Source organism: Bubalus kerabau, chromosome 17, assembly GCF_029407905.1.
Source record: "Bubalus kerabau isolate K-KA32 ecotype Philippines breed swamp buffalo chromosome 17, PCC_UOA_SB_1v2, whole genome shotgun sequence".
Taxonomy (NCBI): Eukaryota; Metazoa; Chordata; class Mammalia; order Artiodactyla; family Bovidae; genus Bubalus; species Bubalus kerabau.
Window position 1 is genome coordinate 55,921,530 of NC_073640.1, and position 58,615 is coordinate 55,980,144.

The window sequence follows — 58,615 nt, forward strand, 5'->3', positions numbered from 1 at the left end:
CCCAGAGCTGGGGCTTGCTCACGGTGATATTATAAGCATTTAGGTGCTCCTTGGACTCGGAGGGCTCCGGAAAGAGGTGGCTGAGCGGCAGCAGATTTTATCTGTCATCACATTGGAAACTCAGACTGGAGGGTCTAGTTTCCCGCTTCGGGGTCGTGGTGTGTGTGTTGGGGATGGGGGGAGCGGTGTTCTTACCTCCTTCTTACCTACCTCAGACTGGGGCTACCAGTCTCCTCCCTCAGATTAGAAACTCATTTCACACATCAGAATGAACCTTCCTTACCTTCCCCCAACAGACTGGAAATCCTGTTCTCCATCCAGGGAACTGGGCATTATCTTCTCTGTCCTACTTGGGAAATCCTGTCTCCCTCCTCAGACTTGATAAGAGCACTTTATTGTCCCCATCGGGCTGGGACTTCTGGTGTCTCCCTCCACCCTCTCCACCACCACCCCCTCCCACCCGGCCTCCGGAGGAGAAGATTCACTGGCCGGTTGCCAGTCCTTCTTCTGTCCGTTGAAGGAGCCACGCCCATTTTACCGAGGGGTAAACTGAGGCCCAAAGCCGCGAGGCTGCACGACCAGGTGGAACTGCAGATGCTCGCCTTCCCCTTTTGCCCCCTTCTCTGCGCCTGCCCTTTGCCCTCCGCGCCCTGGGTAACTCCCCTGGCACCGGGAGTAGGGGAATTTCGCCCACAGGCCTCTTCACCGCTTTGCCTGCCTTTTATTGGCACCGGGCGGAGGCTGGGGGTAAAGTCCGGAGCTGGGCTTGGGGCTCAGGGCGCCGAAGGAGGGAGGGGTGGCGACCTAACCTGCCTGAGGCCGCCCCTGGAGGGGAATGAGCAGGACGGCATCCTGGTCTCTGCAGAGCGAAACAGGGCGTGGGTTTGAATCTCCCCACTTCTGGTTCCCCACTGTGCGGCCTTGGAGTGGAAACTATGCAGGCTCTCCCAGCCCTCAGTTTCCCCAGCTATGAAAAGAGGATGCTCCCCTGGGTGATTGTGAAGACTCATGGAGTTCCTACATGAGAAACACTTGGCTCAATGGCTGACGGTGACCTTGGAAATCAACATGGACCCCCACCATCTCCCGTCCCCAGGGGTCTACCTCCTAAGTCTCTCCAGTTGACCCTCTCCACTCGTCTTGCACCTACCCTCCCAACCCAAGCCACCTGCTGTCTTGAGGCAGACAGCTGGTCCCCCTGCACAGTCAGAGGGGTCTTTCCAAAACTCAAGCTTGGGAATTCCCTGGCAGTCCAGTTGTTAGAATGCCGAGCTTCCATTGCAGGGGACAAGGGTTGGATCCCTGGTCAGGGAACTAAGATCCCACAAGCTCCACCGTTTGGCCAAAAAAACAAAAGACTCAATCCTGACTTCTGCTCAGAACCTACTATGGCTTCCCAGTGCCCTCGGGAGAAAGCCTGAGGGCTATACCTCAGTTCCAGGCCTGCTGGGCACTGCATGGCCTGACTACTGCTTGCCTCCACCCTCCTTTCCATTTTTCTAGAAGATCCTAGTGTTCTCCTCCATCAGACACTTCCCCAGCTGCTTTAGGTCTCAGCTGAAACATCAGGGCCCCAAGGATGGTTTCCCCTGATCTCCACAAAACAGGCCTGATCCTCTCATTTCTCCCCTTCCTGCTCCCTGTACCCACCACACAGCCCCTTTCACAGCTAGAAATAAGACACACTTATTTGAAGGTGTCCACCTTCAAAATAGCCTCTGAATTCAGCCACTTCTCTCCATCGCAACTGCTCCACCCACCATCACATCACCTATGGCCTGGACCACTGAGTCTCCTCCTCCTTCCTGGGCTCCCTGCAGCCAGAGTTGTTGTTTGGTCATTTCAGTCGTGTCTGACTCTTTGTGGCCCCGTGGACTGTAGCCCACCAGGCTCCTCTGTCCCTGGCATTATCCCAGGCAAGAATACTATAGTGGGTGGCCATTTCCTATTCCAGGGGATCTTCCCGAGGGATTGAACCTGCATCTCGTGCATTGCAGGAGGATTCTTTGCCACTGAATCATCACAGCCAGAGGGACCCTGTTAAATCCTAAATCAGATCACATCCCTCCCTTGGGGCCTGGCTCAGAACCCTCTCAGGGCTCCCATCTCCCTCCGAATAAAAGCCAAAGTCTCTATGCTGCTGCTGCTGCTGCTGCTGCTAAGTTGCTTCAGTCGTGTCCAACTCTGTGCAACCCAATTCATGGCAGTCCATGAGGCTCCCCTGTCCCTGGGATTCTCCAGGCAAGAACACTGGAATGGGTTGCCATTTCCTTCTCCAATGCATGAAAGTGAAAAGTGAAAGTGAAGACGCTCAGTTGTATCCGACTCTTAGCGACCCCATGGACTGCAGCTTACCAGGCTCCTCTGTCCATGGGATTTTCCAGGCAAGAGTACTGGAGTGGGGTGCCACTGTGACCCGGAAAACCCGAACAGTCTGTTCAAGCCTCCCTCTACCCCTTGTTTTCCTAATCTCATTTCCATCCTACCCGCCTGCTCCCTCTATTCCAGCCACATTGGCCTCAAATAGCCAGCACAATCCACCTCAGGGCCTTTGCACCTGCTATCCCCTCAGCCTGGAACACTCTTCCTCCCAGATGTCCGTATGACTCCTTCTCTCCCCTCCTTCACGTCCTTGCCCAAATGTCACTCTTTATAGGGGCGTCTCAATTCACTGCAAAACAGTATTTTCTAATCACTTAGAACTTTTAAAGCAGTCTCCTTAACGGTGTTTGGGTAAAAGAGGAAATAAAAACTGCAATTACAGACAATTTAGAGAAAGATGATGAGAGCATTACATTTCACACCTCATGATGAAAGCAAAGCTGTACTCCTGAAAAAACATTTACATACATGAATGTGGAAGTCTAATCCAGTGATTAGAATGAATTACTCTAGCGTCTGGGCTTCCCTGGTGGCTCAGAGGTAAAGAATCTGCCTGCCAATGCAGGAGACATGGGTTTGATCCCTGGGTCAGGAAGGTCCCCTGGAGAAGAAAATGACAATCTACTCCAGTATTCTCGCCTGGGAAATCCCATGGACACAGGAGCCTGGCGGGCTACAGTCCATGCAGTCACAAAGAGTCGGATCATGACTTAGCGACCAAACAATAAATAAGGGCCTCTGGATTAAAAAAAAAAAACAAACACTTTAGGACTTCCCTGGTGGTCCAGTGGTTGGGAATCCACCTGCCAATACAGGGGACACAGGTTCAATCCTTGATCTGGAAAGATTCCTCATGCCAAGGGGTGGCTAAGCCCATGGGCCACAACTCGAGAAAACTCTGGAGCAGCAATGAAGACCCAACGCAGCCAAAAATAAATAAATGAATGTTTTAAATAAATGTAGGGGGAGAATGGATGCATGTATATGTACAGCTGAGTCCCTTTCCTGTACACCCGAAACTATCGCAACATTGTTAATTGACTATACTCCAATATGAAATAAGAAGCTTAAAGAATTAAATAAATTAATTTAAAAAAAATTTAAACCAGGGGACAACAGAGGATGAGATGGTTGGATGGCATCACTGACTCGATGGCCATGAGTTTGAGCAAGCTCCAGGAGTTGGTGATGGACAGGGAAGCCGGGCGTGCTGCAGTCCATGGAGTCGCAAAGAGTCCCATACGACTGAGCGACTGAGCGACTGCACTGAACTGAAACCACTCTCCACCTCTCCCTCCCCCCACCCAGTCCCTTGACGACTTCTTTTTTTTTTGGTTCTTTATTTATTTATGGCTGCACTGGGTCTTTGCTGCTGTGCACAGGCTCTCTCTAGTTGCAGTATGCCAGAGCTACGTTCATTGTGGTACACAGGCTTCTCATCGCGGTGGTTTCTCTTGCTGTGGAGCTCAGGCTCTAGGCGGGAGGGCTTCAGTAGCTGCAGCACGCAGGCTCAGTAGTCGTAGCGCACCCCACGGGCTTAGATGCTCCGCGGCTCGTAGGATCTTCCCAGAGCAGGGATGCAACCCATGTCCCCTGCATTGGCAGGTGGCTGCCCGTCTGCCTGGGGAATCCTTGACGGCTTCATTTTTCTCCCCAGCAAATACTTGACACTCTCGATATTTTCCTTGTCCTGTTGATAGTCTGTCTTGAGAACTAGACTCTGATCCCCAGGGGCCAGACCTTATTGGTTCACCACCAGAGCAAGGCCTGAAATACCTGTCGGTGAAGTGTGTGGATTGCATGCCTCTATTTTGAACCTGTAAGACATTCACAAGTTTCAAAATCCAGAAGACAGGAAATGGAAGTGAGAAGCAACCCACCCACCACAGCGACTTATCGACCTGGCCTGACCCTTCCCAGTGGTGTTTGCCGGTCCCAGTGTCTTGTCCAGAGATAGTCTATGCAAGGATGAGAAAATGTGTACATGTATTTCTTCCCCTTCCTTTCTCTCCACAAATGCCACACACTCTTATCCTGTTTTGCAGTTTCCTCCTAGCAATACATCTAAGAGATCACCACATCAGTTTCCAATTGCTTCCTCATTCTTTTTTGTTTCTTTTTAAGCAACTGCATGCATGGTGACCAAGGGGGAAATAGTTTTTGTCGCAATCAGTTTTCCAGGAGCAGCGGCGGCTGAGAGCTCAGCGCCATCTCACAGACCCCCGGACTCACACTGTGGTTCTGCAGTCAAGATCTCCCACACACTTCTGGTGGGCATGCAAACCAGAGTGGCCACTTTGGAACACAGTTTGCCAATCTCCCCAGAGGTTAAATATACACTTCTCATATGACCCAGCCCTTTCATTCCTGGGTGTTTACCCAAGAGAAATGAAAACCTCTGTGCGCGCGCGCACACACACACACACACACACACACACAACCTGTATGTGCATGTCTCTAGCAGCTCTCTTCTGAATCACCAGCAGCTGGAAAACAGCCCAGATGTTTCTTCAGCTGGGAGATGGAAAAGCAAAACTGTGGTTCCTCCCCACATGGCAAGAAAAATGCAACACACTTTGGATTCGACAACCTGAATGAGTGGCGGATGCGTTCAGCTGAGTGAAGGAAGCAAGACTCGGAAGGCTCTATTATTCCATTTAGAAGACAGTCTGAAAAAGGCCATTGGGTAGTGACAGAAAGAGCTGTGGGTTGTGGGGGCGGAGTGGGGGAAGGGTGTGGCCACGGAGGGCCGGCAGGAGGGGATTTTGGGGGTAATGGAAACCATCTGCATTTTGATTCTGGGTGACTACTGCGTGCGTGGCACAGAGCTTATAGAGCAGCACAGAGAAAAGAGTAAATTTTACTGTATGCAAATATTTTCATGAATTTTACTAAAAGAGTACCTAATGTAGGAGCCCATGTATATGACATGCTGGAATAGCAAAACTATAGGAATAAAAAACAAACCAGTGGGTTCCCGGGTTGGGGGATGAGGGGAGGGGCTGACTGCAAAGGGGCACAGGGGCGGTTTTGGGGTGATGGAACTTGATGGTATCTTGAGTATGATTCGATGATATGACTATAAACTTTTACCAAAAGTCATACCTTGTACACACTTAAAATGAGCGCCTTCTATTGTATCGTATTATAAATTATATCTCAATAAAATTGGGTTTGGAGGGGTTTTAAATATAATTTAATCTCAAGTGGTGGTGGTGGTTTAGTCACTAAGTTGTGCCCAACTCTTGCAACCCCGTGGACTGTAGCCCACCAGGCCCCTCTGTCCGTGGGATTTCCCAGGCAGGAATACTGGAGTGGGTTGCCATTTCCTCCTCCAGGGGATCTTCCTGACCCAGGGACTGAACCCGTGTCTCCTGCATTGCAGGCAATTCTTTACCGTTGAGCCACCAGGGGAAGCCCCAGTAAAGTTGGTCTTAAATATCCTATCTCAGGACTTCCTTGGTGGTTGGGTGCCTAAGACTCCATGCTCCCAATGCAGGGGGACCTGGGTTCGATCTCTGGTCAGGGAACTAAATCCCACAGGCCACAGCTAAAAGTTCGCATGCCACAGGTAAAGATCTAGAGTTTGCAATGAAGATCAAAGATCCCATGTGCGGCAACTAAGACCCAGCATGACCAAATTAGTGAATATTTTTTTTAAATTAAAAAATAAATGTTTGTTAAAAAAAAAATCTTATCTCCCCTTGCCCCTCCCTGACTGTGTGACCTTAGGCAAAGCCCCTAACGTCTCTGTGCCTCCAGTGAAGGAGGAAAGATCTGGGGAGGAGGTGGGTGCTGAGGTCTTGGGTCTCATCGTGGGTACCTAGGTACACCAGTACCCGCAAGAGACGTTTACAAACAAAGCAGAGGGGCTTTATGAGGCTTTAGGGTGAAACTAGGGTCAGACAGCTGAGCTGCTGACAATGGCTCCTGTGTCTCGGAAGGACAGGTCCTGAACCGAGCCCTGTCAGGCCCTTCCTGAGTCCCTTTGAACCACCGGGCACTCCTTGTTGACCTAGAAAAGCGAGGAGAAGCATCCGTGGGTCCCAGAGGGATGGCGTCAGGGATGCACAGTTCAGAGCATTGTAAGAGAGCCTTTTTCAGTAGTCAGATGGAACTGCTGGATCAGTTCCCTGCAGTCTCAGCTGTTCGGGGCAGAGTTTGGGTATGTACAGCCCCTGGCCTGCTCTCACAGGCTCACACGTAGGGGAGACTGAGCTATATCAGCGATATCCCAGAAGAGCTGGGGACTCAGGCTAGGGAATCCCGAAGGGGCACGACCCAGCCTAAGGAGAGAAATCAGGGAGGGCTTCCTGGAGGACAGGCTCAGCCAGAGCTGAGCCCTAATATGCTGACTGAACACCTACTGAGCACCCTGGCTTGGATCTCAGTGGAAGAGCCTATTTTTGAGGCTGAAGTAAAAGGGGTGTATGTGGGCAGAAGGGTGGGGGCAGAGGCTGCTGCTAAAAGCGGAGGTGTGGGGGGGAGCAGAACAGTGGGAGATAAGACAGGAGTGAGGTGGTACCTGGTTCAAGGCCACCCTGGCAGGAGCCTGGACTTTCTCCCTCTCACGCCCCGGGCAGGAGCAGCTTAAGATCCATCCACGTGTGCAGGGAGACTGCGATGGGAAGAAGCTGGGAGAGGTCAGGGGAAGTGATGGGAATGAGGTGACTGTAGGAGTCACATGGAGAAGTGGGTGCACATGTTACCAAAAGGTGAGGTGGACCCGGCTGCTCACCGCTCAAAAGCCAACAAACAGGCCAGACTGGTGGAAAGGAGAGTTTGCTTTATTTCAGATGCCAGCAGCTGGTGGGGGTGGGGGTGGGGGCAGACATCTGTCCAAAGGCTGACGAGCCCCCACTCCTGGCAACCAGTGGGGCAAGAGTTTTTATAGACAGAAGTGGCCAGGGAGGGGGGCTACCTGCAGAAACAGTAGCGTCAGCTCTAACAGTCATCTTCAAATTGGTCATCAGTGGTCTGACCAGCATCATCTTGATTGTTCTGCTGCTGCTGCTAAGTCACGTCAGTCATGTCCAACTTTGTGCGACCCCATAGACAACAGCCCACAGGCTCCCCTGTCCCTGGGATTCTCCAGGCAAGTACACTGGAGTGGGTTGCCATTTCCTTCTCCAATGCATGAAAGTGAAAAGTGAAAGTGAAGTCGCTCAGTCGTGTCTGACTCCTAGTGACCCCATGGACTGCAGCGCACCAGGCTCCTCTGTCCATGGGATTTTCCAGGCAAGAGTACTGGAGTGGGGTGCCACTGCCTTCTCCCTTGATTGTTCTAGGGACAGTTAATCTTCAGTTCCAGGGTCCTTTGTTCTCATTTCTTTGAGGCCAGTTCTCAGAATCGTGGCAGCTCATGTCCTGGATACAGTCTGGTCCTCACGTAGTCAACTTCTACACCCTGGTGTTTTGGTATCTATAAGACAGCTCACAGGATATGTCTCAGAATATTTAGCTATAGCCCTTGAGAAAGAGCTTGTGTAAAGGTCCTTGACTCTGCTTAATGACTACCTTATTATTTGGTCTCCTTTGACTGTTTTCCTTTGTTTCTTCATTTCTTGTATCTCTGATTAAACTTATTCTTTGACTAAAGTTTTCCACAGACAGAAGGCAGGCAGAGGACACGGGGTGGGAAGGGGAGGACCATGAGGTCCTGCTCCATTTCACAGGTAGAGTGAGAAGGCAGAGTTCTTGCCTCCTAGGTCCCACCCAAGACCCTTCCAAGAGCTAGGAGGTCTCTGCTAATGGAGCGTTGTTATTTTTAAAGCATTAACACAATGATGCTTTAAAGATGCATTGCCAAAGATGCATTTTTTTTCTCATTCTTTAGTTCCTCAGACTCTCCGTTCTGATCGTTTCTTAAATTCTGTTCGTCTTGGCTTCTAAAGTTCCACAGTGGCAAATATCTTTGATCCTTGGAGGCTCAGATTCGTTCACTCAGTACACATTTATTGAGCCTCTGTCCTGTGTGAGTGCCAAGAACACAGAAAAGAACAAAATAGATGAAATGATGCAAAGAGCTGACTCAATAGAAAAAAAAACCCTGATGCTGGGAAAGATTGAAGGCAGAAGGAGAAGGGGACGACAGAGGATGAGATGGTTGGATGACATCACCGACTCAATGGACATGTGTTTGAGCAAATTGCGGGAGATGGTGAGGGACAAGGAAGCATGATGTGCTCCAGTCCATGGGGTCGCAGGGAGTTGGACACAACTGAGTGACTGAACAACAACAAGATGAAATTCCTGCCCTAGGGGAAACCACAGTTATTGAGGGCTAAGGTACCAGGATCAATTCTAGGTGTCCACATGTAACTCCTTTAATCCTGCCTCCAACCTTATGAGTTAGAGACTTAAGTAATCCCCATTACCAAATTCAACATTCAAAAAAAGATTACAGCATCCGGTTCCATCACTTCATGGCAAATAGATGGGGAAACAGTGGAAACAGTGACAGACTTTATTTTGGGGGGGCTCCAAAATCACTGCAGATGGTGAGTCCAGCTATGAAATTAAAAGACGCTTGCTCCTTGGAAGAAAAGTTATGATCAACATAGACAGCATATTAAAAAGCAGAGACATTACTTTGCCAACAAAGATCAGCCTAGTCAAAGCTATGGTTTTTCCAGTAGTCATGTATGGATGTGAGAGTTGGACTATAAAGAAAGCTGAGCGCAGAAGAATTGATGCTTTTGAATTGTGGTGTTGGAGAAGACTCTTGAGAGTCCCTTGGACTGCAAGGAGATCAAACCAGTGCATCCTAAAGGAAATCAGTCCTGAATATCCATTGGAAGGACTGATGCTGAAGCTGAAACTCCAATACTTTGGCCACCTGGTGCAAAGAACTGACTCCTTGGAAAAGGAGTCCTTTCCCTGATGCTGGGAAAGATTGAAGGGAGGAGGAGAAGGGGACAACAGAGGATGAGATGGTTGGATGGCATCACCGACTCAATGGACATGAGTTGGAGCAAGCTCCAGGAGTTGGTGATGGACAAGGAAGCCTGGAGTGCTGCAGTCCATGGGGTCACAAAGAGCCAGACACGACTGAGCAAATGAACTGAACTGACAAAGGAGGAAACGAAGGCACAGGATTCTGGAATGCCTCGCTCCTAAAAGTCTCAGTCAGTCAGTTCAGTCACTCAGTCATGTCTGGGACTCAAGAATTCTTTGCTCCTAAGATTCTAAGGTCCCACAGTTGTTGGTCTTGTTGTTTAAAGCAGTCTAGTTGATTTCTGATGTGTGTTCATTTCTGCTGTACAGCAGAATGACTCATTTATACATATATATTTTGTTTTTCATATTCTTTTCCATTATGGTTTATCTAAGTTTCTAGAGCTTTTTGTCCTAAAGAGTCTGTTGTCCTTCCATTCAAGTGAACAGTGGACTCAATCTCATTGTGGAGTGAGAAATTGCAAATTAGAACCACTATGAGATTCACACATATACACACACACCAGGATGACTCATATTTTCAAAGTCTGACCAGATTCAGTGCTGACAAGGTTGTGGGGGGAGGACACCCCACAGCAGACACTGAGATGGGAGTGAAAATTGGAGCAACTGTCTGGCAGTATCTCCCACATCTGGACATCTGCACACCCTGTGTCCCAACAATTTCATTCTTGGGTTATGGGGAGAAATGTGTATGCTCATGGGCTCTAGGAGATGTACACAGCATTGTCAAAAGAAGGCAGAACCTGGAGACCACTCACATGCCCGGTTTTGTAAATTTCCATGCAAGAGAATGATCCAGTCAGGGAAATGAAAGAAATTCAACAGATGTAAGAATATGCATGAACCTCACAGACATACCTCACAGAGAGCTTCCTAGGTGGCTCAGTGGTAAAGAATCTGCCTGCTGGGCTTCTCTTGTGGCTCAGTTGGTAAAGAATCTGCCTGCAATGCGGGAGACCTGGGTTCATTCCCTGGGTTGGGAAGATCCAACCCTGGGGGGAAGATCCTTCCCTGGAGAAGGGAAAGGCTACCCACTCCAGTATTCTGGCCTGGAGAATTCCATGGACTGTGTAGTCCATGAGGTTAAAAATAAAAGAATCCACCTGCTAATGCAGGAGATGCAGGAGACATGGGTTTGATCCCTTGGTGGGGAAGATCCCCTGGAGAAGGAAATGGCAACTCATTCCAGAATTCTTTCCTGGGAAATTCCAGGGACAGAGGAGTCTGGTGGGCTACAATCCATGGGGTCACAAAGAGTCAGACACAACTGAGCATACACACACACAGAGACATAAGATTGAGTGCAAGAAGCCAGATCCAAGAGACTGCACTTGAAGATTCTCTTTATTAAAAATTCAAAGAACTTGCCTGACAGCCCAGTGGTTAAGACTCTGCACATCCATGGCAGGGGGCATGGGTCTGAACCCTGAGCAGGGAACTAAGATCCCACATGCCTCGTGCTGTAGCCAAAAAAAAAAAAAAAAAATTCAAAACTGGGTGGGGGAAATAAATGAAGAGTTTGAAATTAACATATACACACTATAATATATAAAAATAACCAACAAAGACCTACTGTATAGCACAGGAAGCTATACTCAACATTTTATAAAGATCTACAAGGGAAAAGAATCTGTAAAAGAATGAATACATATATATCTATGTGTACATATATATATGTATAACTGAATCACTTTGCCTGTACACCTGAAATTAACACAGCATTGTAAATCAACTATTGTGTGCATTCAGGTTGTTGGACTCTTTGCAACCCCATGGACTATATAGCCCACCAGTCTCCTCTGTCCATGGCAAGAATTCTGGATCTGGTTGCCACTTCCTACTCCAGGGGATGTTCTGGACCCAGGGATGGAACCCACATCTCTTGCATCTCCTGTCTTGGCAGGTGGATTCTTCACCACTGCTGCTGCTGCTGCTAAGTCGCTTCAGTCGTGTCCGACTCTGTGCAACCCCATAGACGACAGCCCACCAGGCTCCCCCGTCCCTGGGATTCTCCAGGCAAGAACACTGGAGTGGGTTGCATTTCCTTCTCCAATGCATGAAAGTCTTTACCACTACTATCACCAAAAAAAAAAAAAAAATTAAATAACAAAAAAAGAAATGAAATAAAAAAGAAATACAGTTGTCATTTTTAAATTGACCTCACATTCTAAGCCTCACTAAATAACTATTTATGGTGGCTTTTCATAGATATGGAATGTCCTATGTCACATGCCTCATGTGAATGAAGACAGTGTCAGTCTTCAGTGTCAGGATAAATAAACAAAAGTATAAATTAATCAGTTAAAAACTGTAGTGGTCAGGTGTGTATTCATAGGTAGTAAACGTAAAATAATAACATCACCAAAGAATGCGTTCCCTTGAGAAAAGAGAGAGTTGCGATTGGGAAGAACCCTTGGAGGAACTAGCAGAACCATTTCTGAACCTAACTGTCCCTTTGAAACGAGTTGGCGAAACGGAGCATCATCCGTCATGCGATTCTCTACATTATATTAATATTTCATAATTTGAAGATTTATATTCTTTTTCATCCCATGATTCCACAGTCTCTCCGTTTCTCCTATGACTCGGTTCTCCAAGGGGGCAAGATTTCTGAGCCCGGTGGGGGGAGGGGCGGGGGGACGGCAGGAGACGGCTGCGGGAAACCACAAGAAGAGAATCTGGGATCTGAAACACAAGATACCATTTGACTTTCCCAGCAGTGAGCGAGGGTTCTGGGACCGTGTGACCACAGGAGGCCCGAAGGGACAAGTTCAGAGGTGGGTACGGCCGCAAACCAACCCCACCCCCACCTCCCGCGGAGCCTGGCAGTAAGAGGTCCCGGGCGCCCCACTTCTCACCAGCAAGCCCAGAGCCAGGGGTCGAGGGGCGCAACCTTTCGAGGACGCCTGGCGCGACCCCCAGGCTTTCTGATGTGGAGACTGAGCCTACCCAGGGCTGCGCAGCTGGGAGGCTGCGGTGCAGCCACAGACCTGATTCCTCCGGGCGGGGTAGCGGAGACACGCCCGCCGGGTCCTCACTCTCGTGGGAAAGTGCGGCAGGGCAGGGGTGGCCCCGACTGGGACGGGCGGATGGAGCCAGGGAAGGTGAGTCCAGCGTGCCGCCCCCCCCCCCCCCCCCCCCCCCCGCTCAAATGAGGAAGGGAGGGTCTGGCCTGACCTGCTTTCCCAAGAGCCTGGGGGACTTTCGCATCTGTGTTTCTAAGCCCCGGTGGCTGCTGGGGAGGTTGTGGCCTCGGGCTGGGGAGGCACCGACTTCCAGGGAAAAGGCCAGCTTTTCAGGGAAGGTGCTGTCCCTTCGTCTGAGGTGGCCTCTGTGCTCTGCCCTGCGGAGGTGGGCTCGAGAAGGCGGGGTGGCTCCCAGTTCACTGGGGGGAGGGTCGCCTCATCTGGGTAAGGGTGTAGACTGATGGGGGAGGCAGACACCCCGTTTCCTCCTAGGGAATTTATAGCTTGTACTTCAATACTGGAGGAGAGCATGACAATCCACTCCCGTATTCGTGCCTGGGCAATCCCATGGACAAGGAGCCTAGCAGGCTACAATCCACAGAGTCAGACATGACTGAGGCGACTTAGCACCCACACACTTCAATACTGGGGACAAGATTCAGTCTCATTAAGTGTTCCCAGTGAGATGGCTGGTTCAAGCGACACCACTCAGCGAGCTAGTCTGATGCAGGAGGGCAGGACCTGGAGGATGACTAGACCAGGCTCAGAGGGCAAAGCATTTGGCAGTGGCCACAGGGTTGGAAACTGGCAGAGTAGAAGGTAGACCCAGATTCGATTCATCTCACTCCTTACAGGTGAGGGTGACGTCGGCAACTGTGCCAAAGGCCCTAGGAAAATTCACTGGATCCACTCAGCCATCATATTATCACCACCATGATGACTCAGAGGGGGATACTGACACCCAGAGAGATCAGATGCCACTCCAAAGCCACTCAGGCAGAGCTGATACTCACACTCAGGTCGTCTTAACTCTAAAGCCCATTGTCGCAACGGGGTCCCCCAGAAAGCAGATACTTAGAGTTGTTGTTGTTCAGTCACTAAGTTGCGTCCAACTCTTTGCAACCCCATGGACTGCAGCACACCAGGCTTCCCTGTCCTTCACCATCTCCCGGAGTTTGCTCAAACCCACGTTCACAGAGTCAGTGATGCCATCCAACCATCTCATCCTCTGTCATCCCCTTCTCCTCCTGCCTTCAATCTTTCCCAGCATCAGGGTCTTTTCAAATGAGTCAGTTCTTCGCATCAGGTGGCCTAGAGTTAGGAGGGCAAAAGATTTATAGAGAGCAGCATGTGGGAAAGAGGGTGTGGGGGAAGCAGGATTGGGTAGGGGGACCATCAGGCCAGGATAGCCCCAAGGGGCAGCTCTGGAAGCAGACTGCCCATGAGGAATCCCACAGTGGATAGAAAATGGCCAGACCCTCTGACCCCACCTGGCTCTGTCAATGGCCAGAATCCCCAGCTGGCAAGCTGAGGCAGACCCTGAAGGAGCTGACTGTCAGCCATCTACACGCCTGGCAGCTGGGCCACAAGTCCTTTCTTCAAAAGGCATCCAAGCAGCATGCCTCTGTGGCAGCCCTCCCATACCCTATATTAATAATAGCAATCATTTGAAAATAACAGCTTCCATTTACTGAGAACTTACTCCACACCAGCCTGTGCCAACATGTGTTAACGCCTTTGACCCTCACTACAATCCTGTGAGACGTGCACTGGTTTCGCCCCATGTTATAGATGAGGAAACTGAGGTTCAGAGAGGGTAAGTCACTTGCCTAGGGTCACACAGCTGCTAAGTGGCAGAGTTGGGGGTTGAAGACCCTCAATTAAAGCATGAGCCTCGTTTACAGATGAGGACACTGAGGTCCTGTAGCACACCTCCTGTTAGTCCACCATCACCTCACTGGGACGTTTCTGCCTTACACCTGACCTTCCCAGAACCCCACTCCCACCCCCCATCCCCCAGGGCAGATGCTGATATCCACAAACCCCTCCCACTGCATCTCCCCTGTCTGATCAACCCAGTGAATTGGGGGGCGGGGGGAGGCTGTCCAGTCTTCAAACTCGCCTGGGGAGAATGTTGCAATCTTCTGACTCAGCGGCGGCCTGCGTGCAGACCCAGCAGGAGGGAGAAAGGGGAAGATTAAGTCTTGGCCCAAGCCCCAAATGGGCTATGCTGCCTGGTGCCAAGGATTCCAGCAGCTGCCAAGGCCCCAGGGTGGGGAGGAAGCAGGAGGTGCAGGCCAGCCTCCAGGAAGCTGGCCTGCATTCACCCCTGGGGGTGGGGTGGAGCCCAGGAGCTGTCTGCTGACCCAGGAGGGACTTGCAGCTCAAAACTGTGTGACTGGGAGGCTATGTGACCTTGGGCAAGTCCCTTCCCATCCCAGCTCAGCATCTCTGTTTCCCTCTTGTCTGCAAAATTCACTTGCTCTTCCCAAGCCTCTCTTAAATCTAACTCAGCCCTGCTGCAAGGCAATCTTCTCTCCGTCTGCTCCACCCTCCATGGCCTGCCGAAGAGCACCCGAGCAAGAGTGCAGACTCAGGCACGAGACCTTGCCTCTCCTGTGCCCTAGTTTCCCCATCTAAATGATTCCTTCCCAGGAAGTGGCTAGGATGAGAGCCGAGAGGGGAGGCCGACGGTCTCTGGGACTAATGAGCATCCCTTCCAGGTCCGTGGTGCAGCAATCAAGATGCTGGGGCCATAGAGACCTGGTTTAAAATTGTGCTTCCCCAACCCATCTCTCATCATGTTCCCCCTAGACAGTGACTTCACTGCTCTGTGTCCCTTTCCTTCCCTTTGAAATGGAGATTTTCACTGAATTTTCCTTACTGGGTGTTAAGAGAATGAAGTTAGCCTGTTCCTAAGTAGGAGCTCGGGCAGAGCAAATGGGCCTATCTAGTCTCATCTCTGGGTGGAAAGCATGACAAGAAAGGCCTGGCCTGGCCTGGGGGCTTCCCTGGTGGTTCAGTGGCTAAGACTCCAAGACTCGGAACTCCCAATGCCAGGGACCCAGGGTTCGATCCCTGGCCAGGGATGGAGATCCCACACACCACAACTGAGACATCACGTGCTGCAGCTATAAACAAAAGAGCCCGCATGACACAATGACGATCAAAGGTCCCGCGAACCACACACTAAGACCCGGTGCAGTCAAATTAATTAATTAATTAAAAATTACAAATAATCAAAGGCCTGGCCTGGCGGTGAAGGCAGACAACGTGAAGCATGGATACCATTCATTCATTCAGTCAGCCATTCACTCTGCACACCTGGTGTCGATCTGCTCAGAAATCCTGGGAGGCAGAAGCTGTCATCATTCCCAACCATAAAGTCACAAGGAAAGCCCTTAGGGGGAAAGCCATCTATCCAAGGTCACACAGCTAACACGCAGCAGAACTAAGGCTCAAACCCAGCATGTTGAATCGATGAAATTGGTCCTGCTATTGAAAATTTGGGTTAATGGATTAATAAGAATTGGTGTTATTCCTATGCCAGGTTATAACAGGAAGAATGGTTATAATGGGAAAAATAATAATAGCAGCTACATTGTATCAAGCACTTTCTATAGTTCAGGACCTACAGAATAGAAGCATGTTTTCTTGATTTAGTCTGTCTTATAAATGAGGAAACTGAGACTCCATAACGTTCAGTAACTGCTGCAAGTCACAAAGCTCATGAAAGCTGGAGACAGGACTCCTCAGTCAGAAGCAAAGAGGACAAAGGCCAGGAATTAAGCCAATAGGAACTTAGGGTCTGACCAGCCCAATCTTCTCCTTTTAGGAGAAATGGAGGCCCCCAAGGGCAAGAAAGCTGGCCCAGAATCACAGCCTTCTAGCTGTGGGACTTCACTTCCCTCTTGGGACCGTGAGCAGATATAATCATGGCCCTTCCTTCCCCAGGGAGATTTGAAGAAGGACAAGAGGAGAAGCAGTAGGAAGCAGTGTGACCAGGTACAAAGGTTGGCCTGCGTGGGGAAGGTGGTTAGACACCAAGCAGAACTTCCCGGCCTCCTCTGGGAAGTTTCTGGGACTCATCCAGGGGCCGCCCCTGCGGGTCGGGGGGGGCCCTCCAGAGCTCATGGCCCAGAGAGGGGAGACCCTAGTCCTCCCCGACAAGAGTGCAGGGAGCAAGGGGGGAAAGGAGGGGGGAGCCGTCCTGGTTCCGCATCCTCCATTCCCGACACAGGAGGGAGGCGGCTGTGGGAGCTGGGACTTTCCTGAGCAGCAGAAGATTCTGGGAAATTAGAGACAGCTGCGGGGCGGGGCTGACTCCAGGCCTCCCTTCTCTTCCCTCCCCTCAGTCCCTGCTGGTTCCCCAAGCATGCCTCCCTCTGCCCCAAGGAGGCCCTCTTCCAACTGATCCCCCTCCCTCAGACCATGGCCGCCACCCTGAGACCCTCAGATCTTCTCCCGCAGAATTTGCCTCCACGCTCACAGCCTCTTCAGATCTCATCTTCCCTCAAACCCTTCTTCCCCCACCCTCCACTTTCTCCTCCTCTCTCAGAGCCACTGGCCTCACTTAGTTCTTCTCTCTCTCCCGCAGACCCTCACCTCCCCCCTCAGACCCTCACCTCCCGCCTCAGACCCTCACCTCCCCACTCAGACCCTCACCTCCTCCCTCAGACCACCTACTTCCCTCTTGGACCTGTCTTCCTCCTTCATATCCTCCTCCCTCAGACTCTTTCATCCTTCCTCCACCCTCAGATTCAGAACCAGCAGCATCCTCTCTTTCGGCCCTCTAAGCCCCCTCTGGGCAGAAAGCAGACACCCCCGCCCCAGTCCTGTCTGGGCCCAGAGTCATTGCTCCACCTGCAGCAAGGGAGCCGGGGCATGGGAGGACCTTGAGCGTCCTTCTAACCCTACCTCTTGGGGTCATCACCTTGACAAGCCTTGCTTCTCCCAGGCTCAGCTGCTCTCTGTACAGCGGGGCAGTGCTCTACACCCCATCCCTCCCCTGTGTTGGAGAGTCACCAGAGGTGAGGGCTGAGTGGGTGGGAATGCCAGACTTCCCAACCTAATTCCCTCACCTCTTCCCCTGTAGCCCCCCCAACTCTGGGGGCAAGGGTTGATTTCAGCCTCATTTTCCAGAAGAACAAACTGAGGCTCAAGAGAAATGACCTAAGGTCCACTGTCAACAAGGGGTGGAAGTGGGACTTGAACCCAGATCTTGCCCCCAGACGCTCTACCTTTACAGGGCGCGGAGGGGGAGACCCAGAGAGGCAGAAAGGAGAGAAGCAGGGAAGAGAGTGAGGCTTCTGTCTGCCCACAGCTGCTCCTGACATCACTGGGGTGGAGTCCCAGTCTTGGGCAAAGTCCCTTCCTGAGAACCGGGGGCCTTACACCCATTTTCAGGGTCCCAGGATGGGGAGACTGAGATGCAGACAGAGATGGGGAGACAAGGCGACAAGGCGGGACTGGAGGCTGAGGGACGGAGACCAGGGAAGGAGATGCAGAGACCGGGGGAGACACACAGAACCAGGAAGACCCTGCGTGCCGCCTGGACAGATCTGGGGTTCAGCACCCATTCCCTCGCCCCTTTAGGTCCCCAAGTCTTCCGCTCCACCTCCCGTAAGTCAGTGACCGGGACTCAACCCCAGCGATAGCCCCGCCTCCAGGGAAATCCGGGAAAGCCCCGAGCCGCTGGGGCCCCTCCCCGAGGCGGAGAGAAGGGCGGCAGAGGCGGGGTCAGGGGAGAGGCCCGCCTCCGTCCTTCCCTCCCCCTGGCCCCGCCGCCTCCAGCTCCAGCCTGCCTCTGAGTCATGCCCCCAACCAGCCGGGCCTGTTCCCCACCCACCAACCCCGCCCGGGATGGGAGGGGGACGCGGGGGCAGAAGGGAAGCCCGCCGGCCCCCCACCCCCCCCCCCCCGTCTTCTGGACCCGGGCTTTGGCCGCTGTGACTCTGATCTTGTGACCCTACGGCTCTTGCTGTCTCCCCGTCTCCCTCTTACCTGGCCTCTCACGACCTCTGGACCCCTTTCGCCACATCTGTTTCTCTGTGTATCGAGGATTTTGGGGGCACCCACCCTGTGCCCGGAGGCTTAGGCTGGGTCGTGGGACCCCGAGGGGAGAGACACGTTCGCGGTTTCTCTGTGCACTCCCCACAGAACATCTCCCCCCACCACGCCCCCAGCGAAGTTCACACCCCAAACTGAGCAGGCACATGGAGGAGGCAGAGATGGGGGCAGGGCAGGCAGAGGGATCGTGCCCGGGCGCCCGCCGAGGGTAGTCCCTGCCCTGGGTGCGTCTTCTCGCTCCCACAAAGGAGGAAACGACTCAGAGAAGGGAAGTGCCTGATCAAGGTCACCCAGCGAGGAAGTGGGAGTCTGGAATCGAACCCACGTCCTGGCGACCCCAAGGGCCTCAGGGAACTGCCTCCCTGGGGAGGTGGGGTCGGGGGGAGAGGAAGAGGCTGAGAGGCAGACAGCGCTCGAGGGACAGAAAGGGATGCCCAGAGACGATGGAGACAGAGACAGTGAGAACAGTGAGAACAGAGATAGAGAGACATCCATCCAGACCCTCGAGTCAGGGACAGTTCCAGACTGAGATACAGAGATAGAGACCTACAGCCAGAAAGAGACACTCACACACACACACACACACACACACACACAAACACACACGGAGACGCCGCCGGAGGCCCGCAGCCGCAGGGGTGGGGACCCCGCAACCTCGCGACCCCGCCTCCTTCCCGCCCCCGCCCCCCGCCGAGGCCCAGCCGCCCCGGGCGCCGCGGGGCCGGGAGGGGGCGGGCGCGGGGCGCGGGGCGCGGCGCGGGCGGGGCGATCGGCGGGCGGCACCGCGGGACGGCGGGAGAGGCGGCGGGTCCAGGAAACCCCTGGGGCGGACGGGTGGCCCCGGGGGGGCCGGGGGCGGGGAGGCGGGCGGCCGGCACCGCCCGGGCCGACAAAAGTCCCTTCAGTTCAGCCGGCGGCAGGGGAAGTCCCGGCGCTCGGCGCAACCACCCTCCCGTGCCGCCGAGCCCAGCCGCGCTCCGGCCGCCCGCTCGGCCGCCGTCCCCGGCGGCCCCATGCCCCGATGCCCCGCGGGGACCATGGACGAGGGGCCCGTGGACCTGCGCACCCGGCCCAAGGCCACCGGACCCCCGGGCGCCGCGCTGCCACTCCGCAAGCGCCCTCTGCGCGCGCCCTCCCCGGAGCCCGCCACCCCGCGCGGCGCTGCGGGCCCCGTCGTCCCCCCGGATTCCCTCCGCGGTGGCTCCGACACACCGGCTGTGCCCGCGCCCCCTCACGGCCTGGCGCGACCAGAGGCAATTTACTACCAGGGTGAGTGGCTTCCGCAGGTCATGGCCGGGTGGGGGGCAGGCAGTGCAGAGGGTGACCACCCGAGTCAGACGGCAGAGCTACTACCTTAACACGGGGGGGGGGGGGGCCCTCTGGGAGCCGAGGGACAGAAGCCAAGGTCCCAAGGACACAGAGAGGGGGTTCCTGGGGAGATGCGGGCAGAGCCTGAGGTCCCAGGGGTGCAGATATGGGAGCTTCAGGGAGCCAGCACCTTGGGACACAGATACCAGAGCTCTAGGAAGCTGGGTATCCGAAGTCCTGAGATCTGAGACCCACCTATAGGGAGCCAGGAGACAGTGCCCAGCAGTCCAGATATGGGGTCTCAGGGAGTCAAGTCCCAGGAACACAGAATTATAAACTCTTAAGAACCCAGATATATAGGGTTATAAGGAATCAGCAGCTGGACCCAAGAAGCTGGGGGTTTTGGAATCCTTGAACTTTATGTGGGGTCAAAGGGAGTGAGGGGAACAGAGGCTGGGGTTCTAAGGAGACATATTAAGGATCCCCATTTGTCAAAACCTCGGGAACCCAGATGTCGGGAGAAGATGGGAACAGAGTGGGAGTACTGAGCACCCCAATATCTGGGATCACAAAAACCCAAGGAAACTGATCCCAAAACCAGGGGTCCTAAGAGTCAGCAGGCCAGAGACCTGGGGTTCTAAGCACCCACTTCTGTGTGCTTGCAAGTGATCAGGGTCTCACTGGTGTCATGAGGTCAGGAGGCCTTAGGAGGGATTTGGGGACTGAGGATTCTAAGAACTGGGGGGCAGGACTGGGGAGTTCTGGGCCTCAAGGATTTAGGGCCAGGGAGGATTTGGGGGGTCTCTGGGCAGAAGGCCTGAGGGCACCAAGGCCTGGTATTGAACATACAAGGACCAGGAAACTTGGGGTTTCAGGAATGGAGCCCCCAAGGACCAGGAGATGACAGAGAAAAACAGGCACTATTCTTCCCATCCTGTCTCCGTCCCTGATACCCAGGAGGGGGCAGTCTCTCCCACAGCTGTGCCCACGTCACAATCTACGAGTGACCCCCAGAGCTGCAGAGACCCCAGGCCTTGGGCCTCCAGAACTTTGCCTGGTTTCTGCACCTTTCATCCCCTCAGGGTACAGCTTCAAGCCCTCCATCAGGAGGCCTGTCATTGCCTTCTCCCCTTTCCCATTCCCCCATGAAAACCTGAGCATCAGTTTTCCCCGTCTGAGTGATGGGTAGATGTAGATTTGCCAGCTACCTCGGTGCCTTCCAGCAGTTTGATTTATGCTGGATTCTGGCACTACTCCCTCTCCCCAAACTCTGTACACATTCATCCCACCCCCTACACCTGGTGCTTCATCCACCCTTACCTTCCTCAGCCACAAATTCACTCAGCAAACTGGCCCTGAGCTCCCCATGCTGGGCGATAGTGCAGAATCTTTGCCTAGTAGAAGATGAGGGGTCAGAGAGAAGTAAAGATAAGTGACAATGCCCAGGGCTGGGGAGGAGAGCTGCAGGAGTGCAGAGGGCCGTGGTAGAGGAGTTTGTCTTGGGCCTTGAGGGCTCAGGAGGAGATGCAAAAGGGACTAAGGGAAAAGGGCAGGTGACCCAGAGCGAAGGCCTGGAGCCGGGGGCAGGCTGATGACCTGTGGGCTTGGCCTCATGCATGTCCTTTCTCTCCCCAGGACCTTTACTGTCCCTGTACCCCACCCCGACCATGGGCTCCCCCTTTCCTCTGCTGAACTTGCCCACACCTCTGTACCCCATGGTGTGCTCCATGGAACACCCCCTGTCAGCTGACATCGCCATGGCCACGCGAGCTGATGAGGATGGAGATACGTGAGTGACAGTCCCCCGTTCATGGAGGGGGGTAGAAGGGTGGGGAGGCCAACCCTCCACCCACCTCACCCACCCATTGCAACACAGGGGCACTCAGCACGAGCTTTCAAGTTACCTGCACTGAATTAGAATCCTGTCTCCCCGTCTATGCGACTTTGAGGAAGCCCCTTTCCCTCTCTGAGCCTCAGTTTCCTCTTCTGAAAAATGGGCACCCTGAGAACCCTTACCTCCCAGGACTGTTTTTGAAGCAGTGGGCTTTAAAAGTTTTTACCAAAAGCCAAAAATGAGAAAGACATTTTACAGATTGACTTATTATACGAATTAGACATGTTAAGCTCCTTGCACAGAGCCTTGTAGATTGAAAGTGCTCAATCTGTATTAATTAATGTTATTATTATCATTATTACCTTTTGCTAAGCACACACACATATATAAACTTGAAATAAAAATTGCACAGAACAAACAGCACTCATGCTTACAACATGGGAGCTACTTTGGGGTTTTCTATTCTAGTCATGTCGCTGTTTCCTGGTCATAGCCCACTAAATTAATTTGACAATTCTTTAAGTTGATTTCACAAATCTCATGGTTTTATCATCTACTGTTTGAAGGACAGGCTTCTGAGCTGCATGAAGCCGAGAAATCCTGCATGGGAGTATTTAGCCCAGGCCTAGCACTCAAAAAAACACTTGACCACCATGGTTATGGTAATTCTACCAACCTCGGATGGAATCTCAGCTGGTCACTTTCTCACACCTCTCTACCTCAGTTTCCCCCTGTACAAACAAGAACCACAAGATGAAGGTCTCTATGAGGCAGAAAAGAAATGATTTCAATAAAGCAATTATACAGGAATGGGCTTGGGGACTCTGGAAACCACAGGGGGAAATGCAAGGAAAGTGGGGGGGTCTCCACCACTGGCCCCTGGGTAACTTCACATCCCCAAGCCTCAGTTTCCCTATCTGGAAATCAGGCCTCATGATCACAATGCGGATTCAATGCAGTGAAGTACAGGACTTGCTGTGCACAGAACAGGGCCGGGCACACAGTCGGTGCTCAGTACATGGGAGTGGATTTTGTTGGAACAGAGCTCCCAGGGTGGTTGTGGACTATCCTTGCGAACCCAAGCAGGACAAAGTGTCTGAGTTATAAATGTTATCTTTATATATATGTATATATAAAGATATATATATTTATACACAAAGGCCTCGGTAAAACTAGTTCCCGCCGCCTCTGGGTACCTGTGGGGTCATCTGTGAAATAGATTCAATTTGTCTCTGTCCCCAGGGGTGGTTTGTTTGCAGCCTGTGAAAGCCGGGTGCAGAAGCCCTGGCACACCAGTCTCCAGCCCCACGCCCCAGCCTCCCTCCCACCTCTCCCCCAAAGCAAACACTTCTGCCTCAGCTGCCTGGTGGGGGAAATCCCTTCCCGCAGAACTTGACCGCAGCCCAGCTGCTCTGCCTTCCCCACGTCAGCACCCGTCACTCACTCACAGCCTCCCCCTCCTGGCTCTCCCTCTAACCTTAACCCCTTCCGCTGGGGCCGAGGCTTTACCGGAATGGGCAGCGGGCCGGGCGGGGGCGGGGGTTGGGGGACACGCTAGGTCTGGATCCCCAAAGGGCCAAAGCTACGGTTGGGAGGCTGGACTTCGAGGTATTCAGGGCAGTAAGATCTCAGGGCATTTGCAATCACCCACCCACCCCCTCCCAAAGGTCTGGCAGTGGGGAGCTGGAAGTCTGAGTTTCCACGAGGTGGGGGGGAGGGGGGACGCGTTCTGAGTCCCGGAGGGCAGAAGTTGGGGTACTACATGCCTTGACCGCTGAGCGTGTAAGGCGCCGAGCGGCAGGGCAGCCGGGGGAGCCTAAAACTCGGAGCGATGGGGACAGTCCGTATCCGCCAAGAGTTAGGGCATTCTATGCCAGGGTCGCAGGAGGATGCATGCCAGGATGTGGGGGACAGAGAGGCAGCTGGAGTCTGAACCCTGAGGCATGGAGTTCTAGCGGGGTCCCCTGGCTGGAGCAATTGGGGTCCTTTCTTACCCCCAAGGTAACTAGAGAGAGCTCTTTGGGTCGGGCTCCCCTCTCCGCCTCATTCGAGGATGGAAGTTGGGGTGCCGGGGTGGCCAGGGTAGATCCCCGAAGGGCCAGGCTTCCCTCCCCCGGGAGCAGGAAGCGGAGCCCCGCCCAGCAGACCTGTTACTGGAAGTCCGAGGGCTGGGCCGCCCCTCCCGTCCCCACTTCCTCCAGCCCCGCCCCACCCCCTGCGGCCCGCGCGTTTATGGGAACTCAGGCCTGGACGGTTTCTCTGAAATCATTTCTCCCTCTGCCCTCGCTTAACCCCGCCCGCCCCGAAGGGGACCCAGGCGGGGCGTCCTGAGAGGTGCAGGGAGGGGACGGAGCCTTTCCCCGGGGGCCCCTGGCCCAGGTCCGACCCCTTCCCCGAGATTTCTTTTTCAAATGTGGCTTTCCCGGTTCAGGATCCGGGTTCAGAGTTTCACCTGCAGAATCTCTTCCTGGGAGCTGGCGGGAGATATTTTACCGAGGAGAAACCCGAGGCTGTAAAGGGCCACGTGACTTTGCCCACGCTTCAGGGCAAGAGAGATTTGCAACCCTGGCTCAGCCCCCGCAAAGCCCTCCGGTGCAGCAGAACTTCTCTGCCTCCAGCACCTAGGAGGTGGATTCTAGAAGTCTATTCCGCCGTGGGGAGGACCGCCGTTCACCTCTCTTAGCCTGGCCCAGGTTTGGCAGCAAGAAGCGGCGGGTGAGAAGGAAGTTGCCCCCAGTAAGTGGCCCTTAAATAGAGGTTGTGGGGCCTGTGTAACTTCAGCCAGCCTTATGGACTCAGCGCCAGCGTCCCCCCACCCCGCTACAGCCATCCCAGATTGTCCTCAGCTCTGAATGGCTCTTCCAGCTTCGGGGGCCCTGAGAAGCTGGCAGGAGGTTTATTGGAAAGGGTTCTCCAGCTCAGTGCCCGTGGGGATGGAGAAAGCCGGACTGGGCAGAGGGAGAATTCGCTGCTCTGTAGTTTCAACCGGGCCTCAGGGATCCCACAGGGAATATGGCAGCTGGAGCAGCCTTTCAGAGAGTTGGGGCCAGAAGGCTGGGCCTTCTATGCCCACACGGACCAGTCAGCGGATGCCATTGGGTGGCGTCTACCCACCCCCATGACCTGAGCAAGCAGCCCTTTTCAGCGGAGGGTAATTCCCAGAGAGAGCCGAGATTTGACAACCTTCCCAGAAGCTGAGGAAATGGAGTCCTTCAGTCCTAATGGGGGGATCAGGGTTGCGCAGTGCGGCCTCCCAAGCAATGACCCTCATTCCTGTTTGTCCCACCTGTACCATCATCTCCCTTCTGGGCAAAACTTGCCCCATGTACCTACTCTTGGGTTGGAGGCTGAACGTGATCTCCAGTCACCACAGATGGAGACCATCCAGTTCATCCCCAACCCATTCCACAGATGAGAAAACTGTGGCCCAGAACGGGGTGAGCACATGGTCCCCAGCTTCAAGGATGGCCAGGGATCCTTGAGAGGGCCTCATCTATTCAGGGTGTTTGTGGAGCACTTTCTCAGCACCAACCACTGTCATAGGCACTGGAAAAACGCTTTACCTGGTGGAGCTGACATTCTATCGAGGGAGATTCAGACAGGAAACAGTGTAAGATGTCAGGTGATGATGTGGAGGAAAATAAAGCCTGGGGGTGGGGGGGAGCCTCTGCCCTACCATTTTAGCAGAGGCCCCAGCGAGGGGAGTTAGCCTCAAAGATATGGGGGCGGGGGAGATACTGTTCCTGGCAGAGGGAACAGCCAGTGCAAAGGCCTAGGAGGCAAGCATGCTTGGTATGTTTGAGGAAGACCAAGGAGGCTAGTGGCCAGAGTGAACTGAGGAGAGTCAACAGAGATGACATCAAAAGGAATCGAAGAGGGAAAGACAAGATCACCCCAGGCCTGTGGGCCATGGTGAGGACTTTGAGAATTCTGTGCAGAAAAGGGGCATGATTTGACTTAGGTTCTAAAAGGGTCTCTCTAGCTGCTATGTGGGGAGCAGACAGCAGGGCTTTGTGGTAGTAGAGAGGCCAGTAAAGAGGGGACACTCCAAGGGGGAGATGATGGTGCCTGAACCAGGATGGAGGGAATGGGGAGCAGTGGTTGGATACCCCTGTTACTTCTAAAGCATCCTGCACATTTTGGAGTTAGCACTGCTAGGCATACAGGGGTGAGAGGTGACCACTCTCATGCCTGTGATTCTCCACCCCCAGGCCACTCCACATTGCCGTGGTGCAGGGCAATCTGCCAGCTGTGCATCGCCTGGTCAACCTCTTCCAGCATGGAGGCCGGGAACTGGATATATACAACCACCTCCGGCAGGTGAGCCTGGGGACCTGAGTCCTAGGGGAAGAAGAGCTGGAGGCCCTGACGCTTGACTCTGAGGGAGGAGGTGCTCAGATTTCTGGTTCAGACTACTGCTGAGGGTCAGGACCCGGAAACTCTGAGGGAGGCAGGACTGGGTCGCAGGGCAGGAAACAGGAGTCCCTCACAGTCTCTGTTCCCCAGACACCGCTACACCTGGCTGTGATCACCACCTTGCCGTCTGTGGTCCGGCTCCTGGTGATGGCTGGTGCCAGCCCCATGGCACTGGACCGCCACGGCCAGACGGCAGCTCACCTGGCGTGTGAGCACCGCAGCCCCGCCTGCCTGCGGGCCCTGCTGGACAGCGCGCCCGGGGGCACCATGGACCTGGAGGCCCGCAATTACGATGGTGAGCACCTACCGGGGTGCTGGGTGGGGCTGTCTGGTAGGACCTGGAGTCCTTCTGAGGCTGCAAAACCCCAGGCCTACGTTTAACTGAGTTTCCCGCTCTTTCAGGGCTTACCGCCCTGCACGTGGCTGTGAACACCGAGTGCCAAGAAGCGGTTCTGCTCTTGTTGGAGCACGGAGCGGACATTGACGCGGTGGTGAGCGCGCTTGGGCTGGGGGGTGGGGTGGGATGAGGGCGCCTGGAGGAGCAGGGAGGGGCGGGGCCAACGGAGCAGGGCTCGAAGTACCTAAGGAAACAGATGCTGGACCCAGCGCTGGTTGGGATGCGGGCCTCCAGCTGCTTGGGCAGAGCAAGGGGACGCTCAAAACCTTCCTTCCTTGCCGCAGGACATTAAGAGCGGCCGCTCCCCGCTCATCCACGCCGTGGAAAACAACAGCCTGAGCATGGTCCAGCTGCTGCTGCAGGTGGGTACGGGCCCCTTTACGTGGCCTCTCGCCCACCCTCTCCTCTGGCCCTGACCACCTGTCGCTCCATCCCTGCCACCGACCCCTCCTCCTTCCAGTTCTTGCACTTGTGCTTGCTACGCTTCCAGCCCCGACCCTTCCTCCTAGGCCTCCTTCTGTCAACCCTAGGACTTGATTCCTCCAGACTACGAACCAGTCCCGGCCCATCTCGCATTCCTTCCTTTAAACCCCCAAAACGTTCCAGGCCCCTCCCAGCTAGAGTCTTGCTGACCCTTGTCTTCCGGCTTTGGCCCAGTCCCCGCGCTGTCCTTCCGCCCTGACTCCGTCCACGATCAGGCCCAGATCTCTGTACCCTTCTCTTCTTTGACCCCGCCCCCTTTGCCTTGGCCGTGGCTGCCGAGTCCGTCGCCAACGGCTTCGGTGCCGCCCCGCGACCCGCTTGGTCCCGCCCCTGTTTCCAGTTTCCACCCTTCTCTGACCGTCCCCAGGTCTGGCCCCGTCCCAGCTTGTGACCTCGCCCCTCACGCTGGCCCCGCCCCCTGGGTCCCGCCCCCTTCCACCCAGGCGGTGGTCCTGACCCGCGCCTCTCCGCCCGCAGCACGGCGCCAACGTGAACGCGCAGATGTACTCGGGCAGCTCGGCGCTGCACTCGGCGTCTGGCCGCGGGCTCCTTCCGCTCGTGCGCACGCTGGTCCGCAGCGGCGCAGACAGCGGCCTCAAGAACTGCCACAACGACACGCCGCTCATGGTGGCGCGCAGCCGCCGGGTGAGTAAGCACGCTGGTTGCGGCGGGGGATTGCAGGAGTTGCGGGAGTTGGAGGGGTGGGGGCTGAATGAGGTTGGTTCTGTGCCCGAGCGCCGGTCTGCAGGGATGGGACAGATGAGTGGCACGTGTGTGCAAGGGATGCGGCAGTGTGCGTGTGCGCATAAGTGCCAGGGCGTGGAGGCGAGCCGGTGCAGCCTGACGCGTGGGTGTGAGTTCTAGGCAGAGGAGAGACTGAGGCCCGAAGAAAGGAAGTGACGTGCCCTCTTGCACGTCCTGAGAGAGAGGCGAGGCTCCCTGAGCTAGGAGACTCGGGAACCGGGAGAAATGGAGAGAGGCAGGTCTGTGTGGACAGGGCTGGCCCGGAGGTGATCATGCGGCGGCGTCCCACAGGTCATCGACATCCTCAGAGGCAAGGCCACACGGCCTGCTCCGGCATCCCAGCTGGAGCCCTCCCCGGACCGGAGCACCACCACGTCCCCTGAGAGCAGCAGCCGCCTCAGCTCCAATGGTGAGAAGCCAGGCCCCAAGGCCAGCCTCCCGGAACCCAGGGCTCGGGACCCCAGCCTCCTCCCTAGCTCTGGCCTCTGGCCACCCTCACCCCCGCCCCTCTCTTCTGTTCCCGCAGGTCTTCTGTCAGCGTCACCACCTTCCTCGCCTTCCCAGTCTCCCCCCAAGGACCCTTCTGGATTCCCCATGGCTCCCCCCAGTTTCTTCCTTCCACCCTCATCTCCACCGACCTTCCTGCCCTATGCCGGTGTCCTCCGAGCCCCTGGCCGGCCGGTGCCCCCCGCCCCAGCTCCAGGAGGTAGCTGAGAGGAATGGGGGGGCAGATCTTGGACTCGTGAGGAGGGACCTTGCTACCCTGTGGGGTCAGCCCTCCTGGAAACTGTGAAGATCTCACTCTGCCCCCCCCCCAATCTTTTGGATCAGGATTTGCACAGAGGCACATATATTTACCCCCAACCCCCTTCTTCTCAGCACAGATATTCCTCCATCTCAGCCCCGCCCCCAACCCAGGACTCTTACTCCCATTTTTCTCAGGCATCCTGGTCTCCCAGTCTTTAGTCTGGAACTGCCCCCAAACGTTCATTTCCTTCTCCTCTCCCAGAGCTGGTGGAACCAAGGAACAGCTCTCCCTTCTGCACTCTGCCCACTTCAGTGAGGAGGGAGAGATGGGCTGACTCCAGGCACTGATATCCATGTAAATTATTAGGCGTTTTGGTTGGATTTCTTTTGTAATAAACTATTTTTGTACCATATCCCTGGCTTTGCTGGGTCTCTTACATGAGGAGGTTGGGAGGAAGTGTGTGTGTGTGTGTGTGTGTGTGCACATGCACACACCTGGATGCCATATCCAGCTGTCTCGGGCTGACGATGACAGGTGTGGGCGATGCTGGGACTTCCAGGTGTGTTGTAAACATGGCATCGTTGTGTCACCGTGCCGTTGTTTCTGGAGAGTGGTGTGAAGTGTGATATCTTTCCAGAGGACCCTATTGGCTTCCATAGTAACCTTGGGGGTGTGTGTGTGTGTGTGTCTCTGAAGGACTCTGCGGTTTGTGTGGTCCTTGTGGTACCACAGCTGACTGTGTTGACCTGTTGTAAACTGTTCATTCCAGCTGTCTCTGGGTCTCTAGGCATGAGTGTTCTTAACACTGAGACCTGCAGTTATCGGGTGATTGTTTCTGTGTGACTACTTTGCTTCATGTGTCACATTTATTCGGTGGCTCCAGGGCCCCCCCCACCAACATACATACATATATATATACACGCACATATGTACATATGTGTATACATACATATATGGGCTTCCTAGGTGGCGCTAGGGGTTAAAGAACCTGCCCTGCCGGTGCAGGGGCCATAAGAGACACAGGTTCGATCAGGAAGATCTGGAGGAGAGCATGGCAATCCACTCCAGTATTCTTGATAGAGAATCCCATAGACAGAGGAGCCTGCTGGGTTACAATCCATTGGGTCACAGAGTTGGACACAACTGAAGCAACTTAGCACATGTACACACACATATACATATATACATATGTGTATATAATTATACACACACACACACACACATATATATGCCTCACTGTGGGGCCTGTGGGATCCTAATTCCCCGACCAGGGATTGAAACTTCACCCACTGCATTGGAAGGCAGATTCTTAACCACTGGCTCCCCCACCCTGGGAAGTCCCCAGATATATTTTTGACTCTGTGGACACCTTTCTTATGTAGCAGTCAGGGTTTGCATTCATTCCCTGTTGCCACTGTAACAAAGCACCACAAATTCAGTACCTTAAAACAGCACAACTTCATCCTCCTACAGTTCTGGAGGTCAGCAGTCCAAAATCAGCCTCACCAAGTCAAAGTGCCAGGCAAGCTGCTTCCCTGTGGAAGCCAGAGAGGAGAATCTGTCCCCTTGCATTATCCAGCCCACAGAGGCCACCTGCATTCCTTGGCTCATGGCCCCTTCCTTGTATCAGAGCAATTTCTGTCTTCCATTTGCACATCTACTCTGATCTCCTGTCTCCCTCTTACGAGGTCCCTCTGATTCCCTGGGGTCCACCCAGATAATCCAGGATAACCTCCCTTCACGAGACCATTAACTTCCTCACATCTGCCAAATCCTTTTTGCCATATAAAGGAACAGTCACAGATTTCCAGGGGTTAGGATGTGGATATAATTCAGCCAACTCCTTTGCTTCAGTCAGAGAAACAACATTACTAACAAAAGGTATATGGATAAGAGATTCGATAAAGGAATTTGGGGACTTCCTTGGTAGTCCAGTGGTTATGACTCTGCACTCCCAATGCAGGGGCCTGGGTTCAATCCTTGGTCAGGAACCTAGATCCCACATGCCACAACTAAGAGTTTGCATGCTACAGCTAAAGATCCCACATGCTGCAGCCAAACAAGCTAACATATAAATAATAAATAAACAAATTTATTCTCTAACAGTTCTGGAGGCCAGAAGTTCAAAATCAAGGTGTCAATAGGCCACACTCCCTCCAAAGCCTCTTGGAGAGAATCCATCCTTGTCTCTTCCAGCTTCCAGTGGCAGCTGGCATTCCTTGGCTTGTGGCCGCATCACTCCCATCTCTACCTCCCTCTTCATGTGGCCTCCTTCTCCGTGTATCTGTGTCTTCTTTTCTGTCTCTTATAAGGACCATTTTCATTGGGCTTAGGACCCACCCAGACCCCATCCAGCATGATCTAATTCTTGACATCTTAACTTGAAGCGCATCTGCAAAGACCCTTTTTCCAAATAAGATCGATCACATTCACAATTTCTGGGGCGTTCGGAATATTTCCTTGTGGGAGGCTACCATTCAACCCAGGGCTTCTCAGGTAGTGCTAGTGGTAAAGAATTCGCCTGCCAATGCGGGAGATGCAGAAAATTCCCCTGGAGAAAGGAATAGCAACCCACTCCAGTGTTCTTGCCTGGAGAATCCCATGGACAGAGGAGCCTGACAGGCTGAAGTCCATAGGGTTGCACAGCTGAGCACACACACACACACACACACACATGCACGGCTCAACCCACTACATAAGGTGACTTTTGTAAGCAGCTGCGTGTGAGAACTTCCCTTGTGATAATCCCACCACATGAGCAAGGTCATGTGCAACGGCTGGTCTCTCCAGCAGACAGCGAGCTCTGGGAGGGCAGTGCCCTCTCCAGCAGACAGCGAGCTCTGGGAGGGCAGTGCCCTCTCCAGCAGACAGCGAGCTCTGGGAGGGCAGTGCCCTCTCCAGCAGACAGTGAGCTCTGGGAGGGCAGTGTCCTCTTGCTGCCTGACCCACGGCAGCCAACACACCGCCTGGCACGGAGCAGACCCCTGAGAAATGATGGCAGAATGCACTACGGTGTCTGTGATTCTTCATGGCTGTATCTGATCCCTTGTCCCACTGTGTGGTCAATGTGGGGGCAAATATTAGCAGCAATGTATTGACCATGCGTGCTAAGTAGCTTCGTCACGTCTGACTCTTTGAGACCCTGTGGACTGTAGCCTGCCAGGCTCCTCTGCCCGTGGGATTCTCCAGGCAAGAATACTGGAGTGGGTTGTCATTCCCTCCTCCAGGGGATCCTCCTAACCCAGGGATTGAACCCCTGTCTCTTACGTCTTGTGCACTGGCAGGTGGTTTCTTGACCACGAGCACCACCTGGGAAGTCCTGCATTGACCATAATGTTGCCCATATTCCAGATGGGAAAACTGAGACTCACAGAGAGCAAGCTGCTTGTCCAAGGCCAGGTCGGCTACCTCCTAAACCCACATTCATAGTCCCTGGGCCCTCTTGACTCACAGGAAGGTAATGTGTGGTTGTGTCCATTATTTTAAGTGTGTGTGTGGGCACCTGTGTGTGGAAAAGACAGCAGCTGTGTGATTGAGAGCACAGGCCCTGGAGTCAGACCTGGATTCAAGTCCTGCCCTTCTGCTCCCTAGCTGTGTGACCTAGGATTGGGTGATTTTCACAGCCCTGAGCCTCCATGTCCTCAACTGTAAAATGGGAATAATGTCCACTTCTCAGGGTCAATGGGTTGATGATGGTTTGATGAGAGCAGAGGTACCAGCCCCATCATTGGCCTGGAATGTGTGTGTCAGGATCTCCTTGTATCTGTGGGTCCAGACGGTGGGTGATGTGTCTCTTTGTGTGTGGGAAACTATCTCCGGGTTCAAAAGCTGAACCCAGCCCCTGACCTTGGCAAGCTACTTCTCTAAAACAAAGGATCTGGCTTCTCCACGGATGGAAATCCCCACTCAGCCTCCTGACCTTGGGACTGGGCACGTGTCCTTCCACACCCAGCCCCCTTCCCCTGAAGAAAGGCAGACTCCTAGGAGGTGGAGAGGAGGGTCACAGAGAGGGTCTCCAGGCCCCCTACACCAGCCCTCCCAGAATTAAACATGCCTCCCTCAACCAGTGCCACCAAGACCGTTCTCATCTGTGAAAGTCCTTGCATTCTTGAGCCAGAAGTCATACTTCCGAAGCATTTCTCCACGAGCCCCATTCCTGTTGCAAAGTTTCATTTGTAATCACCACCCTGGGTAAGCCCACACGCTCAGTCAGAGAATATCACTTCCAAGTGCATGCATTGCTGTTTCTGTGTGCTGTGCTCAGCCACTCAGTTGTGTCTGACTCTTTGCAGCCCCATGGACTGTAACCCCCAGGCTCCTCTGTCCATGGGATTTCCCAAGCAAGAATACTGGAGTGGGTTGCCGTTTCCTTCTCCAGAGGATCTTTCTGACCCAGCAATTGAACCCTTGTCTCCTGCATTGGCAGGTGGATTCTGTACCACCAGCACCACCTGGGAAGCTCCAAGTGCATGCAAGAAATCTTCCAAATCTTAAATATGGGTGCTATTCCCCTCAAATGCTTTTAAGAGCATTAGAACTAAACAGAGTGCTTCAGCTGGTTGATAAGGATTTGATGAGAGTGTAGGTGTGAGCTCCAGGTATGTGAGCAGACCCTCAGGTCAGCCACACCTCCATTTTACAGAAAGGGAGACTGAGGCCCAGAAAGGGGAGACTCTGACTTGGTGCGGCGATGAGTCCAGGATTCCATGATTTACCTTCACCGAGCGATGGAATTCATCATCAAGAGTGCAACCACCAATACCGCATACCTTCTGATATGACACTCAGAGAAGGACACAGCATCATTTTTATAATAGTCCTGCCACCAGAATCTGATCACAAGGAAATGCCAGACAAACCCAATCCTAGACATTGTTACAAAAGAACTAAGAAGTGGCCTGCGATTGATCAAAAATGTCAACTTCATGAAACACAAAGATAGGCTGAGAGAGTGTTCCAGACTGAAGGACACTAAAAAAGACATCAGAACTAAGTGCATGAACTTCCCTGGCGGTCCAGCGGCTGAGACTTTGCCTTCCAGTGCAGCGGGTACGGGTTCCATCCCTGGGGGCGGAGCTGGTATCCCACAGGGCATGTGGCCAAAAAATCAAAACATAAAATAGAAGCAATATTGTAACAAATTCAATAAAGACTTTAAAAATAGCCCACATTAAAAAAAAAAAAAACTAAATGCAGCTTGTGATCTCAGATTGAATGCTGGACTGAAAAAAAATAGCTTGCTATGAAGGATAGTTTGGGAACAACTGGCGATTTGAATATAAACCGTGTTGTTAGATGCCAGTATTGGATCACTGTTAAATGTCCTGCTGTTGATAAACATACAGTCACTGTGTAAGAGAATGTCCTTGGATTCTAAGCAAAGAGGTATAAAATCTGAAATTTACTCTCAAACTGTTCGAGGAAGGGGGCAGAGCAAATAATAAAGCAAACTGGCAAATCGACAACTGGTGAATCTGGGTGAAGGGTATTCAAGACGTCTTTGTCCTATTCTTGCGACTTTTCTGTGAATTTTAAATGATTTCAAAACAGAGAAGAAAGTCTGCAAATTAAAAGTCATGGTTTTAAGGCTCCACGTTTCTAAGAGGATAAGTCTGTGCATGCATCTGTGCTCAGACCTTGGGGAGTCGGAAAAGTGAACTTGCTGCTTCAGACTGCTTTGGGGTGTGACCTGGGTTTTAGGGTGTGTTTAAGGTCTAGGGATGTGGTCAAGGCCCTGGGGGCGTGGCCAACGTTTCAGGCGTGGCCAGAATGAGAGGCCGGCCAAATCCTTGGGTGTGGACAGATTCTCAGAGGTGTGGCCAGAGTTTACCAATAAGGCCTGAGAAACTCAGTTCCCAAGGGAGGAGGTAAATCTGTGCATAGAGCTCCCTCTTGTGGCTACCCTGAAGTGTGGCCTCCACTTTTAAAAACTGTTAAGTCACTCAGTCGTGTCGGACTCCTTGCGACCCCATGGACTGCAGCACGCCAGGCCTCCCTGTCCATCACCATCTCCCGGAGCTTACTCAAACTCGTGTCCATCGAGTCGGTGATGCCATCCAACCATCTCATCCTCTGTCATCCCCTTCTCCTCCTGCCTTTAATCTTTCCCAGCATGAGGGTCTTTTCAAATAAGTCAGTTCTTCACATTAGGTGGCCAAAGTATTGGAGCTTTAGCTTCAGCATTAGTCCTTCCAATGAATATTCAGGACTAATTTCCTTTAGGATGGACTGGTTGGATCTCCCTGCAGTCGAAGGAACTCTTAAAGAGTCTTCTCAAAACCACATGTCAAAAGCATCAGTTCTTCGGTGCTCAGCCTTCTTCACAGTCCAACTCTCACATCCATACATGACCACTGGAAAAAACCATAGCTTTGACTAGACGGACCTTTATTGTCAAAGTAATGTCTCTGCTTTTTAATATGCTGTCTAGGTTGGTCATAACTTTTCTTCCAAAGAGCAAGTGTCTTAATTTCATGGATCCACTCACCATCTGCAGTGACTTTGGAGCCCAAGAAAATAGTCTCACTGTTTCCACTGTTTCCCCATCTATTTGCCATGAAGTGGTGGGACCAGATGTCATGATCTTAGTTTTCTGAATGTTGAGTTTTAAGCCAACTTTTCCACTCTCTTCTTTCACTTTCATCAAGAGACTCTTTAGTCTTTCTTCACTTTCTGCTATAAGGGTGGTGTCATCTGCATATCTGAGGTTGATATTTCTCCCGGCAATCTTGATTCCACCTTGTGCTTCATCCATCCCAGCATTTCTCATGATGTACTCTGCATATAAGTTAAATAAGCAGGGTGACAATATACAGCCTTGATGTACTCCTTTCCCTATTTGGAACCAGTCTGTTGTTCCATGTCTAGTTCTAACTGTTGCTTCCTGACCTGCATACAGATTTCTCAAGAGGCGAGTCAGGTGGTCTGGTATTCCCATCTCTAAGAATTTTCCAGAGTTTGTTGTGGTCCACCCAATCAAAAGCTTTGGCATAGTCAATAAAACAGAAGTAGATGTTTTTCTGGAAGTCTCTTGCTTTTTTGATGATCCCAGATGTTGTCAATTTGATCTCTGGTTCCTCTGCCTTTTCTAAATCCAGCTTGAACATCTGGAAGTTCACAGTTCACGAACTGTTGAAGCCTGGCTTGGAGAATTTTGAGCAGTACTTTGCTAGCGTGTGAGATGAGTGCAATTGTGCAGAAGTTTGAGCATTCTCTGGCATTGCTTTTCTTTGGGATTGGAATGAAAACTGACCTTTTCCAGTCCTGTGGCCACTGCTGAGTTTCCCAAATTTGCTGGCGTATTAAATGCGGCACTTTCACAGCATCATCTTTTAGGATTTGAAGTAGCTCAACTGGAATTCTATCACCTGCACTAGCTTTGTTCATAGTGATGCTTCCTAAGGCCCACATGATTTTGCATTCCAGAATGTCTGGTTGGTGATCACACCATTGTGATTATCCGGGTCGTGAAGATCTTTTTTGTATCGTTCTTCTGTGTATTCTTGCCACCTCTTCTTAATATCTTCTGCTTCTGTTAGGTCCATACCATTCCTGTCCTTTATTGTGCCCATTTTTGCATGAAATTACTCCCTAGTTCCCTCTAACTCCCTTCCTTTAGCCCCAGGCAATCCCTAATATACTTTCTGTCTCTGTAGATTTGCCTATTCTGGACATTTTATATAAATCAAATCATATAATATGTGGTCTTTTATGACTGGCTTCTTTTACTTTAGCATAATGTTTCTGAGGTTCATCCATTCCTTTTAATGGTCGAACAATATTCCATTGTATAGGAGTATTGCATTCAATTTACCCATTTATCCATTCTCATCTGAGAGACATTTAAGTTGTTTCCACAAATCTTTGTGTGGATATATGTTTTAAAATTTTATCTCTTTATTTTTGGCTATGCTGGGTCTTCTCTGCTACATGGGCTTTTATCTAGTTGTGGCAAGTGCCGGGGGTGGGTACTCTCTAGTTGCGGTGGACAGGCTTCTCATTGCAGTGACTTATCTCATTGTGGAGCAGGGGCTCTAAGCTGTGCAGGCTTCGGTAGCTGCAGCTTGAGAGCTCAGTAGTTGTGGCTCCTGGCTCTGCAACACAGGCTCAATAGTTGTGGCACACGGGCTTTCTTGCTCCAGGGCATGTGGGATCTTCCCGGATCAAGGATCATACCTGTGTCCCCCGCATTGGCAGGCAGATCCTTTACCACTGAGCCACCAGGGAAGCTCCTGGATGTATGTTTTTAATTCTCTGCACTAGGTTGAGATAGGCATGGAACTCCTGGACCGTGTGATGACACTGTTTGACATTTTGAAGAGCTACCAAACTATTTTCTGCAGCAGCTGCAACATTTTACATCCTCACTAGCAGTGCCTGAGGCTCCCAGTTTCTTCACAGCCTCTCCAGTACTTATTATTGTCTGTCTTTGGAGGAGGGAGCGCTGCACAGCTTGTAGGATCTTAGTCCCCAGACCAAGGATGGCACCTACATCCCCTGCATTGGAAGCACAGAGTCTTAATCACTGGACCGCCAGGGAAATCCTAATGTCTGTATTTTTAATTAGCGCCTTCCTGGCAGGTGTGAAGTTGGATCTCCTTGTGGTTTCGATTTTTGTTTCCCTAACTGATCATGTCTTTTTCAGTATCTTTTCTTATCATCACTTTGTTTGTATCCGCTTTGCAGCTACATGAACTCTTAACCAGTTTGCCATATGTGATCCAGATATTTTTAAAGCATTAATGATATCCTCAGAGCCCATCTTTTCCCTTTGCTGTGTCTTACATTTAATGCTCAACCACTCATGGTTTCATACCATTATCACAAACAATGCATTCCCCAGGTAATATAGTGTACTGGTTTTGCAATTTTTCTTACTTGGTATAAAAAAGGAGGGAATAGCCACCCACTACAGTATTCTTGCCTACAAAATCCCACGGACAGAGGAGCCTGGAGGGCTAGTCCATGGGGTCGCAAAAAGAGTGGGACATGACTGAGCACACACGTGTAAATAACATTGTGTTACACTAACTCCTCTGCACTTGCTGGTTTTTTTTTTTTTTTCCTAAAGTCATTGTATTAGTTTCCTGTTGCTGCTGTAACAAAGAACCACAAACTGAGTGGCTTAAAACAACACATTTCTCTCACTGTCCTGGGGACCAGAAGCCCCAGATCAACGTGCTGGCAGGGCTCCGCTCTCTCTGAAGGCTCTAGGGCAGTGTCCTTCCTTGCCTTTTCCTAGCTTCTGGCTTCTGCCAGCAATCCTTGGCTTATATATGCATCACTCCAACCTCTGCCCAGTCAGGATACCTGTTTTTGCATCCCAGTTTCCAGTCATACTGGATGTAGTGTGTGTGTACTCAGTCGCTCAGTCGTTCTCGATTCTTTGTGACCCCGTGGACTATAGCCCACCAGGCTCCATGGGATTTTCCAGGCAAGAATACTGGAGTGGGTTGCCATTTCCTCCTCCAGGGGATCTTCCCGACCCAGGGATGGAACTCGCATCTCTTGCATCTCCTGCATGGGCAGGCAGATTCTTTACCACTGGGCCACCTGGGAAGACTGGATGTATGGCACACCTCATCTAAACTTGGTTAAAGCCTACAAAGCCTCATTTTCTAGATAAGGTCCGTTCATAGGTCCCAGTGGACACAAATGGGGGAGGGGGACTATTCAACCCAGTAACCCTCATCGTTACGTTCTTACGATCCACACTATTGGAATGTGTGTCCATTTCATTCATTTGGACTGCTGTATGGAAGTCCTCTGTGGAAGGATACCACAATGTATTCATTCTTTCTCCTGATAATGAAACTTGCCTGGTCTTCAGTTTTCTCCATTTCCGACAAGGCTGCAATTAATCTCCCTGAACCTGTCTCCTGGAGTTTTTTAGGGCAGTATTTTTCAACCTGCCCAACAAGATCCATTAGTGGTTGTGAAATCAATTTAGTGGGTTGCAAACATAATTTTCCCTTTAATGAAACGAAATTAACTAGACGATATGAGAGCGCATGCGCATAGATGGGGTAAGGCTTGCCCCATGGAACTGTTTCAGGTATATAATGTCTCAATGTGAGCAGAAGTGTTTACAAGCCACGGCTCTGAAGGACGTGGCTGGCAACGGACTTGCCCTGCCAAGGCTTTGTTGGATCCTGTCAAATTACTCTCAAACCTAATTTGTCCATTTACACTTCCATCAACTCCTGGTCAACACTTGGCATGGTCAAAATTTTGAATTTTTGCCAGGCCAGTGGGTTGTCATCCTGCTTCCTGGAGGTGGAAACTGAGGCTCAGAGAGAGCAGGAACTCAAGGAACTGGGAGGTGGACCCTTCCACCCTGACTACAAAGACCCGGTCTTCATTTAGTTTGAGAAGAAAATTCAAAGAGTCCACAAATTAAGGATTCTCAGGTTCTAAGAGATAAGAGATGGGGGCTGAGGAGGGAAGTGGGGGCCTCACATCTCATCCTAAACCTTCTCCCTCTCCTTCTACCTCAGTTTTTGAGGATTCAGTGAGAAAATGTAAAGCCTGACACACAGGGGTCGACGGAGTGTTTAATAAATGCCTTGTTGTTGTTCAGTCACTCAGTGGTTTCTGACTCTTTACAATCCCACGGACTGCAGCACGCCAGGCTTCCCTGTCCTTCACCATCTCCCGGAACTTGCTCAAACTCATGTCCATTGAGTCGGTGATGCCATTCAACCATCTCGTCCTCTGTGGTCCCCTTCTCTTCCTGCCTTCAATCCTTCTCAGCATCAGGGTCTTTTCTAATGAGTCAGCTCTTTGCATCAGGTGGCCAAAGTATTGGAGCTTCAGCTTCAGCATCAGTGCTTCCAGTGAATTTTCAGGGATTTCCTTTAGGATTAACTGATTTGATCCATTATTATTACTATTATTCTCTGATTAGAAATTCTCTGTGCTGTGTGCTTAGTCGCTTCACTTGTGTCCGACTCTATGCGACCCCATGGACTGTAGCCCTCCAGGCTCCTTGGTCCATGGGGATTCTCCAGGCAAGAATACTGGAACAGGTTTCCATGCCCTGCTCCAGGGGCTCTTCCCAACTCAGGGATCAAACCCAGGTCTCCCGCACTGCAGGCAGATTCTTTACCGTCTGAGCCACCAGGGAAGAAATTCTCTAGGTATGGGCATATTTGTAATCACAAATAGGCCAGTTTCCTGGCCGGGGCGTGGCCAGGAAGCCAGGGGGCGTGGCCTGGCTCCCTTGAGAGACAGAGGGACAGTCCGACCCACCAGAGCCCAGCCCCGCGCGCAGCCCTGGCTAGGTATCGGCTTCTCTTCAGCCCTGCTCTGGGCACCTGCTGCAGCCATGAGCCCCATCTTCCGCCTCACCCCCTGGGGACCCAGAAGCCCCCACCACCTCCTTTGGAAATCTGAGTGTCTCAACTCCAGCCTGATTTCTCTCAGGCCCCTGCTTATGGGGACCCAGGAATTATGTCACCAGATTCCTGCTCCCTCAGACACCCTCCTCCCAACTCCTGCTCTTAGGGGACCCACGGGTCTGGGCACGCTGTGTTTCTTCTCTGGGACAGAAGGGTCGCACTATTTCCCTAACGTTTCCTCCTAGAAGGTTCAGCTCTAACCTTTAATCCCATGCCACGACCAATGACCAAAACTTTGACCCACGACCCAGGAAAGCTACCTCCCAACACAACTCCCCTTCACGGTCTGGGTAGCTAAACTCCCAGCCCCACCCTCGCCCCCAACAAAAGTCCTAGATTTCCCCCAACCCCCCCTCCATTGCTAACTTGGGACCCTGCCCCCCACCCCTCGGCAGAAAAGGCCCAGGCATCGGACCTGCGATTCCCACCCACCCAGGAAGTCCTGTCGCCACCCACCAAAGCCACCCCATCCGGCTTTCCTTTGGGGATCGGACGTGAGAAACCCCATCTCTAAGGAACCCAGGTGCCAGAGACCCCAGCCCCCGCCCCCTTGGAGCACACGGGTACCGGCAGTCACCTTCCCCGGTTCTCCAGGGCCCGCCCTTACCTCTTCCGCCCGGTCCCGCCCCTACCTGGGGCTGGGCGGTGCCGGGCCTTTCTCCGCGGGTCCCCGTCCCTCCTACGGCATCAGAGGGACCCATGGCTGCGGCGGCCCTGCGGGGACGACAGTGGGGAGAATCCCGCGCGTTCGGCCGCGCGGTGAGGCTGCTGCAGCGCCTGGAAGAACAATGCGGGGACCCCCGGCTCTCCTCGAGTCCCCCCTCCCTTCGGGACCTGCTGCCCCGCACGGCGCAGCTGCTGCGCCAGGTGGCGCAAGCCCGGCGGGAGGCCGGCAGAGGCGTCCCCGAGGGTCCCGGGGGGCCGTGGGACTTTCTGGTGGTCTATCTGGCTAACATGCAGGCCAAGAGCAGGCAGGTGGCGGCGCTGCTGCCCCCCCACGGCCGAAAGATCGCCAACGACGAGCTCTTCCGGGAGGGCTCCAGACTCAGGTGAGCCCTTGGGCCGGGACAAAGGTTGAGATCGTCAGTGGGGCTGCCTCAGGAGTCCCGATCGCAAGCCCTTCTCCGTGAAAGAACCTGAGAAACTAAGCCTCCGAGGTTTTTTTCCTTCTTTGGGCATGGAGAGCCTGAGCTCACCATGTCCCCTTCTTTCTTGGCTCAGAAGCGGGCTGTTCGCCCCGAGGATTTAGACACACATTATGGAACGTGGGGACCCCAGGAAGCTTCCTGCATGGGGAGCATTGGAGAAAGAGCTCTGAAGCCCCCATCACCAACCCTGCCCGGGACACTCTCAGAGCCTGTCTTTAGTTCCTTAGCCTGTCTTTAGTTCCTTGGGTGGCTAGCTCAGGACCTAGGGCTTTTTTTTTTTTCTTTTTGTCTGCAGGCTGCCTGCTCTGAATTTCCAAGACAGGGCTGTTGAGTGACAGGGGCAGAGTTTTGAGGTCTAGAGCCAGAACAAGGCTTGGAACAGTAGCTCTCAACCCCAACAGGGCCCCAAGCCCTTTCTTTAGAGCAAATATTTCCTGGTGTCTCTTTAAATCTATCCTGAAATGACATACATCGGGTGAATAACCTACCTACTCATAATTCTTAAAAAAAAAAAAAAAAATCACTATAATGCCCAAATTGTAGTATAAGGGAATCAAAGGAATGTTCTTTATAATAAAATTATTTATATTTGGAATGAAAATGCCAAGGCACTGTTATAGTTACTCTGGAAGGCAGAATTGACTGGTTCTTGTACACTTGCACCTGGGAGAAATAATCATCCATTGCCGAATGAAAGAGACGTCCCTTGACACATAGGATAGTGAATCTCTGTAAAATTCAGAATTGATTTTCAATGTGCAAAAAAGTGCTTATGTAGAGTTAGGACTCTGCTTTCACTGCAGAGCCAGGATTTGATCTCCGGTCAGGGACCTAAGATCCCACAAGCTGAGAAAAGAAAAACTTACGTAAAATGGAATTGGACTCTAAGCTCAGATCACTGTAACTGGATTTTCCATCTTCACAAATGTGTGATGGGACATTGGAAAGTTGAGTAGGGGGTGGGTAAAATCTTACTGGAGGGGATCCTGCTGCTGCTGCTAAGTCGATTCAGTCGTGTCTGACTCTGTACGACCCCATAGACGGCAGCCCACCAGGCTCAGCCATCCCTGGGATTCTCCAGGCAAGAACACTGGAGTGGGTTGCCATTTCCTTCTCCAATGCATGAAAGTGAAAGGTGAAAGTGAAGTCGCTCAGTCGTGTCTGACTCTTAGCGACCCCATGGATTGCAGCCTACCAGGCTTCTCCGTCCATGGGATTTTCCAAGCAAGAGTACTGGAGTGGGGTGCCATTGCCTTCTCCGACTGGAGGGGATAGTCCCCCACAATCTAGCCCCAAGCAAATTTCTAGAAGCTCCTTAGAAGGGTAGTGTAACTCCACTGAGCACCACTGTTCTAGATTCAGTAGGTTCTAGAAACTAGGAAGCTTAGGGACTCAGTGAATGGCTCAGTGGATTTTCTAGAGTCATGAGGTCGTAGCAACTCTTTGATGGAGATTCTAGACCAGGACTTTCTACAAAAATCTAATGGAAGCAACATATGTAGTTTTTCATTTTCCTGTAGACACATTACAAAAAGTTTTTTTTAAGCAGGTGAAATGAATTGCATAAACTTTTAAAAATCCATTATATCCAAAATATTATGAGCTCAACTTATAATCAATAAATATAAGGTGATGCTTAATGCAATAATTCACATTCTTTTTTTTTTCCTTTTGCACTAGTGAAAGTCACTCAGTCATGTCCAAATCTTTGTGACCTCATGGGCTATATGATTCATGGAGTTCTCCAGGCCAGAATAGTGGAGTGGGTAGCCTTTCCCTTCTCCAGGGGATCTCCCCCACCCAGGGATCAAACCCAGGTCTCCCGCATTGCAGGCAGATTCTTTACCAGCTAAGCTACCAGGGAAAGGATACCCACTCCACTATTCTGGCCCAGAGAACTCCATGGACTGTATAGTATTTCCATGGGGTGGAAAAGAGTTGGACATGACTGAGCAACTTTCACTTTCACTTTTGCACTGAGTTTCTGAAACCTAGTGTGTGTTTCACATTTAGAACACATTTCAAGTTGGACCAGTCACATGCGAATAGTGACTGCGTTACAGACTGTGGGAAGGGAGGGTGCTTAGAAACTATCAAGGGTTTCCCTATAAAAAGCATCAAGAATCCAACAGACCTGGAGGCTATTAATATAAAATAATAAGAACAGTAACTAATTAACATGCCCTGAATGCCAACTGTATACCAGGTGGTGCCTGGCATCTTATGTGCTCATAAGATGGGTAAGAATCCTCATCGTGCACCACCCCCCACCCCATCATGAGGCAGGGGCTGTACTTATCCTGTATTTATACCCATTTCACAGCTGAGGAAACTGAGGCTTGAAGAGGGAAAAAGGAACTTGCCAAAAATCACAGAGCTAAGTGTCAGAGCTATCCTCTGCTGTCCCCCACACCCTGAGTGGTTCCTCAGGGAGGCAGTGAGCAGGAGGAAGCCCAGGGGTTCACCACCCAGGGCTGCTTAAACCAACAGGGAGTCTCTGAGCTCAGACTGCCCTAGGTGGCCCCAGCCCCAATGCTCCCCACATCTGACTAGGCAAGGCTTAGGACAGAGACTGGGATTCGTTTGCTGGGGGATGCCTCAGATATGAGGCGGTACCTCCCTTTCCTTCACAGATGGGGAAAGAGAGGTCCCCAGAGGGGACGCGTCAGGACTGTAACAGGTGGTCTCAGAACCGACTTTCATCGTGCACTAACATCTTAGAGGCTGGGGGTGTTCCCCACACAGCGTGGAAGGGTCAGTGGGGCTCCCAAGGTCAAGTCCAAGTCCTCAGAGCCCATCCCCGCAGGCGGCAGCTTGCCAAGCTGGCCCTCATCTTCAGCTACATGCACGCGGAGCTGGACGCGCTCTTCCCCGGAGGCAGGTACTGCGGCCACACCTACCAGCTCACCAAGGTCTCCGCCCACACTTTCTGGAGGGAGCGCTGCGGAGCCCGGTGAGTGAGCGCCCACCGCAGGGCCCACAGCGGCTAGAGCCCCATCCTGCCCCTGACCAGGCACCCAGGAGTCAGGCCCCAGCCCCTCCTCCCCCAGACCCAGGAGTCAGGCCCCAGCCCCTCCTCCCCCAGACCCAGGAGTCCAGGCCCCCAGCCCCTCCTCCCTCAGACCCAGGAATCAGACCCCCAGCCCCTCATCCCCCAGACCCAGGAGTCAGACCCCAGCCCCTCATCCCCCAGACCCAGGAGTCAGACCCCAGACCCAGGAGCCCAGACCCCCAGCCTCTCCTCCCCCAGACCCAGGAGTCAGACCCCAGCCCCTCCTCCCCCAGACCCAGGAGTCCAGGCCCCCAGCCCCTCCTCCCTCAGACCCAGGAATCAGACCCCCAGCCCCTCCTTCCCCAGACCCAGGAGTCAGACCCCAGCCCCTCCTCCCCCAGACCCAGGATCCAGGCCCCCAGCCCCTAGTCCCTCAGACCCAGGAGTGCAGCCCCGCTCCTTCCCAGGAGCTATGCCTCCCAGAGGCTTCATCTGCACCCCCCACCCCCACCCTCACCTAGATGTGTGCTGCCCTGGGCTGAGTTTGAGGCGATCTTATGCATCTGCCACCCTGTGGAGCCAGGCTCCACGGCCCTGGCCTTGCGCTCCACCATCGACCTCACCTGCAGCGGCCACGTGTCCATCTTCGAGTTTGACATCTTCACCAGGCTCTTCCAGGTCAGGGAAGGCCAGGGTCTGAAGCCCAGACTCTTGGGTCCTGGGGGAGGAGAGGTTGGGAGCCCAGACTCCTGGGTCTGTGGGAGGAGGGCCTGGGGGCCTGGACTCCTGACTCCTGGAGGTGGAAGGGCCTGGAGTCGTCTATGTCAAAGATATTCCTGAGGCCCACGGTGGGTGTGAGTGAGGTGTCTGTGTTCTTGGACCCCGGGAGGCACTAGGAGCGTGGGCCGCTCCCTCAGCCCCTCCCTGACCTCAGTGCTGCCCCGCCCTAGCCGTGGCCAACACTCCTCAAGAACTGGCAGCTCCTGGCGGTCAACCACCCGGGTTACATGGCCTTCCTCACATACGACGAGGTCCAAGCCCGTCTGCAGACTTTCAGAGACAAGCCAGGCAGGTAAAACGGCTGGGCCTCGTGAGGAGGAGGCTGCAGGGATTGCAGGGTCTGGATCCTGGGCTGGGGTGTCTGGGTGACTGAGACATCCTTCAGAAAGTAAGAACTGAAGGGCTGTGGTACACGGGACCCCAGAGAGTCGAGAACTCAGAGGAAGAATGCTGAGTGCCCCTGCCACCTAGGTTGTCCTGGGACCACATAAACCCGCCCACAGTCCAGCAACTAAAGGGACAATACCCCTGGTCCAGCAAGGGGACCTGAAGATCCTGCCCTGGGATACAATCTGTTTCTCATAGGTTAGAACCCACACATCTGTTAAATATTTTGAATATGACCTCCCACCTGCTGAGAAACCAGACACCTGAGTCCTTAAAGTATTTCAAGCCAGGAGTTTCGAGCCATTGGATCCCACTAGAGGGCTAAAAATTGAGGGACTGAGCTACCTGGAACACCAAGAGGTTAAAGGAATAGGATGTCAGATTCCTGAGTCTTTGCAGGACGGAGGTGCAGGACCCCCAAGATGGTATGTTAGCACTTTTCCAGTTACACTTGAGACTGGTGTAAAGGGAAAGAAAAAGGAATGAATCAGTGGTCATAATTGAGAAGACCAGGTGTGGACTTCAGGAACAGCTGGATCCAGGTGCTCAAGTGCTGTTGTCAGAAATCAGTTCCTGTCCTTCCCCAGCTTTCCTCTGTGCCAGCCTCATTCTCAGACATAGTCTCTCCTTGTGGTGGCAAATGCTTTCCAGAAGCCACAGCTGTACACCCTACCAGCTTAGCATCCCCTATATAAATGGGGTGCCTTGCTCCTATTACTTCCAGCAAAAGTCCCCACGTCGTCTAAACCCAGTGACGGTGGAGGAGGAGCTTAACAGGTAAACTCTGCAGACAGTCCCTGAAGTGGGGAAGGGACCTAGTAGTGCCTCTTTTGCCTAAAAGGTAGGAAGTTTATGAAGGAGCAAGAATCTAGACACCTGGATCCCCAGCAGGGTGAGGGGCCGGGAGGTTCCAGAGGGTCAGCGGTGGCCACTCCCTCCCCCATCCCTCCCTACCTCTTCCTCCAGCTACATCTTCCGGCCCAGCTGCACTCGCCTGGGGAAGTGGGCCATCGGATATGTGAGCTCAGACGGCAGCATCTTGCAGACCATCCCTCTCAACAAACCCCTGTTCCAGGTGCTCCTGGAAGGACAGAAGGAAGGCTTGTGAGTCACCATCCTAGGAGGGATGAGCACATCTGAGAGCACAGGGTTCACAGACAGCATGCCTTTGACAACATAAAATTGCAATACTGCAGTGTTCCAGCAGGTGGCAGGCAGAGGCGCAGGAAGGAACACCTTGTCAGTTCCCACACAGCTGCCATGTTAAGCTAGCTGCAGGTCTAGGAGGAGTGTGTGGTAGCTAGGCACAACCCCAGAGGTCCCCTTCCTTGGACTTGCACTCAAGGCTTTTGCTTCTAGATATCCATGTCCTGTTCTAGAATCTAGACTGTGAGAGCAGAAGGAGAACTGAGCAATAAAGCTAGACTGGGGTTTTCAGTCTGTAATCTTGGCTGCCCCAGGGCCCCTCTTGCAGGATCTGACTTGTGTGGGACAGGAGGGGTAAAAAAGGTAGACAGCGTTCCTGAGTCTCACCTTGAAGGTTTAACCAGAGCCTCCTTAGCTCCTTATCATATCTATATGATATGCTGAGATAGATAATGGGTAGATCTATGATAGATGGATACATAGATGATAGGAAGAAAGAATAGATGAACAGATAGATAGGCAGCTAGATAGGTAGGTAGGTAGATGGATGGATGACGTTGGATAGATAGATAGATAGAATGGATGGATGGATAGATAGATATAGGGAGACAGATGAAATGGAGGATAGGCAGATTAGATAGGTAGCTAGATAAGTAGATGGATGGATGGATAGGTAGGTAGATATCCAGTTGTGTGCATGCTAAGTCCATTCAGTCGTGTCCGACTCTTTGCAACCCCATGGACTGTAGCCCACCAGGCTCCTCTGTCCATCTAATTCTCCAGGCAAGAATACTGGAGTGGGTTGCCGTGCCCTCCTCCCTGGATCTTCCTGACCCATGGATTGAACCTGCGTCTCCTGTATCTTCTGCATGGCAGGCGGATTCTTTACCGCTGAGCCACCAGGGAAGCCCGTATTTCTATTTAAAGACGCCTGGTTTAATGTCTGTCATTGATACATTCGCTTTGAGCTTGTGGCCAGCAGCACGTAGCTCCCGCCTGAACGAAGTTCATCTCCCACACGTATTTTCTCCACGAGGCACATCTTGGCCTTCCTGTGCTTAGGCCCCTAGGCAGCACCTCAGCAGTCTGCGTGGGGGCGTTGAAACCAGCGCGGTCGCCAGGACAGAGCACTAAAATGGGGCCCTGCACAGACTGCGAGAAGAACACGTTTATAATATGAGAGCTCAGAGGAAAAGGCCAAATGCCGCCAGGTCCATCCTCAGCTGCGAGCAGGCCTGGCTGTGAGTGACCGTGAAAGTGCCGCAGGGAGTATGGATGTTGAGCTTCCAAGGGCAGTTTAGCAAGTAGGCAAGTCTGCACATACAAAATCCACAAGTAATGAAAATCTACTGGGCGTGTGTGTGTGTATTTATGCAAGAGTGCGTGCTCAGTTGCTCAGTCATGTCTGACTCTTTACAACCCCATGGACTGCAGCACGCCAGGCTTCCCTGGCATGCTATATACCTTATGCTATATACTATATATCGGAGAAGGCAATGGCACCCCACTCCAGTACTCTTGCTTGGAAAATCCCATGTACGGAGGAGCCCGTTAGGCTGCAATCCATGGGGTCGCTAAGAGTCGGACATGACTGAGCAACTTCACTTTCACTTTTCACTTTCATGCATTGGAGAAGGAAATGGCAACCCACTCCAGTGTCCTTGCCTGGAGAATCCCAGGGACAGGGGAGCCTGGTGGGCTGCTGTCTATGGGGTTGCACAGAGTTGGACACGACTGAAGCAACTTAGCGTAGCATAGCATAGCATATACTATATATATATATATATACTATATACTATATACTCTAAGGTATTGAGTTCCAGGTCAGATTTCAGTGGAGGATTCCAGAGTTAAAATAAGTATGAACACCTTCCATCTGGTTTAACCCCTCTGATCTATGTACATGAGAGCGTGCATGCACACACACACAATTCTGGAAATGGACAAGTCAAGAGAGAGGCGGGGCAGGGACCCCAAGCTCTCTCTACCTCACAGTGAGACAGTTTCTGGGTCTTTAGACATTGATCCTAGCAGTTCCCCTCACACTGGGTGTTTATGTGTGGGGACTGAGTCCTGTGTGTTCTTTAAGCACTGTCTTACTTGATCCTCATCACCCATCTTTAGCCTAGGCATGATTACATCCATTTTACGGAAGAGAAAACTGAGGCCAGTGAGGTAGAGTTGCCCAGTACTGGTCACTTATGACTTGGATGAGAGACTCAGGGTGTGCAGAGCCTGGGGTGTCCTGGAGCCGGTCACTCAGACCTGGCCCACAGCATGACTGCATGGCCTCAGGCATTGCCTTTCTCATTCAGAGACCCAGTCACCCTCTGTGAGGTAAGAATAGTGTAGACAGACCAGGAGGTCCTTCTAGCCCTGTGGGCCTAAGACTGTAGGATCTGGTCACTCCTGCAACCTGTGACAAAGATGCTATTATGGGGACTTCCCTGGTGGTCCAGTGGATAAAACTCTGCACTCCAAATGCAGGGGGTCCAGGTTTGATCCCTGGTTGGAGAACTAGATCCTGCATGCTGCAACCAAGACGCGTCCCAGCCAAATAACTTTTAAAAAGAAAGGTGAGGGGTGAGCTGTGAAGGAAGCTGGTTTTGCAGTTTTAGGGGGAAAAAAGATGCTTTTACGCTGCGGCCTGAAGACTCTAGGATGAGTGAAGCTCTAGGAGGGCTGGACCTGAGGTTTGATGCTTCCTGGTTCTCATTCATCTGGAGTTTCCAGAGCTGGAGTCCTTCTTTGGGGGTCTGAGGGGACAACTATCCCCAGGCCGGCCATGTATTTGGGACAGCCGCTCCAGTGTAGGGTGGGGGCACTGGATGCCCCCCTCCCCATACCCACCTCCTCCCTTCCCCCAGCTACCTCTACCCAGATGGGAAGAACAACAACCCGGACCTGACCGAACTCTGCCACATGGAACCGCATCAGCACATCCACGTGTCGGAGGTGAGGCCCAGGCCCCCACCCCGGCTCACCTGCCCCCCACCCACACTGCACCGCGGCTCAAGGATCCTCTCTCATGAGTCAGACTCCCAGAAGCCTTCAGGTTCTGTGCTGGCTTGGTGGCCATGTGACCTGGGGTAAATTGCTTGACCTCTCTGTTCCTTCTCTGGAAAACACTGCCCCTCCTGCCTCTTACCCCGGGGGTTTCCTGATAATGAAGCCAGGAAATGATACTGCTGAGATCATCAGGGCAGCTAATGCACTTTGTGCATTCACCAGTGGCAGCTTTTAGTCTTCCAACCATCCCAAGGGGATGAAATGACAAACAAAATTTCGAGTATGAGTGTATCCCATGCAGAGACTTCCCTGGCAGTCCAGTAGTTAAGACTCTGCACTTCCAGTGCAGGGGATCACAGGTTGGATCCTTGGTCAGGGAACTAAGATCCCACATGCCATGCAGTGCAATCGAAAATTTTTTTTAATTAAAAAAAAATTTTAGGTGTATCTATGCAATATTTGGGACACACTTAGATCTCAAAATGTGTTCACTGTTCATCCAAAAATCAAATTTAACAGGGCATCCTGTATGTTTATTGGCTGAATCTGGCAACCCTGAGTGTAGACCAGCCCCAGAGAACAAGTCTGATAACGAAAGCACATGTAGGAGGCAGCTGGACACACAGCCTTGAACCTGGGAGAGGGTTCAATCAAGGCTGGTGCTGAGGTTCAGGACTCACTCCCAGTGGCCCGACTTGCCTGCTCGTGGCTGACAGCACCCCTGCTTCCGGTCGTCCCCTTCTCACCTGGCAGGAGCAGCTGCAGCTGTACTGGGCCATGGACTCCACGTTTGAGCTCTGCAAGATCTGTGCCGAGAGCAACAAGGACGTGAAGATAGAGCCCTGCGGGCACCTGCTCTGTAGCCGCTGCCTGGCTGCCTGGCTGGTGGGTCTGACCCCGCCCTGCCTTCCCCGCCTCCACCCTGCCCCCCACCCCTTTCTTCCAATAGAGCATCTCCCCTGAAGGCCGGAGGAGAAGGGGACGACAGAGGATGAGATGGTTGGATGGCATCACCAACGTGATGGACATGAGCTTGAGCAAGCTCCAGGAGTTGGTGATGATGGACAGGGAAGCCTGGCGTGCTGCAGTCCGTGGGGTCGCACAGAGTCGGACACGACTGAGCGACTGAACTGAGAGCATCTCCCACATGCCTCGTCAACCACATGGGGAAACTGAGGCCCAGGGAGAGCAGAGGCTTGCTCCACCTGTGCCTCTGTCTCTCTCGCTCTACACCGGTTGCCTCTGTTTCTCCGTCTCCAGTTACATTATTCATGGAAAACGCTGCATTGGCCCCAGTGGGAGACAGTGGTGTCTTCGGGACTGGCCACATTTAACATGCCCCGGGCATTTCGAGCCTGTAGCAGTCCCTCGCTGGGTGATCTGGACCAGTGGCTTTACCTCTCTGAGCCTTCTCAGGGGAATGCGGCTGAGGCTAGTGACCTCCCAAGGGAGGATTCAGGCCTCTGGGTAAAGGGAGCCCCTGTGGGTAAAGGGAGCCCCTGTGGGTAAAGGGTGCCTAATACACAGCCTATCCTTTGTGATGTAAGTGTTTGGCCTTAAGCTTTTGATTGGAGAGATTATCATAACAAAGACATCCCTCTTCCGGACTCAGCAACTAGCAAAACAACTAGATAAGGGACTATCAAGCCCTGAGTCTTGAAGTTTCCCCTGAAAAAGCCCTAGGTAACTGAGCTTGGAGTGTCCTGCTTCTCTCTTCAGTCCCTGCTTCTTCCTCTTCTGCTTTAAATTTGCCAGTCAACAGTGAGCACCCGAAATCCTAGGCACCCCACTCCACCCCCAATAAAGGCAGAGCCCCAGGTCTGCCTCCTCTGCCCTCTACTCTCCAGGACCTCTGAGTAGTAAGTTTTGTTCTTCAAAGTTCCCTGATGGTTGATGCTGAGATGCGCCCTGCAGTCTTAAGAACCAAACGGCTGGTCCAGCCGACACTGGCCCCAGTGGTGGTGGCAGGGGGTGTCTATGGGGGGCCCCCCACAATGAATACGTACAGGCCAGGCAAGTGTCTCAGGCATTCCTTTTGTTGCTCAGTCGCTCAGCTGTGTCTGACTCTGTGACTCTATGGACTGCAGCATTCCAGGCTTCCCTGTCTTTCACCATCTCCTGGAGTTCGCTCAAACTCATATCCATTTGATAGAGTCGGTGATGTTATTTAATCATCTCATCCTCTGTCACCCTCTTCTCCTCTGTCCTCAATCTTTCCCAGCATCAGGGTCTTTTCCAATGAGTCGGCTCTTAGCATCAGGTAGCCAAAGTATTGGAGCTTCAGCATCAGTCCTTCCAATGAATATTCGGGGTTGATTTCCTTTAGGCTTGACTGGTCTGATTTCCTTGCAGTCCAAGAGAATCTTAGGAGTCTTCCCCAGGCATTCCTACCCCATAGCATCCCTACCCTGACTATTCATTGGAAGGACTGATGCTGATGCTCCTCCTGACCTCAAGCAGCCCCTCCTTCCCATCCTGCATCTCTCTCTCTCCATCTTTCTCTCTTCCTCCTCCTCTCTCTCTCTCTCTGTTTCCCTCCCTCTGTCCTCCCCACATGACTTGGTGGAGGATAAAGGCCCCTGTCGTCCCAGGGGACATGGTGGGAACAGGGAGACCCTGATCTTTTCCCTCTCCACCTTCCCCAGTGCTCAGACAGCCAGACCTGCCCCTTCTGCCGCTGCGAGATCAAGGGCCAAGAGGCTGTGAGTATCCATCAGTTCCACGTCAGCGCCACTGTGGAGGACCCAGAGCACAGCAGTGATGAGGAGGAGCTGGAGCAGGTGAGCAGGGCCAAGCAGGAGCTGGAACGGGAATCCCTAGGGTCTGAGGGAGGAGGGATGGGGGTCTGGACCCCTGGGTCTGAGAGAGGAGGGAGCTGGTGACAGGCTTCTGGGGTCCCAAGGACACAAACTTTCGCCTCCCCTACGGTCTGGGGCTATGACTTTCTCTAGTATAACCCTCCTGAGGGTAGGACTTTGTCTCATTCTCCATTCTACCTCCAAAGCCTACAAAGCACCTGAATGCTGGGCCTCCTGGCAGGGGCACATGTAGGTGAACAGAAAATGATGGCTCACACGCCCTCCCCACCCTCTGTCTCCCCTAGATGGCCCCTTCAGGTCCTCCCCTGCCCCCTCGGCTGGATCTGTGTCCCAAGAGCCCCAGCGGCAAAGGCCAGCTGAACGTGGTGAGTGGGGCACTGGTCTGGGGTAGGCAGGTGGCTTCCGTTCACCCCTGGGGTCCCCAGTCTGGCCGGATGCCTAGGAGTGCAGGCCAGGCACCCATTCTTTGCACCCATTTACAGATGCCATCTGACATCCATACCTCTATGGCCTCTTTTCTTCTTCTCTCCCTTACTCACCCCACCTCACTGGCTTTCTGGCTCCTCTTCCAGCATCCCAGGCATGCCCTACCCCAGGGCCTTTGCACCAGCTGTTCCCTCTGCTTAGATCTCCTTTCCCAAGGTTCACTTTCCCATCCCCTCCTTAGGGAGGCCTTCCCTGAACACCTATTGAAAATAGCGCCCCCATGGGGCTACCTTGGACTGCCCTGGTGGCTCAGACAGTAAAGAATTTGCCTGCAATGAAGGAGACCTGGGTTCGATCCCTGGGTTGGGAAGATCCCCCAGAGAAGGGAATGGCTACCCACGCCAGTATTCTTGTCTGGAAAATCCCACAGACAGAGGAGCCTGGTAGGCTACAGTCCATGGGGTTGAAAAGAGCTGGACACAACGGAGGACTAACATGTTCACTTTCTGGGGCTTCCCTGGTGGTCCAGCGGTAAAGACTCCTAGCTTCCGTTTCAGGAAGTTCAATCTCTGGTTGGGTTCAATCTCTGGTCGGGATGTTCTGCATGCTATGGGGTGTGGCCAAAAAAAAAATGGTGCCCCTCACCCGCACCCTCCCGTCCCTCCAAGCCCACCTGTCTGAATTCCCGCTGTGCGTTCACCAGGCTAGCAGAGCATATAACCCGTTGTTTTCTGTCACCGCCAGCAGGTTGTCATCTTCCCGAAGGTTAGGACTTGGCCTCATTCTCTGTTATGTGAACTGTGCCTGACACACAGTAGGTGCTCAAGAAACAGACATTGAATGAGCCAGTGGAGTGAGCCTTCCCCATAGCCCTAGGAAGTCGAAAATGTTCCTCTCCTCATTTTCCAGAAGAAGAAAAAAAAAAAAAAAAAAACTCAGAGAGGAGACTGCACCTGCCCAAACACACAGCCTGAAAGAAGAGAAAACCCTTAAACAAACAAAAAAAAATCTGTTTATTTTCTTAGCAAGCCCCCACCTTGCTTTTTTTCCCCCTGCACTCTTCACCCAAGCATTTTCCAAGTCCCGGCTTCCTGGCGTGGGGGCGGGGGATAAGAGGAGGTCTCTGTTAGATTTCAGGCTGAATACACACCAGATCCAATCGATACTGGGCAGTCTTCAAACAAACAGCTCAGGAAGTCCGGGAACATTATTCGACCACAGAAAACAGGAGAGCCAGCCGGGGAGAGGGGGGCCAGGGTGAGGGGGGAGGCGGGCGGTGACACCAGCCAGAGAAGCTAAAAACAGATCTCGACCTGCAGCCAAAACCAAATGGAAACAGTGAGAGGTACTCAGCGGGCTCCCGGCGGACGATGAAAGGGACACAGGGCAACGGGCCCCTCTGGCCAGAAGGTCGCACCGTCCCCAAGGCTGTGCCCTCCACCCGGCAGACTCTTTCCTCCTCTGCCCAGACCCTTCCCAGTTCAAATTCCAGCCAACTCTTCTTCCTTCATTGCTTGAAACATGCTGCAGGAGGGAGCCCCGGTCTGTTATTTCCCAGCAAGGTGACTGTCATAATGAAAATAGCTCATCCATGTATGTATAACTCTCGCTATAGGCCTAGGGCTACTTTTTTTTTTTTTTTAATTTTTGGCCATGCCACACAGCATGCAGGATCTTTTTGTTCCCTGACCCGGGATCAAACCCGTGCCCCCTGCAGGGGAAGTGCGAAGTCTTAACCATTGGACTGCCAGGGAAGCTCCTGGCACGGTTTTGTTTTGTTTTGATTTTGCTGCACCGGGTCTTCATTGCTTTGCATGGGCCTTCTTGAGTTGTGACCAGTGGGGGCTACTTGTAATCAAGGTGCCTGGGCTCCTCGGGCATCTCTAGCTGTGGCCCACGGGCTTAGTTGCTCGGTGGCATGTGGAATCTTCCCAGGCCAGGGATCGAACCATTGTCCCCTGCATTGGCAGGCCTATTCCTATCCACTGTGCCACCAGGGAAGTCCCTCCCTGGTGCTGCTTTTTAATGCTGTCATTTAGTTGCCATGACAACCTGATAAGGTAGATGCTATTATGACCCCTATTACATAGAGGGGTATACTGAGGCTCCAAGATCTGAAGGCCAGCCAGCTCAAGGATGTGAGAGTCAGGACTGGAACCCAGGCCCCTGGCTTCAGACTCCAGAGTCCATCCTTGTTTTTCTTGTCTGTGAAATGGGCATGATGCCAGTCCTTGCCATGTGGGTATGATGACTCCCCTGACTGGGCATGCTCCCTCACAACGCTGTTCTCCAGGAGAGAAATCCCCCTTTGGGGGTTGAAACAGTCATTCAAAGGGACCCAGGCACCTTGCTGTGGCCACTGGGGATCTCTCTCATCCTCAGTGCCTACACGTGGAGTATATGGGGGCAAGCATGGCATGGGCCCCATGGGTTGTGAGGAAGTCAGCAAGATTGGACATTTGTAACCTGAATCAGATCCCCTCCCTCACCTCTCAGAAGCCCCCAAGACCTCAGGACTCCAAGAATTAAAGCCACTGTCCTCTCCATCAGCCCATAAGGCCTGGGGATCGGACCCCTCCCCACCGCTCTGACCTCCCAGCACCCCCTCAACTCCTTTCCAGCATCAATGGACTCCTTACTGTTCTAACAAAACCAGCAAGCCCACCACCCACTGCAACACTTCTGCTCACATCCTTCTTGCACTCAGACTTCTGCTCAATTTCCCCCTCCTCCAAGAAGCTTTCCCCAGTCACCCTCAGGTCCAATCACCACCCTCCTCACCCCATCCTCTGTCAGGTCTTTGAAGGACGCACAACTTTCTGGGATATTTCCTTGTTCGTGCACTGATGACTCATGTTAATCCTCTTCCTTAATAGACTATTGGCTCCATGAGGACAGAGATTTTTGTCTGTCTAGTTCCTGCTGTCTCTTCAGAGCCCACAACAGTGGCTGACACACTGTAGCTACTCAGGAAATTTGTGGGATGGATGGATGAATAAATGAATAGGTAGATTGCTGGGTAGATGGGTGGATGAACAGATGGATGGATGGACAGTCGGACAGATGGATGGATGAGGGGATAGAAGGGGGAATGGCTGGATGGGTAGATATCTGGATGGATGGGTAGATATCTGGATGGCTGGATGGATAGGTAAGAAGATGGGTAGATGGATGGATGGACAGATGGATGGAAGGGTGGATGGATAGATGGATGGATGGGTGAATGGATGGATGGCTAGGTGAGCAGATGGGTGGATGGATGGATGGCTAGATGGGTGGATGGATGGATGGATGGATGGATGGATGGACAGATGGATGGAAGGGTAGATGGATAGATGGATGGATGGGTGAATGGATGGATGGCTAGGTGAGCAGATGGGTGGATGGATGGATGAATGGACAGATGGATGGAAGGGTGGATGGATGGATGGATGAATGGATGGATGGCTAGGTGAGCAGATGGGTGGATGGATGGATGGCTAGACAGGTGAATGGATGGATGGATGGGTGGAGGTATGGATGGGTGGATGTATGGATAGACAAACAAAAATTTTTTCTACTCAAGCCAAAGGTGTTAGGGGAACAAAACAGCATGGACTAGGGACAAGACCCTACCATGCTGCCCCTGACTGCACACCCCTGCTCCGCCATCACATGTAACCCCTGTCCAGGCCTGTGAGATGAAGTACTGCTGCAGCTTATCTGTGAAATTTCTTAATCTCCTCCCCTGCAGGCACCTCCGACCCTTCCCAGACTTCGAGCTCCTCTTCCCTTGCCAAGATTCTGGACTGTGGCTTCAGCCCCGTGGGAAGTCACCTCCAGCCCCCAGACCGGGGAGGGAGCCCGAGGGTGAGTGCAGAGGGCAGCTGGGGCTGGGACTCCGGGGTCTGAGGGAAGAGGGGGTGGGAGCCAAAGGGGAACACTGGTGCTAGGAAATCAACATCGCCTTTAAACTCTTGCCATTGCAGAAACTCCTAAAGCGAAAGTCTCCCCTTCCATCTGCCCCTGAGGGATCCGTGAAGGCCTGGATGCCAGGTGAGGCCCCCTTCCCACCCAGGCTCCTGCCCTCAGCCTGGCCCTGCTCACCCCACCCCATCTTGCTGTGATACTATCTAAACCGCCTCTCTTTCCACCCTACAGGGCACCAAGATGTGCTGCGCGAAGGGAGCCCCAGGGGCTGGAAGGGGTTTACGATGCAAAATAAACTGCGGAGCCCAGTCTGTCCTCTGGTGTGTGGAGGAGTGTGGCAGCCACTAGGGGGCAGCTTGGGGTAGGTGGCGGTGCCTGAGGCCTGATCCCCACCTGCTTAACACAAGCGTCTGGGGTTCCCAGAGTCAAGAGTGGAGGACCCAGCTCCTCTGGATCCAGGAGTCTAGACACCCAGACCCCTCCCGTCTCAGACCCAGGAATCCCGCCCTCAGGACTTAGAACTTGGGAATTCTCAGAGAATCAAGCATCAGACTGCCTTTCCTCATGGCAAAAAAAAAAAAAAAAAAAATCCTGGACCCAGACCCAGATGCTGCTGCTGCTACTTGCTAAGTCGTGTCCGACTCTTTGCAATCCCGTGGACTGAGCCTGCCAAGCTCCTCTGTCCATGGGATTTCTCCCAGGCAAGGATACTGGAGTGGGTTGCCATTTCCTTCTCCAGGGGATCATCCCTGACCCAGGGATCGAACCGGAGCCTCCTGCTTGGCAGGCAGTTTCTTTACCACTGAGCTACCAGTGAAGTGAAAGTGAAAGTCACTCAGCCGTGTCCAACTTTGTGACCCCATGGACTATACAGTCCATGGAATTCTCCAGGTCAGAATACTGGAGTGGGGTAGCCTTTCCCTTCTCCAGGGATCTTCCCAACCCAGGGATCAAACCCAGGTCTCTCAGGAGAGACTTTCACTTTCACTTTCTTTACCAGCTGAGCCACAAGGGAAACCCAAGAATACTGGAGTGGGTAGCTATCCCTTCTCCAGCGGATCTTCCCGACCTAGGAATCGAACCGGGGTCTCCTTCACTGCAGGTGGATTCTTTACCAACTGAGCTATCAGGGAAGCTCTCAAACCCAGATACCCAAGTTCTAATTCTCTTAGACAAAAAGCCCCCACGTTTCCTTGAGAGTGACACACCCAGTCTTCCCACAATCCATTCTCATCTCTCCTCCTTTCCTGGTGGGATCCTTCTTCCAAAGTAGCAATGGAAGTGTCTCCCCACTGCATCACTAATCCTGAAGGAACCCAAGCCTCCCTCTGCCTAAGTTTAAACCACTTGCCATCCCGGCAGCCCCCACCCTATGCTCAGTCCCAGGCCAGGCAAGGAGGGCAACGTAGAGGGCTGCAGGAACCCGGAGCAAACAGCTGATTCAGTTGAGGCGGTCAGGGAGGGCTTCTAGAAGGAGGGAACATCTAAGCTGCATCTGAAAAGATGAGTTAAAAGGTAATTCAGTGTAAACAGAATATGGAAGCATGCGTCACAGATTTAGTTACAAGGAACAGAAGCCTCCTCTGGGGCAGGAAGGGAATTGATTGAGAGGACTCGGGATCACTCACAGATTCCCAGAAGTGATTAGAGAATCAGGATCGGAAAGTGATCGAGGGAACATGACGGGCAGCTGGCTTCCAACCATAACCCAGCCACGGTCACACCACAGAACATGTCTGAAGGGGATACGCTGGGGCCTCAGTGACCACTAGATGCTGGTCATCTCTCTGCCTCTGCCACCCCAGAATAGGCTAGCTGTTGCATGGAACAAATCACACCGAAACTTTTATTTTAATATAATTTTTTTTATTTATTTAGGGCCACACTGGGTTTTCATTGCTTTGCGCAGGCTTTTTCTAGTTGTGGCGAGCGGGGGCTACTCTTCCTTGCGGTGCCCGGGCTTCTCATGGCAGTGGCTTCTCTTGTTGTGGGGCACAGGCACCAGGCACACAGTCTTCAGTACTTGCAGCACGTGGGCTCAGGAGTTGTGGCTCATGGGATCTAGAGCACAGGCTCAATAGCTGTGGCCCAGGGGCTTAGTTGCCCCGAGGCATGTGGAATGTTCCAGGACCAGGGATCGAACCTATGTTCCTTGCACTGGCAGGCGGATTCTTATCCACTGTGCCACCAGGCAAGTCCAACACAGGATCTTATTTGTGCACAACAGTAAGGGTTTTGGGTGGTTCTGGCTCAGGGTGCGATCGAGTGGTGCTTGGAGCAGGGCAGCTGTGGA

General features: G+C 52.7%; 2 protein-coding genes across 3 annotated transcripts; both read left to right on the forward strand.

Moving 5' to 3' along the window:
• The first annotated feature begins 19,169 nt into the window (after window positions 1-19,169).
• BCL3 (BCL3 transcription coactivator) lies at window positions 19,170-28,717 on the forward strand. The gene is made up of 9 exons (XM_055553088.1): window positions 19,170-19,646; window positions 21,321-21,474; window positions 25,731-25,839; window positions 26,026-26,230; window positions 26,338-26,426; window positions 26,617-26,694; window positions 27,293-27,460; window positions 27,851-27,968; window positions 28,086-28,717. Exons 1-9 carry the CDS (start codon window positions 19,391-19,393, stop codon window positions 28,271-28,273), a joined length of 1,365 nt encoding a protein of 454 aa, XP_055409063.1. The 5' UTR covers window positions 19,170-19,390; the 3' UTR covers window positions 28,274-28,717.
• An 11,688-nt stretch (window positions 28,718-40,405) lies between these two features.
• Window positions 40,406-56,630, forward strand: CBLC (Cbl proto-oncogene C). 2 transcript variants are annotated; one of them, XM_055552008.1, is made up of 12 exons: window positions 40,406-40,755; window positions 43,661-43,807; window positions 44,368-44,524; window positions 44,797-44,918; window positions 45,980-46,117; window positions 49,027-49,114; window positions 49,922-50,053; window positions 51,814-51,948; window positions 52,272-52,352; window positions 56,147-56,262; window positions 56,382-56,448; window positions 56,554-56,630. In XM_055552008.1, exons 1-11 carry the CDS (start codon window positions 40,406-40,408, stop codon window positions 56,389-56,391), a joined length of 1,476 nt encoding a protein of 491 aa, XP_055407983.1. In that variant the 3' UTR covers window positions 56,392-56,448; window positions 56,554-56,630. The 2 variants fall into 2 exon arrangements, with proteins under 2 accessions (XP_055407983.1, XP_055407984.1); XM_055552009.1 differs by lacking the exon at window positions 45,980-46,117.
• Window positions 56,631-58,615: the final 1,985 nt, after the last annotated feature.

Bases quoted from the DNA above. Each gene is read 5' to 3' on its own strand.
- CBLC (XM_055552008.1), top strand. From the start codon at position 40,406: ATGGCTGCGGCGGCCCTGCGGGGACGACAGTGGGGAGAATCCCGCGCG. The intron at 40,756-43,660 runs GTGAGCCCTTGG...CCATCCCCGCAG, and splicing joins CGGGAGGGCTCCAGACTCAG to GCGGCAGCTTGCCAAGCTGG. The intron at 52,353-56,146 runs GTGAGTGGGGCA...CCTCCCCTGCAG, and splicing joins GCAAAGGCCAGCTGAACGTG to GCACCTCCGACCCTTCCCAG.
- BCL3 (XM_055553088.1), top strand. From the start codon at position 19,391: ATGCCCCGATGCCCCGCGGGGACCATGGACGAGGGGCCCGTGGACCTG. The intron at 25,840-26,025 runs GTGAGCCTGGGG...TCTGTTCCCCAG, and splicing joins TATACAACCACCTCCGGCAG to ACACCGCTACACCTGGCTGT. The intron at 27,969-28,085 runs GTGAGAAGCCAG...CTGTTCCCGCAG, and splicing joins CAGCCGCCTCAGCTCCAATG to GTCTTCTGTCAGCGTCACCA.